Source organism: Gopherus evgoodei, chromosome 7, assembly GCF_007399415.2.
Source record: "Gopherus evgoodei ecotype Sinaloan lineage chromosome 7, rGopEvg1_v1.p, whole genome shotgun sequence".
Taxonomy (NCBI): Eukaryota; Metazoa; Chordata; order Testudines; family Testudinidae; genus Gopherus; species Gopherus evgoodei.
Window position 1 is genome coordinate 98659660 of NC_044328.1, and position 55597 is coordinate 98715256.

At 56.3% G+C, this 55597-nt stretch overlaps 2 protein-coding genes across 2 annotated transcripts; both read right to left on the reverse strand.

Moving 5' to 3' along the window:
- Positions 1-1392: 1392 nt before the first annotated feature.
- On the reverse strand, positions 1393-39096 carry ATG2A (autophagy related 2A). Its single transcript, XM_030568810.1, is given in 43 exon segments — positions 1393-2009; positions 2227-2379; positions 2877-3031; positions 3389-3510; positions 3816-3898; positions 4995-5067; positions 5565-5751; positions 6123-6207; positions 7898-7999; positions 8424-8618; positions 8884-9019; positions 9108-9337; positions 9624-9847; positions 10279-10399; positions 11554-11724; positions 12104-12180; positions 12708-12778; positions 13603-13695; positions 14317-14423; positions 15248-15328; positions 15831-16024; positions 16878-17028; positions 17605-17762; positions 18105-18195; positions 18197-18266; positions 18954-19096; positions 19554-19713; positions 20037-20139; positions 20827-21079; positions 21235-21408; positions 22471-22569; positions 24764-24923; positions 25518-25755; positions 26696-26780; positions 27016-27158; positions 27710-27874; positions 29089-29185; positions 29432-29578; positions 29928-30090; positions 30511-30613; positions 31551-31694; positions 32683-32845; positions 38810-39096. Coding segments are annotated over 43 exon segments (6078 nt in total). The 5' UTR covers positions 38981-39096; the 3' UTR covers positions 1393-1772.
- A 5836-nt stretch (positions 39097-44932) lies between these two features.
- On the reverse strand, positions 44933-52683 carry LOC115654628 (solute carrier family 22 member 6-B-like). The gene is made up of 10 exons (XM_030569156.1): positions 52315-52683; positions 49659-49762; positions 49238-49392; positions 48641-48809; positions 48193-48316; positions 47911-48029; positions 46829-47046; positions 46248-46356; positions 45410-45613; positions 44933-45005 (listed from the first exon to the last, which is right to left on the reverse strand). Exons 1-10 carry the CDS (start codon positions 52681-52683, stop codon positions 44933-44935), a joined length of 1644 nt encoding a protein of 547 aa, XP_030425016.1.
- Positions 52684-55597: the final 2914 nt, after the last annotated feature.

Genomic DNA, 55597 nt, shown 5'->3' on the forward strand with positions numbered 1-55597 from the left:
AAGGGCAGGTTACAGGCTGTGACACAGCTGCAGTTTCTTACCCCCACTGTAGAGAGCAGGAATGGGACCTGAAGCACCCACACAGGGCAGACCCGGATTTCTAAAGTAGGGGGTTGGTTTCTCCACTCCCATGTGCTGAACTGGGGCTTTGGCTTACAAGATTTTTGCTGCTGACAGCAGTCGAGCCAGAAAAGATGCTAGAGGGTGCATGGCCCCTTTACCTACTCCCACCATGTCCAACCCCCCCAGCACCAACCCAGGGCAGCAGCCACCTCCACTGTACCAGCCTGCCACCTGCTGAGAGAGGGGGCATCCAGCCCCAAAGCTACCACCAGCCAAGGCCCACAGCACAGAACACTGCTGCTCCTCCCCCTGGCGGCTGAAGCTCAGTATTACACAGACGGGGAAGAGGGTTCTACTGTTGGACTGTTCAGCTGGGAAAGGGAAGGTGCAGGGCCCCCCCATTATCCCTCAGTCACCTTCATGCACTGACAGAACTATGGGGCACCCCCCTTCCATTTGCCCCTGGCTTCCCCAGGAAGCTGACTCTGCCCCAAAGCATGGGCCCTGCCCCTCAATGCAGAGCTCCCCAATGCCAGAGGCAAAGACAAGATAGGACCCAGGAGGCAAAGCTGGAGCAGGTTAGCCTGGGCAAGGTGCAAATGTGACTGTTATCCCCTAACAGCCTATTACCACTACCAGCTGACAGAGAAGCTCCTTTAACTCAATTGGTACAAGCCTCTTCTAGGAGGCTTGGGGTGCCAGATTTGTTTCCTGCTTGCACCCCCTTAGGGATAAAATAAACCAGGCACTGGGTGCACCAGTTTCCACTGGCTGGCAGGTCTGTAGGGACCTTTGCAGTGCTCCAGGGAGGGATACAAATGGGAGGAGGGGGGCAAAGAAGGGGTGCCAGGACAGTTTGAGACCCAGAACACCTGCCTTGCAGTGACAGACTAAAGCAGCTCCGGCTATTCAGTATCAGCACAAGGCGGCGAAGGAGGTGACTCTATCAAAACAGCTCAGTGGCACCAGCTAGTACCACGTGCCAGCGGCTGCACAGCAAGCTCCATAACACAGCAAAGCAACAACTGGGATGGCATGGATAGGAACAAGTAGGGCATTACCAAAGTTAGGGGAAGGGGAGAACATAGCTCAGGTGGGTACTGCCAGCAACAGGACAGGCATCTGGGCCCCTCACCCCTGGACAGGGCCACCCTCCCCCACACGAGGCGGATGGTTTCAGCCAAAGATTTGTTACCCCACAATCCCCACCCCCATGCCAGTGGCTGGGGACAGAGGCAAGAGGGGGACCAAGGTCATTATTCCCTGTAATCTGATGCCTGGCCCTTGGGGAGGGACATGGGGCTGGAAAAGCCAGGCTAAGGGACCAAGTGAAAACCACTCACTTCCTTTAATACTCAGTCTCCTCATTTGGTTTTGGGAGAAGGGGGCTGCAGGGATCATGCAGGGGAGGACTCAAGGGGCTGATCAGTATAAAAGCAAGTTCCAAGCAACCACAGGGGGGGGGGGAGTTAAATTAGGGTTCCCCCCCCACCTGTCTCAAGTTGACAACATGCCCCCTTCGCACTACAGCTCCTTGGTTTGAATTGCAGTCCCTGCCGCACTGTGTCCTTGGCACGGCCTGGTTGGAGGGGCTGGCGGCTCCTAGAAGGGGAGGGGATTTGGCACCCCCCCCCAGAGGAGGAGGGGATGGCCAGCCATCGCAGCGTCTGGGGGGCTGGGCTGGGCTCTGTAGCACAGTCTGTACCCCGTCAGTCCTGGCTCTCCTCCAGCCGCCACTTGAGAGACTCCTCCTTGTGGGCATCTGGCTTGATCTGGTTGCGCATTCCCCCCAGCAGGTTCGAGGTGGCCTCCGAGGCCATGATAAGGGGCTTAACCACGGTGGGAGGGATCTGGCGCAGGACTCCGCCCACCGCCCCTGTGATGCCCTTCTGCTCATGGCCTCGGGCAGCCACGTCGCAGATGGTCTGGGCTGTGTCAATCACGCCCTGCAAGGGAGCAAAGGGGAGCGGTTAGTGGGGGGTCAGGGTGAGCCTGTGGAAGTACCTGACACTGGCTCTAACTGGAATCCCAATGGTAAGACTCCCAACCCTAATGCTTCAGGGCCCATCACCCAGCAGGGTTAGGAGGGACTCTCCAGCAGCAGGAGTAGCTTTGGCCCACTACATGGAAGGGGACAGGCCTTAGGGGAGGGAGGGACCATACCTCTCGGAAGGTATCATAGGCCTTGGCCACGCCCTCACGGAGGTCAGCTGGCTGCTGGCCCCGGCGCAGTTTCCGGGCGTGCTTCTTATGCAGCAGGGTCCGTGTCACAGGGGCAGTCGGAGACAGGATGTCATAGACTGTCTCAGCTGTGGCCTGGGGAGAGGGGTTACATTAAGAGATAAAAGAGACCCCAACACCACCCCCCATTGAGACCCTCCCCACATCCCAGATTCCTCCCCCACACTCTATACACACAGACCCCTTCTCCCCAGAGACACTCATAGTCCCCACTGATCTGGCCTATGAGCCAGAACTGACTCAGGGCAAGAAGAAAGCATCCTGGAAGGGGAGTAGGGGCTAGCTGGTTGGAGCAGAGTGGGGGACTGGGAACCAGGACTCCTGGGTTCTGTTCCCAGCTTTACCACTAACTTTGGGCAAGTGCTTTCCCGTCTCATTTTCCCTCATGACAAGGGGATGGGGGCTTAGTACCTGAAAAGCCCTTTCCGATGCTATTGCAGATCCCTACTCCTTTCCCCACCCCCCACCTTCCACACTCTCTGGATAGGGCCATGCTGCAGACCTGCCCCAAAGCCCTGGGGTGGGGAGTGGCCTGTCCCAGGCTGTGGATGGATGGGAGAGAGGGTTCTCACCTGTATGGCCTGCACTAGGCGGTTACTGAGTTCCAGGGCGGCCGAGGCTGTGGAGGTCCCGAAGGAGGCAGCCCCACGTTGCAGCCCCCGGATGATGCGCCCGTCCTTGCGGTACTGCTCAATGGGCAGCCAGAACAGGTCACGCAGACCATGGACTTGGGGGGGGGGGTAGGGAAAAAAAAACCAAAAGGAGGCTGCTTAGCCAGAAGTGGAGGAACCCCAGGGCAGAGATCACAGGTAAACAGCCCCCTCCAGGGCACAGCACCCTATCAACCCTCCTACTCCAGACACCATCGTGTCCCTCCCGCCTCCATCACCCCCACCACACTGGGACCCCATGCCCATCATCCACTGCACACTCACCCCAGCTCCCCCATCTCCCTTCCTCCTGCTCCATGCCTTCCACCCCTGATCTACAGCAAGGTGGTTCTCCCTGCACAGGGGCTTGGCACAAAGCTGGGGGGGGGTCCCTGTGCAAGGAGAGGGAAGGAGGGGTTCTGCCGAGAACTCACAGAGCTGGACAACGGAATGCATGGGCCCCACACCACCCAGGATGCCTGGCAGCTGGTTCTTGCGGATGTCCGTCAGCCACTCAGTGAGGGCGTAGCTGATCACCTTGTCCACACCCAGGAGCCTGGTGGGGAACAGGCAGAGGGTATTGTGGGAAAGAATGAGGCGTCCCACCATGGCTTCTTAGAGAGGACTAAGCCCTGGAGCCACCCTACAGACTACACCCCACCCCCTTCCCAGCATCTAGCAGGGCTCCAGCGATCAGTGGTGCCAGTCACGGTAAGAGAGCGGGGCAGAAACAGACAGCTCCATCCCATAGTCTGAGCCCTGCACGGGCACAGACCACACCCCCTGCCTGCATTGACTCCACCTCCCCCCCCCACCCCCAAGCCTGGCAGGATTGGGCACATCCCAGGCCCCACAGTTCACCCATGTCTGCAGCAGAGGCGCTTGAGCTTGAGCTCAGAGCAGTTGAGCTGGGCCAAGCCGATGAGGATCCCGGCAAAGGTGCCCTGAGGAGGGGGAGAGAAAAGGTAAAAGAGCTGCTGATGCACAGCCCACACCCCTCCCCACAGCCCACCCCTGCATCCCCACTCCACAACACTCCCTATCCCACACCCATTCCCCACACCTCCATCCAGCTCCCCCATATATGCACAGCCCCCCCCAATGCAACTCCCCTGATATCATGTGTACCCTGCATTCCCCTGCTCCCACCCCCTGGCACTGTCCTATCCCACAGTGCCATGCACACACCCCCACAACCTCCTCCCCTGAAGAGCAGTGCTGCCAGCCAGACACTCCTCTGTTCTAAACCTGGTTCCCACACTCAGCCTCCTTGCCTCAGTTTCCCCAGTTGTAGAATGGGGACTACACCTCCTATGAACCACCACCTCCCCCCCAAACGCAGGCATGTCTCCACCCTCACCCTCCTGATACCCCTAGGTTACAAGAGAGGTTAGCTCTGTCCCTACAGCCCAGGCAACCAGGTCAGTTTTGATGGGGTCTCCTTAGGCCAGTCTGATTTCAACTGACACCACTTTAACTTGTTCCACACCAGTTAACTCCACCCTGACCCCAGCAGGATTCAAACCAGTGACCTAAGGGTCAAAGGCATCATGGATGGTCCCACTGTCCCCGCTAGTGCCAGCTCCTGGGGCTACATTAAGGCCCACCTGACAATAAGCCAAAGGGGTGGATTTCTGCACCCCTGGAGAGGCTGCTCAGCACTGCACCCCTAGACCCAGCAGAGAAGGAGCAGCATCCCCACTGCACAACTCTAGAGCCTGCCCCACTCCAACCCCTACCAGTACCAGAGTCGTCCCCGCCCCCATGCACACACACCCCACCATGGGCCAGATCCACCCCTCCCCCAGTGCCAGATGCCACCCCACTACCAACCCCCACCCCCATGCCCACTCCTACCCAGGACCAGATCCTGCCCTCAAGCCACAGAACTCATCCAACACTATCCCCCTTCACCACCAGTCCTTCCAGCAGGAGGCAAGAGGCTTTGGCTAGTTGTGGAGGGCACAGGGGTCTGGAATTACCTGCCACCTCTGCCCCACCCAGAGGTTCACTGGCATCTCCCCACCCCGCCCCACTTACCACCTGGTCCATGGTCATGTGCTTCCCATGATAGTCCAGCCAGATGGGCACTTCTGACGTGAACCGGAACTCCCTGGGGATCAACCAATCGGGACAGAGAAGTAGAGAGACTGGCAGATGAGGGGACAGGACTTACAGCTGGGCCACCGCATGGGCACAGATCTTATACTAAGCAGGGCCCGAGCCTGGATGGAGACCACCAAAATCTTGGAGCTGCAGATAGTGGGGTGGGGACTCAGCAGGGGGCACTCTCCCCCTGCAGTGAGTGCTGACCCCAGCGCGGTGCTAGGGGGCGCTGTGCTGCAGGGAGCAGAGATCGGTATGAAGCACTCTGCCAGACAAAACGCGTAACTAAGGTCCTGCTGCTGCATGGTCATTGATGGTTCCCCCGGTACCTCCTCTATGGATCAGGCTGTGGGGAACCCTGTGATCCAGGCGGTTGTCCTAGCTTCCATCATTTCTGTTCTGCCTCTTTCACCCCTCATGTTCCCCTACCCACCGCTTCAATTCAAAATAAGATTCCCCTTCGCACTTCCTGCGCCCCACCCCAGAGGCAGCAGCACCTCATACCTGAAGTAGATGGGTTGGTCCGTGGAGGACGAGGCATTGGAGGAGGAGCTGTTTTCACTCAGCGTGGTCTCCACAGAAGCTGTCATTTCTACCCCCACCAACCCTGGCCCCCGGCTCCCCTCCTGCTCCTTCCCCAGTGATTCGGACTCGGTGGCTGGGCTGGCTCGGACCCCTGGATCTGGGCGGGCTATTGGCGGAGGGGAGAGAAAAAAGGTGGTCAAGGAGCAGGGGCTACACACATCCACACCCTACCCCCCCCCCCCCCCGGGCTGTACATGCTCTTGGCAGCTCAGGCCTTAGCAACACCCCCATCTTGTGGTGACAGGTGGCAGTGTAGCAGACAACCCATGAAAAGCAGTCAGGAGCCCAGGTTACAGTCACTGTAACACTTGGTGTGATCAGAGGCTCACGTGGCCTAAGAGAGTCTGTCCCCCTGCCTCAGTTTCCTCAGCATGAGGAAGGTTTATGCTGGGGCTAAAAAGATCCAGAAGATCCTCAGAGGAGGAAGTTTTATCCCTCCCCAGCCAGCCAGCACCTCTGGGTTACTCTGCAACTTACCTTCTGTCCCAGCCTCCAAGGGCAACACAGGGTTAATGCTGACAGCCAGGCTGGTGAAGAAGTCCTTCAGGAAAAACAAGGCATCCTGGTGGAGGGGGGAGAGGCAGCAACAGGCAGTGTTATACTGGAAGGTGGGAAGCCCTCAGTCACAGACCTGGCTGCGCTAATTACCCTTCTTTCAGGCTAAATGGAAGGAGAAGTTAAGCCCCTTTATGAGGGAAAGAGCTGGAAACAATAGAAGCCACTGCCCGAGGCCGCAAGCCTGAGCCATGTGGGCTGTGGGGTTTCCAGACCACCTGCAAATGCAGGGGCTGGGGGATTGCTTGGTAAGCTGGGTGGGGGTGCAAGGCAGAGGGCCAAGAGACAGCAAGATAAGTGGAGGTGAGTGTGCCCCTGGAAGTCAGCAGGGGGACAGAGCTCCTTAAACACCGGGCTAGCTGGAGAGACAGACTTGGAAACTGTGAGCAAGGAACCAGCTGTTCATTCCTGGTGTGATCAGGGACACAGGACTGTGGACAGGGGTGAAAGTGGGCATATACCAGTAAGAAGCCGGTACCATCCCGTATGCAGCCCATGTTAAAGTGCTGCTGCGACAGTGTTTTAACGTCACTGCCCCTTCCCTGTCAGCAGCCCTGCTGGCCGCTGATGGGGGAGGCAAAAGGGGCAGCTGCCCCGGGGCCAGCGATTTAAAAGGGCCCGGGACTCCCAGCCATAGGTGCCGACTCCATGGGTGCTCCAGCCCTGGAGCACCCACAGGGAAAAAATTGGTGGGTGCTCAGTACCCATCGGCAGCTCCCCGCCCAGCTCACCTCCTCCTCCGCTCCGCTTCCTCCCCCAAGTGCACCACCTGCCCGCTTTTCCGCCCCCTCCTTCCCAGTGCTTGCGAAAGAGCTGTTTTGTGCAGCTGGGAAGGAGGGGGAATACGGCGCTCGGGAAGAGATGGGGCCAGGGCAGGGATTTGGGGAAGGGGTCCAATAGGGCAGGGAGGGGCTGGAGTTAGGGCAGGGACTTTGAGGAAGGGGTTGTAATGGGGGCAAAGCAGGGGTGGAGAAAGGGTGGAGTGGGAGGCAAGCACCCACCGGCGCTGGGGAAAGCTGGCGCCTATGCTTCCAGCCACCACTGCAGCCGGAGCCCCAGACACTTTTAAATTGCTGCCGGAGCCCCTGATTCCCCAGTCGCCCCTTCTGCCCAAGGCCCTGCCCATTTCGAGGGCTGGAGCTGGCCCCCATACTGGTAAGAATTTAATATTACTTTCACCCCCGACTGTGGAGACGTTCTTTGTAAACAGACAGGATTGCACCAGAGAACTTGCCCCCCTCACATCAACTTCTCCTCCTCTTGGAAACAATAACTCTTGGCAAGACACTACATGCTGGAAAAATCGCTCAGGCCAAAAGGGGCACCAGGCAGAGTCAGAGCCCATCATTGGTAAAGGAGGGGTGGGAGGAGGGGGAATCATTGAATGAGGAAGTGGGGAGGGACAATGCTGAAGCCCAGGAAGTTGGATCTCTAGGAGAGAAAAAGTCGATTCCATTCATATATGTAGACACAGGCCTTTCTGCTCTAGGGAGCACCAGCTCTGATCCAGCCCCACAGCAGGGAACTGACATACATGGCCTTTCCCCTTGAGGGGGTGCTGGTCTGAATTCAGAGCCAGGTCATTAGGGACCTGGGGGGTGGAAAAAATATATCTGGATCAGGGCTTCCCACGGGTGTGGGGCCAGGGCAGGGAGTCTCTAGGCAGGGCCCATGGAGCTATCTGCAGCCCCCCATACCTGGTCGATGTTGAGGCGCAGCGGCAAGAGGGAGACACGCAGGCAGCACTCGGGGCCGCCCAGCCCAGCCTCAGGGCAGACATGCAGGGCCTTGATGGTGAGCTGTGAGGGGAAGTGGCTGTCACTCACGGGGAGGGGGGGTGTACAGTCCACTGCCCTCCCTCAGCAGGGATGGAGCAAGCATCCCAACCCTCCCCCAGTTCAGATCTCACACCCAGCCCCAGCACTCACCCCACACCAAAACACTCCCCCCAGAGCCCTCCCCCTGCCCAGATCCCATCCCTTCTCCCCAGAGTCCACTGCCCCCTCTCCCAACCCCAGTGCCCACCCCAAATACCTTCCCCATCCCCCAGCTGCAGTGGCTGCCCCACATCACCAGCCCTCAGAACTCACACCTAACCCAGGCCAGGATCCTACCCCACAGCCTCTCCTTAAGCCCCAGCACTCACCTCATATTAACTCTCTAGTATCTGCTCCATCCCACCCCAGCCCCTTACCCATCCCTCTGTCAGCCCCTTGGCAGTACCATGTTGGAGTGGGCCCGGCGTGGCATCTTCTCGCTGGTGTACAGGTAGAGGAACTTGTTGATCTGAGAGGAGGCTAGCCGGTCACGGATCTCCAGCTCCTGCACAATGAACACCTGCCGCGACACTGGCTGCTCCTCCAGCTCCGCGGACGGCTTCTCTGCCCCACTGAGGTAGGTCTCATGCTGGAAGCTCACCTGGAGGGAGGGGAAGAGGCTAAGGCTTGATAATAGTGTGTGTGTGGGGGTCCCTGACAAGCCAGACACCCCCCGCCACCTCCCCTGCAGAAGGGCTGGGAGCAGAACACGGCTCTACAGTGTCGGGGGAGTTGAACATCATGTCTATGACAAGGAGGTCAGACCAATGAGCCTACTCAGCCGCTATCCTGTGGCAGAGAGTTTCCCAGAAAAGCCTTTGTGGGACGGATGTAAGCCCTACCCACTCTCACACTCACACACACACCTTGGTGAGCTGTATCTCCATGAGCAGGTCATGTAGGCGCCCAGTCCCACCCTGCGTGCGCCAGGTGTTCTGGGGCCGGTTGGCCATGGAGGAGCGGGAAGGGGAGCTGCGGGCGCTCGACGGGCCGGGTCTCATCCTGCAGGGCAGGGAAGAGACAGGATCAGAGCTGCTCAGCCTAGCCCAGCCCCAGGGCAGGCCATGCCTGCCAGGCAGTGAGGTCTCACCTGGGTGAGTGGGCGCGTCCTGAGGGCATGCGCCCAACCCCAAAATCCCGCCCTCCATAAAGGTGCCAGACCACTGAGATCTCACGCAGCATGACTCGGCTCTCAGGCAATGGGAAGTGTGCCGGGGCCTTCAGCAGGTCTGTGCTGCCCAGCGGGCGTGAGAAGTAGCCGTCCTTGATGGGCACTGGCCCTTCCAGCAGCTTTGTCACCACTGGCTCTCCATCCTTGGGCTAGGAGGGTGAGACACACACAGAGGCAGGCCTCAGAGCAGATCAGTGGACTCAGGTTCCAAGCCCTGCCCCCAAATATCCCACTACCTCATCCTTCCTAAAACAATTCAGGCCGTTGGACCTGGCCCGGCCCTGCCCTGCCCCACCCTCAACCTGACCCTGTCCCTCCCAGCTCCCCCATGGACCCCAAAGCCCCACTCCATATCAGTTACAGCTCCCCAGGCCTTCCCCACGGTCCCCCATCCCCATGTGCCCCACAGCCCCCACAGGCTCTGCCTCCTCTTACTGGGATGCCCATGCCGGGTGCGTCCAGGATGCAGAAGTCGTCATTGTCAGTGGCCTCGCTCTCCTCCTCGCTGCCCTCTGAGGAGCAGAAATCTAGCCCCACTTCCATGGGGGCCGGGGGCAGGGCTGCAGAGGGTGGGAGGCAGGAGTTGCTCCCAGCACTGTTCTCCCCTGGGAAGAGATACACTGAAACGGGGGAGGTTTGGTGCAACTGCCCGGCATCTCCTGGGAGGGGAGAGGGACATAGGTGAGATCAGCCCCAATGAGATACTCCTGCCATCCCACCCGACATCCCCCCTCCCCTGGATTGGGCCAACGGGCCCCCCCCCCCCCCCGACATCCCCCCCCCCCCACTCTGCCCTTGGATCGAGTCAACGGCCCCTCCCGCCCCACATTCCTCTCCCAAGCCCTGGATCAGGCCAATGGGGCCCTCCAATCCCTGGAATAGCCCATTCAACCAGCTGACCATTTGGGAGCTAAGGGTGACACTAATTTCTCTAGCCCTGCAGCAGGAGTGATGCAGCCACATGCCACCCAGCCCCCAACCATTCCCCTCTGCCCCCCGCCATGCCCAGCAGCCCCCAAGGGGTTGCAGAGGCAAACGAGGGGACAGTGTGATCCCCTCAGCTCCCCAGGCTCTCACTGGCACCCCATACCAGACTCTAGGTCCCTCATGCTGCGGTCGGTGTCGATGAGGGCGTCAGTCAGGTCCCGCTGGTTAATGGTGGCTGTCTCGGCGGGCAGGCAGGAGGGCAGCGAGGCCGGGCTCTCTGACAGCTGGGGGCCAACGAGAACCAGGGAGTGTTATGTACTGAGTGATGGGTACCCATGGATCAGCACTGCCAGGGGAGAGCAGCCCCACCCTGCTCCTTGGGGCACAGCACACTCTAGCACTGTGTGGGGGCACTCAGGTCAGTGCCGACGGCCAGAGGAGACACCCTCTACTGAGCTAAGGTCCGTCCAAGCTGCGCAGCCTCCTATTAAGCCCCACAGGCCCCAGCACGGACCTGCCTCAGCTGGGGAGAGAGAAGCCCCTCCCTCAGCCCAGTCCAGCTGGAGCTGCCGTAGATGGGGAGAGAGTTGGTGGAATCCTGTCTCCTCACTGCAGCCCTGGGGCAGCCTGCACTCCAAACCCCTCATCCCTGGCCCCACCTCAGAGCCTGCACGCCCCTGCACTCCAATCCTCTGCCCCAGCCCTGAGCCCCCTCCCCCACGCCGAACTCCTCGGCCCCATCCCCATCACATGCGTTTTGTTATGTGCATCAATATGGAGGTGATGTGTCAAACGTCACCTCCATACTGGTGGACATAAAATTCACTCCCCACCTCGACGTAAAAAAATTAGCGCACACACTGCCTGGGTCCTCCTGTCCTGCAAAACAGTGCCCCCTAGCGCCGCATGATTGCTAGGGCAGAGCACCACCTACTGAACTCCCCCAGTCCCTCCAGCATATGCCTTTCCTTCACAGCTGTAAGGCCCAACCATCAGATCATTCTATTCAAGCTCCCACAAACCGCAAGCCAGAGAACTTCCCAATGAGATCCCCGCATCCAGCCCAGATCTGATGGTTGAGCTAGAGTGCAGATCAGAGACAAAACACAGTCTTGATTTAAAGGCCTGGAGCCCACTCTGCTTAAGTTGCTGCAATAGTGAATCTCTCCCTGCTAAAAAAGAGAGTCATTATTTCTCCTCTGATTGGTGCAGCTTCAGGTATTGGATCTCAGTCCTCCAGCCATGCCCCAAACTGGCTCAGCCCCCCTAACTCAACTACCAAAAATCCCTGAGCATGTCCCCCATTCAGGCACTGAATTGGCATAACCCTGCTTAGCTAGAGCTTTGGAAGATCCCCATGCAGGTCTCCCATCCAGGCACCAAGCCAGCCTGACCTTCTCAGCTAGAGATGACACCAGTCCAGTCTTCCTCTCCCTACCTGCACTTTCTGGCCAGCGATCTCTGTTGGGCTGTCCTGCCGGGGTGGCGGGTGGAGGTCCCCGTGGTTGACCACGTACTGGATAAGGTTGGCTAGCATGGCGCAGGAGTCAGCACAGGTATGGAGATGCACCACATTGTTGGAGCAGCGCAGCTCGAACAGCGGCTGGGTCTGGGGTGGAACCAAGCGAGTGAGAGACAGTGCATGTCATACTGGGGTGGGGAGCTCGAGCAATGGGATCCCAGGTCCTTGGGAGAGGTTAGTGCAGGGCTCCTGATGGGAGGTGCGGCAGCTTAGGTCCCACAGGCTCAAAATGCAGCAAGGCTGCTTCGAAAACACAGAAGCTGCACTGGAGAAGACTCTCACATCGCAATGCTACGGTGATGTACAAGGAGGGCTGGGAAGTCACCCGCCTCCTGCATCCAGCCACATGGAGTGTCCTCCCCACCTTGCGCAGTCACCTCTTAAGTGGGGGGTTCTCTCCTGGGATTTCCATTGCAGTTACCAGGCCTGCCCCCACTCCACCCTTTCTGGCTGGGCGGAGCCTCACCAGCTTCCCGTCGGCGCTCCCCTTCCACGTGGTGATGACCAGCTCGAGCAGATCCACGTCCAGGACGCACACATAATCTGAGGCCAAGGGAGAGCAGAGATTCAGCCTGACTGGATCTCTGGGTCTATCCTGGGCTCTGGGAAGGGAGTAGGGCCTGGTGGGTTTGAGCAGCGGGGGCTGGGAGTCAGGACTCCTGGGTTCTGTTCCACGTTCTCTCTCTAATTTGGGCATGTCCTCCCCCCTCTTCTTCGTGCATTAGTTTCCCTGCAGCAATTAAACACACCCAGGATGGGGGCAGTTAAATCCATTCAAATATTTGGGAAGCCCCTTGACATCCACAGATGGAAAATGGTTAAGCAATACAGGATGACTTCTACAGAGCTGCCTGCCACCATGCTGGGCTATGAGGGCCAGCTCCCCCATCCAAATACTGACCAGGCGCAAGCTTGCTTAGCTTGAAAGATCTGCCAAGAGCCCAGCCTGAGGGGCTATGGGGGCATGCTCAAGGGATACTTGCTGCTCCCTAGCAGCCTTTCAAATAGCTGCTGTTTTCAGTGCCCAGAGCACAGCAGAAGGATGGACACGCGGCCCGTCCAGCTCTTACCCTTCCGCAGATCGACCATCTCCACATCGCATTTGTCAGACAGATAGATGGCAGAGTCATCCAGAATAAACCTAGGGGAAGGGGCGAGCGATTTAAACCCTGCAGCCCCTCCAGTAGGCACATGCCAGCCGGATCGGGTACAATCAAGATCTTGTCCATCACTGTACAGTAATCATGAACCCAAGGGCCCCACACAGTGCAATAGGTATCAGCAGAGACTTCTGGCCCTGTGACACGGACCCTGACTCCCACCCTGGGCCAAGGGAGTAAGTGCTGGAGAGTGGTGGCTCAAGGAATAGGATATGGGTCCTTTCCCCTCTATAGGGCATTGGTGCCAATCCAGCCCCGGGTGGGAAGACAAGGAATAGCACATGGGCCTTTCCCTTCTAGGGGTGCTGGCTCTAATCTGGCCCCAGAACAGTGGGACTGGCTGGTTCGAGAGGATGGAGAACTGGATATAGGGCCTTCTAGGGGTGTTGGCTCTGTCCTGGCCCCAGGGGGGCAGGGAATGGAATACAGGGTGCTGGCTGGCGTGAAGAGACTGTGCATGCTGGGGTTAGACTCCTGCAATAAAGCGTGCCCAGCCCAGCAGTTCACGGCTACACCCCAGGTAACTGGAGTAGACACAGGCAGAGAAATCACTCAGGATTCCATTGTACTGGGCTCCTTCTACCACGCCCACCACCACGGCATCCAGGCATCCGCATGATGGCGGCTCCAGAGCTACTGACCCCAACTTCTTCCACACAAGCCACCACTTGGTTATTGTGTGCAGCCCAGTCTCGACCCAGAGGGAACAGGTCTCAAGCCCCCTTGTCTCACCAACCCTGGGAGAGACAGGGCCTCCCTTGAGAGGGCAGCTCCCTTGGGTTGTCCCCAGCTGGAGGATGCCTACCTGAGCAGGAAGATCGAAGTATCCACAATGATGTTACTGGACAAGGTGAAGGTCTCGGCCGTGATGAGCACGCGGACGGGGAGATACAGAGGCCTGAGGGGTGAGATGGTAGTGACAGAACCAGCGTGGAGGTGATGGGAGAGCTAAAGGAGCCAGGGAGAGTCCCCGCACGGCAGGGTTATGCCACATGCCCCCCCACCAAGATGGATCGCAGCCTTCACAGGGCACAGATGAACCATGGCTGCCCTCTGCTGGTCCTTACTCCTTGCTCTGAAGCATGCAGTACTGGCCACAGCCAGAGTCAGAACACTGAACCAGATGGACCTTGGTTCTGATCATGCCTGGCCAGGCCAGTGTTCCTGTCCCTGCTGAGACTATCTCAAGGTGACAGAAGCTCCCACCATCGTATCCAGGATGCCAAGATAATAAGGAGAGCCTGCAGCACAGATCAGGCCAGGTTCTGCTTTAACAAAGACCCCACTCCCCTCCCAGAACTGGGGATAGAACCCCGGAGTCCTGGCTCCCAGACCCCCCTGCTCTTACACACTAGACTCCACTTGCCTCTCTGAGCTAGGACAGAACCGAGGACCAGATCTGCCAATCTAACTTCTCTGTCTCACCTCTGTTTTTCCCGTACAAACAGCCAAGGGCCTCTCCTATTTTACAACCACCCTTCTCCCCGGGCGGCCCACTTGCCTCTGCTCCCCTCAGTACCTGTAGTCAACTGCACAGCAGAAGAGGTGGGTGTGCAGCACCGTAATGACAGCTGGGGGCACAAAGCCCAGAATCGGATCATCCAGTACGTCCAGGAAGTCAATCAGCTGAAAGAAAGAGCAAGAGTGTGAGCGTGTGCACCCCAGACAACAGGTCTTCATAGGGGCAGAAAAGCCAGAGCCAATCCCCCGAGCTGGAGGACACCCCCTCGATCCCCACATCCAGCCCATCCCCTGTGGTTGGACTAGGAGGATTCTCTTTAGACCAGGGGTGTCAGACATACAGATCCAGCCTAGCCAATGCATTTGTGTTGGCCGGAATATCAGATTTCATGAGAAAAGGAGTCAGTTTTTAGGCCTCACAGCCTTCTCCATGTGCCTAGAGTATAACCAATTTCATAGCAAAATTTCCAGCTCTGCCACTGGCCTGCTGTGACCCAGTGCACTGCTCTAGCCATTCGGACACCCAGCCTCACTCCAGCACCACTTTATAAGTAGGGAAAAAGAGGCCCAAAGACTTTCCCCAGGTCAGAGAGAAAGCCTGTGGCAGAGCCAGGAATCGAGCCCAGGTCTCAAGTACCTGGCGAACGCACTAACCCCTTGGCAATGTCCCCTCTGGTCCAGATCACCTATTCCACTGTTGATCACGTCAGCGGAAGGAACTGGGCGGGGGCTTACGCCTGCAAGGGGCAAGAACTGCCACAATTAAACAGAGATTCGGGCCCTGCCCAATGAATGAGTTTGACTCCCCTTAGCTGGACACCAGGGCACGAGTCCAAGCCATGGAGGATCCAACCTGTCCCCTGGGAAAGCTCCACACCTTATAGACATGCTGGTGTTGTCCCAGCTTCCACTCCTGGCCCCAAGGCTGCTACATTGCAGAGCTCCCTCTGCTATTCACCCAGGATGGGTGCTTCCGGCCCAGGACATACCTGTGTGTACCAGCTCTGATTGGTCAGCGCCATGTGATGTCGCATGGTGGCCCCTTCGAGCCGCAAGGTGACCAGGAATTCCTGGATTTGGGTTGCAAAAGGGGAGATTGGGGAAGCAAAGTTAAAAAGCAGGGAGTCCACCACCCCAGATGGGGAAAGGCTCTGCAAGGGGTGGGATGGGGGAATCCATTTATGAACCCCCTTAAGACACCTCCCCCCAAACCCACCAGGCCAGCAGGCTTCTAGCACCCCCACATGCCAGTCCACCCCAGCTGGGCCCCATCCAGACCCATGACTGTTCATGCCAAGTCACCCCCACAGGGGGCAGAGCACAGGGAGACAGGACCGTCCCAGTGGCTCCCTGAGGTGGGGAAGGAACAGAGGAGATCCTACAAGGAAATAGCCTCTAGGAACAGACAAGTCAGATGAAAGCTGGTGCGGAGATGTTTTAACTTAAAACAATAAATGTTGCATCCCAGGGAGGAGTTGCTTTGGCTCTTAGCCTGTTTGGAGACGGGGGAGCAGAGGGGGCCTGTCCAGCCGATTCCCCTCCTCCACAACCCCGAGAGTGGAGACAAGATACCTTGATGTTCTTCTTCAAGTCCAGGTTGATGCGGATGGCAGCCGAGAGCATCTTGAGGGGTCTGTCCTTCCTGCCGCCTGCCAGTCCGCTCAGCACCCCCTCCTCCGAGGAGTAGATCGTAGGGTGCAGCCTGTCAGGGGGAGTGAAGCTGGGGATTTCCAAACGACTGGCCAGGAAGTAGTCCTCTACCACAGCTGAGGGGACACAGAGAGTTTGGCTGGCTGGCCGGCCATCCTTCCCACCAACCCCCTCCCAGTGCCCTGTGGGACACAGCACTAACCTGGGACTCAGGAAAGCTAGGCTCTGTTCCCAGCTCTGCCACTGGCCTGCTGGGTGATGCCAGGTAGAGAGTCACTGCCCCTCTCTCCCTCAGTAAAATGGGGTAATGATCCTGACCTCCTTTGTAACCCACTCCGACAGCTACTGATATAACCTTGGTATTAACTCTTGCAGCTGCATCCCCACCCTCTCCAGCATTGCTCTGTCTCTTTAAGACCCACCTCCACCCTAGATGTCCCCCCTCCCCACTCTGAGCTGTCGCTGGATGCAAGAGCCTTCTCATTTGCAATCCCCACTGCAGGGAACTGCCTCCTGGCAGGCCTTAGCCCAGCTGCCTCTTTGGTCCATTGGCTGCTCCCACCGGAAGTCATCGCGACGTTGGGCACAGGGGGCAGTGCAGGCCTGACCTGCTGCCCTTTGGACTGCATGGGCCAAGTGAAACCCCAGCTCCACCGCACTTCACGAGATCCCTACAGCACCCCCCAGAGGGCTCTGAAGAAGGCAGATGGGTCCAGTGTGCAGGGAGCAGGGCTGTGACTCGGCAGCCCTCGGATCTATTCTGTAACCTTGGGCCCCTGCCAGTTGCCCCAGCCACTAAATGGGATAGGTATGAATCCATGGCTCAGTGGGAGAGTCCTGGTTCTCAGCCCCCACTGCATCAGCTCATCAGACACAGGACCAGAACCCCCACTCTAACGGACGAGATCCCCTCAGGACAGAACCCAGGAGTCCTGATTTCTAGCCCCCCCTCCACAATTTGAACCATACCTTTATGATAAAGAGTGACTCTCTCTGACTCTATACAGAGGTAGCCAAGCTCCTCCTGGCCCTTGTACTGGGACACACTGAAGATGGTGCAGTTGTCCACATCCAGCACGATCTCTCCATGGGAGTCATCCACCTTCTTCCCCGCCTCACCCTGGGGGCAGAGGGGAAGGATGACGAGGGTCAGACGCCCCAGTGCAGACCATTGTCCTTCCATCCCGAAGGGTCAGATGGCAACAATGATCCAGCACTGAGGAGCAGAAGCCTCTGGGGTTGGATGTGAGGCTATTTATATAGGGAACCCTCTCCTGGGGCTCAGATGCAGCCACCTCTTAGGAAGGGTGCAAGGCTTATTTAAACAGCACACAGCAACAGCACGCAGCAGCATGGTACAGTAGGGAAGGATCCAGTACCTAACTGGAATTGCAGAGGGAGTTGAAGGGTGGGCATTTGGAGAGGCAGAGGAGAATGACCAGGTTTGAATTTGTCCTGGACACTAGAAGGAGTAGCTCAGTTCTAGGGAAAGGCAGCAGCCCCCATCCTGGTCCCTGCAGCACAGCATCACCCAGTGCCACACTGGGATCCCCACTGGCTCAGAGGGAAGGGCTCCGCTCCCTTGCTCCTTGCAGCACCAGGAGATCTCCCATCCAAGCAGTGCTCAGGCCAGGCCCTGTCTAGCTGGAGCTCAGAGGAGATGGCCGTGCAGTGGGTCCCTGGGAGTTGCCCTCACCTTGGCCTCACACAGAGCTGTCACCCTGCCCTTCAGGATAGAGACCACGGCTGAGAAACGGCTCTGCTGGCATTGGCTCAGCTGCTCCCCCTTCCTCCGCTGAGCCACCGCCTCATCCACTGAATAGAAGTGAGAGTCCTCATCCTCGGAGTCTGAGTCTGACGGGGACAGAGGAGGATTAGTGGAAACTCTTGCTGCATGGGGAAACTGAGGCACAGAGGGGCAGGTCTTGCTAAAGGTCACATCAGGGCTGGGTATAGAACCCAGGAATCCTGACTCCTAGCCCCCCTGCTCTAACCACTAGACATTAGCTACCTTCACAGAGCTGGACACTGGACCCACAAGCCCCTTTCCTTATCCTGCATCCATCACAAAGCAAGCAACCGTGATGCTATTTCCCACCGAGAATCCTTCACTCCCCATTTCCATTAAGGCATCACAGGTCAGTGCGGGTGATAGGAACCTCTCTCTGGGTTTGGGGGAGGGGCGTAGCTCCTTACCCAGTTTAAAGGCAGACTTGCACATCTTGAAGTTGTCCTGCCAATACTTGGGAGGGGGCGGGTGGTTGGGAAAGAAGGCCCCAGGTGCAGCGCCCCCCCGCAGGCCCAGAGGAGCAAAGGAATGGGCTGGCTGGCTCCCACATCAGCAAGTCATTATTTATCCTGGGGAAGGAAAGGAAAGATGCTTCACGCCTACAAATGCCCTTGCCTCCCCTAGACCACGAGCCCCTCAAAAGCACCCTCAACCCTTCTCCAGGCCCAGCGGTGTTTGTTATAGACCTGGCCTGCGTTGTTCTGAGTGTGGCACTGACACGGAAGGAGACAGCCCCCGCCTTATAGAGCTTACCACTGAGTACTCTCATGGGGTGCCTCCAGGGTGCTGCAGGGAACAAGATGGGCCACTCAATAGGCGCCACCTCCCATTTTGCAGGTGGGGAGACAGGCACAGGAAGCAATTTGCACAAGACCACCCGGCAAGTTGGCAGCAGAGGTGGGGATGGAACCCAAGAGCCCTGACTGCCAGCCCCACCCTGCTCCAACCACTAGAAGCCACGCCCCTTGCAAAGCTGGGACCAGAACCCAGGAGTCTTGGGCCACCTGGGATCCATCTGCTCAGGCCTGGCCTGCCCCAGCCAACAGCTCTTCCAACTCCAGGCACAGGCAGGGCCAGGCCCACGTGAGTTGGGCACTGACGGTGCCCCGTTCAGCAGATGGAAGGTCAAGAGTCCAGGGGGCAGGCAGGGAGGATTCAGGGTCTGACCCTTAGAGGCTGCCTGGCCTTGCAGCTGCCCCTTGCCAGCCAGAATACACAGCTAGATGTCTCCTCCCCTTCCATCCCTCCCCCGATACCTGTTATAGATGCTCTCATAGAACTGCTTGCTGGGCAGGAAGATATGGACACAAGGCAGGGTCACTTCTAGGGTATATTGCGAGGCAGCCACTGTCTTGGCCTGGAAATCCGCCATCTCCTCAGGGTCTCCAGGGATCACCATCTTGGGGGGAGGCCAGCACAGGAGGGGTTAAAGACTTAAGGGATAGGCACCCGCTTTGGCCAACAAACTACTAAACCGGAGAGTTCTCAGCATGAAGGCTGTGACCCCCATGTAAGGGGTCATGACCTCCCCGTGTCTTTTCCTTACTGGTTAATGGGAGGGGAGCGCCCAACCTAGATGGAAAGGGGACCTGATATGGAAGGGGCTTGAGAACGCCAATTGGGCTGTTCTCACATCTCCGAGGCTCCTCCCTCAGGATCATTCAGCCCATACCCTAGGTCCTCCCTGCTGCATCCCTTGTATCCTGGTGGGCTAACCAAGCCATCTGCCCCAAAGAGACCACTCACACCTTTCCTGGCAGGATCAGACCCCCTGGCAGGCAGGGCGGCATTCCATGCTCCCACCCTCAGCACTATTGCCTCCCCACTGAGCGCCAGGGAGGGCCGCCCCCCCTTACCTCCTCAGTTTCATACATTGTCCTTTTGGAAGAGAAGGGGGAGGGCTCAGGCTGCCGCAATTTACAGGGACTCTCCACCATTGACAGATCCATCTCCTCCTTGTCCATCGCCAAGTCCCACTGGGACAAGCTGTGCTGGGGAGTCAGGGTCACCATGATCCTGCACAGGGCCAGGGGGAGGGAAAGCCAGAGGGCACAGGGTGAGCTATGTAGACCCCCACCCTATACGGGGCTACCTGCCCCCTTCTCAGATGCTGCAGTGAAATTTTGCCCCCAACACATCTGAGCTCCCCACCCCCCGCCAGCCCTGTGCACCACAACAGGGTGTGCTCCATGCAACCAGAGGCTGTATGATTGGATGACAATCAGCTGAGATGTAGATAAGGGAGGGAGCTGGTGGGATGGGAGGGGCTCTGGAGGAGGGAGCTGCTCCTACTGGGGTGCAAATAGGGCAGGGAGATCAGCCCCCTAAAGCAGACTCACTTTGGGAAGAGGTATTTCTTGCCCAGTCCTTTGGCTGCAGGGTCAAGGGCTTTGCTCACCCGGATGCAGGGTACAGAGAGCCTCTCGCCATCTTCGTACAGACCTGCAAGGAGAGTGGCTGGACTCAGTGCCCAGACACATCCCCACCCCCTTCCAAACACTGCCCTTCTACCGTACACCCAGGAGGGCTTTGTAAGGGGGCTAGGGGAGAAGTAAAGATGCACGACTCCTGGGTATCCCGTCCCTAGCTCTGGGAGCAGAGCAGGGAGGGGCACAGGCATCAGGATTCCTGGGTTCTGTTCTGGGGTCTAATGGTTAAAGCAGATGGAGGTGGGAGTGGGAAACCAGGACTCCTGGGTTCTATTCCTAGATCTGGCAGACTGGGAGGGCAGCCTACTGGTTAGAATGAAGAACGGTGTCAGGATGGCTCTGTAAGAGCATTGAAGTTTTTGTAGGGTCTACAGAACCAAAAGGGATCCATTTAGAAACACCCCCTTCCTATTTTACAGCAGGAGACATGGGGCCCCATGTTCCTCACAACTCAGCCTAAACAGAGAGGGTCCCTGTGGGCCTCATGTGTTGTCCCTGCAGCCCCTCAAGGGAACAAGACACCCCTGGTAGGGTCGCTGGCAGCGGGGACCATCCCTGGCCTATGGATTCTAGAGCCAGAGCAGCCACTGTCCAAGTCTACTAGCCCAGAGGCTACAGCAGCCTCCTAACCTCCATAGGGAACAGCGAGCAGCAACAGACTTCCCAGGAGGCCTTGCAGCTCAGCCCTTCCCATGCTTACCATGCAGGTCACTAAAGGTCACCTCCAACCGGGTGGGCTCCCCATAACCCCCCGGCCCTGCCCGCAGCTCCATCTGGAACACCACATCAGTCAGCTCTAGTCGCAGGCTCTCTTTGCGCACGGCTTTCTCCATCCAGGGCTGCCGCTCCGGCTCGGGCCGCAGGTCCGGCACTGGGAACTGCAAGCGCAGGGTGGCCTTGGGTGCCGCCAGCCGCACGGTTGTGTGCCTCTCGGGGGCATGGAGAGACTCTGCCTGGCGCCAGCCACAAGAGGGAGAGAGAGGAAAGGATTAACAGGGGCCTGGTCGCCCTCTGGGTCCCCTGCCCATTGCAGGCGCAAGCATCTCCCGCTCTGCAGCCCTCTGGGAACAATGCCCCTCCTGGCAGATGCTCCATCCCCCACACTCACCACATGCATGTCCGCATGGAGGTCGGGGGCTTGATCATGCATGGATGCCGATGCTGCCAGATGGAGGAGGGACCCAAGCCGGTCTAGGACACCCAGGTCTACATCAGAGTGGAACTCTGCCAGCTCCACCAACAGCTCCGAGCTTCGCTTAGCCCCAGCCTTCTTGAGATTGCTCTGCAGGGAGAGGTAGAGCCATCAGAGCCCTGGGAACGCCTCCCAGCCAGGGGAGATGCTGCTCGACGTGGGGGTGGGGGTTCGTTCTACAGAGCACTGGAGTGAGGGGGAAGCTCAGGTGCTGACCCCAGTCATCTGGGACTGTACAGAATGTTGTATTATTGTAGGGTCTCTTGTGATTGTCAGTGTGTTATTCTAGGATCACCCAGGGAGGCTGAGGCTTCCTTCTATCTCCACCTGCTTGGCTTCCTCTGCTGCTGATGCAGCCCAGCCCAATCTAGCTGTGTAAGATTACATGTCCCTGCAGGTCCCAGCATGTGGAACTGAGATCTACTGGCACTTAGCCACATGTCCGGTCAAGCCAACTGACCACAGGACAGCTCCTGTCACAGTCAGGCCAGGCAAATGGAGTACCAACCTCAGGAGAGCTCTTGCCACCCGCAGGCGAAGTCAACAGAGCACCAACCACAAGAGACCTCCACTCCTCCTACCCATTCAGGCACATTATTGAAGGGTGGGCATGTGGTTTAAGGGGCTGGATTGGACTCTGGACACTTTGGTACTATTCCATTGTGTGACTCTTGGACCAGTCACTTCTCCACTTGCTGCCTCAGTTTCCCCATCTGTAAAATGAGAATAACCCTTCCTTTGTCTAAACAGACTGAGCTCTTCAGGCAGGGACCATCTTACTGTGACTGTGCAGTGCCAGGCACAATCAGGCTTTCCCTCCTCCTCCACATCTCAGCTGGGGACTCCAAGTGCTACTGAAATATAATTTAATAGTAGCCAGCCAGAACCAACAAAGCCCTGACCTCAGGAGCACTTCTACTCCCCGGAAGAGGGGCAGGACCAATGCTCCCAGGAGTGCTCTCATCACAGCAAAACCGATAACCCAGGGCAGCCAGCATCCCACGACCTCCCTGCTGCAAGAACCCAGTGCAATGCCATCAAGCGGCAGCCTGCGATGGCTCTGCTCCCTGTGAGTGGGGCGGAAAGGGAGAAAAAAAAACACGCCAATTTCGCTGAATCTCAGACACCCTTCAGCCTCAGGCTGCTGCTCACCTTGGATGGCAGCTTCTCAGACTGCTTGTAGTGGATCTGGGCGCAGGGCCGGGCCGAGGAGTTATAGGTGAAGGCACTGGGGTTCTTAAAAGTCATTAGCTGTAGACAGAAGGGATGGGGTGAAGGCTTATGCAGCAGGTCCAAACATGAGAGGCTTGGTCAGTTTTCCCAAGAACAGATTCAAGCTGTCCCATACCCACCCACCCTTCTCTGGTGTTTCATCCCATTGGCTGCTGGCACAGTAGCTGTCAGGGACAGAAGGCTCAGATGGCCTGGTCCCCTCCTAGCAATGGAGAGAGTCATCAGGTCTCGTCTCCTTTAGCCCACACAGTCTGTTCTCCAAGCCAGTCCAGCATATCATGGGGAAGGGATAGCTCAGTGGTTTGAGCATTGGCCTGCTAAACCCAGGGTTGTGAGCTCAATCCTTGAGGGGGCCACTTCGGGATCTGGGGCAAAAATCAGTACTTGATCCTGCTAGTGAAGGCAGGGGGCTGGACTCGATGACCTTTCAAGGTCCCTTCCAGTTCTAGGAGATTGGTATCTCTCCTATTATTATTACACCTCAGGGAATAAGTCTACGTAGACTGATGAATTCCATTTGCTGTTTGGGACTGGAACAGTCTGTGTTGATTAGACCTTCTGGTCTGCGGCAGAAAACAGACCATGTCTGAGAAGCTGAAACAGGACCATCAACTTTCAATAGACCATTTCTGGTAAGGCCGTGCGCCCCCTGCTGGACACACCAGGCTATTGTGTTTGGACCCATGGGCTTTAAGCTCCCCTTTGTCTGCACAGGCTTCAGTCACCATCCCTGTCCTTGGTTTCTCTGGCACACTTCCTGGGCACAAACTGTCAGATACCTCTCCATGGAAGTGGGACCTTGCAGCCCAGCTGCCCTAGGCCCATAGTCTCCTTGTGCCCCCTCCTGTGCCTGCCCCCCCAAAGACACCCCAACAGCTTACACCAGCCCTTTCCCAGAACTCCACCTGTGGGCAGGGCACTCTGGTTTATAGTTTAAGCCTTTGGGACACATGATAGTGGAAGGCAGCAGACACGGACTTGCAGAACAATTTCTGCAACCATCACTGTTCAGACAGCACAAGGGTCTACCTGAATCCGTAGATCTCAACGCCTACACGTCGTTCCCTGCCTCCATTTCCTCACCACTGGGGCATTCTTTGTCATGGATGTTTAACAACCCCTGTGCACAGCAGCGCCAAAGCATGGAAAAGCCCAGCATGAGAAGAGAGGCAGGAAGAGGTGTCAGAAGTGGCTTTCCACAGAGAAATGCTCTGCAACGGCCTGGCCCCTTGGCTAGAACCAGGAGGCTGAGCAGAAGGGCCGTGGCTTCCCTGAATGACACTGACCAGAACCCAAAAGACTCTCAGGAGCGGGCAGGGCTCGGAGGGAAGGACTGCGTTCAGGTGCTGTGTGTTCGTCCACAGATCTGAACTCTTGTGTGCTTTCCAAGAGCAGAGTGTGCATTGTGGGTGGAGAGGTGGGTTTAAGGAGTCCCTTTGTGAAGTCTGGGTCCCTTGCTTTAACTGCAACATAGTCCCAAAGGGTTGAACTATTTATATGCTGGAAAGCTCATGAAGGCAGAACTCAAGGAGCAGCATGCATAAGCTACTGAGGAGATGTGGGACAAGCATCAGCACTGGTCTGGGGGCCCACGGCAGCTGGGCTGCAGCACCCCACCTCTCAAGAAGGAGGCCAGAAAGGGAGTCTGCACCTCCGGAAAGTGTCAGCAAGGCCAGGACCGAGGCAGCAACTGGACGCTGCTCAGGCCCAGTGAGCTTGAAAACATGTGGGATCCAAAGATTGGATCCATGCACCAGCCTGGTGATTGGGTGTTCACTAGGGGTGACTCTGCCAGCGCTCTAACACCCCACCCCTGCCCTTTACCTTCTGGATTAGAATACCACAGGCTTAGCCCTGCCTGGGCATCAGCTGGCCCAGCTTCCCCCTGCCCACAACAGTAATTTCCTTCCCTCCTTGGGCTTCACACCCTTCTGATCCTTGCCTTGCATGTGCTCTTCTCCTCTCAGGCAGAGCCCATGGAGCACAGCTAGCAGGAGCACTCCTCCGTTCCCAGGCAAAACAGATCCTCCCCATCATAGCCAGCCCTGACCCTGGGGCTCAGCACACCATGACTGCAGGCTGAGGTCTCATCCCCCTAGACATTCCTGAGCAACAGCCACGGTCAGGTCAGAAGAAGTGAGGAGGGCTGGAGAGCCATGACCCCAGTGCCCAGCCCTGGGTGTGACTCTGCCATCCGCTCACCACCCATTACCTCGGTGTACTCTGGTTTCTGCTGCCTGCACTCCTGGCTGGCGCTGGCCCACAGGCACTCCAGGATCTCCAGCATGCCGAAGCTCACCTCTGAACTAAGCATGTGCAAGGAGCCAGCTGCTCTCTGTTGGCAAGTAACCTGTACGGCTGCTCCAGTAAGCCTGGGGGCGGGAAGGCAGAGTCAGAGCCTGCTGGAGGGGTTATCAGCCCCGGTGCTGTGGCCCAGGCAGACCTCACAAGCTGAGCAGGCACAGGGACAGTCAGCACATGGATGGGAGACTTGAAGGAGTGAGGTGTGGGGGGATGCTGACCCCTCACAGTCTGGGCTTACCCCAGTGTCTCAGGAGAGATACTAGGGGGCACTGTGCTGCAAGGAGTGGAACGGGGGTGCTCTCCTTTTCCCCCAGCTCAGCACTAGAGGGCACTGTGCCACAAGGAGGGGGTGCTGTCCTTTTTCAGTCAGTGCCAACCTCAGCGCGGTGCTAGGGGGCACTGTGCTGCAGGAAGTGGGATGGAGGGGTGCTTTCCCCTCACAATCAGTGCTGGCCCCAATACCCCAGCAAGGCACTAGGGGTGCCGTGCCCTCTCCTCACAATCCATGCTGGCCCTCCCTCCCAATGCCCCAGTCCCCTGGAGATCATACATCTAAAACATCCCCTAGTACCTGCCTCCACACCACTTCCCAGACTGGGGTAGGAAGTAGCTAAGGTGTATCACGTGTCCCCCATGAGGGCAGGGAGTTGCACCCATCCTACCTGAGGTTACTGTAAGGACAGGCCTTCTCAAAGCAATGGCGCAGATGCCCAAAGTCCCGCCCACCGAAGGCAGAGTCTTTGAAGAAGGCCAACTTGGCAAAGAAACGCTGGGCCAGCTGGGGAGGGGCAGGTGGGCCAGGGCACTGATGCGGGACCGTCAGGGTGAGGCCGCCCACCGTAACTCTGAGCAGCGTCTCTGGCCGCAGGCTCTCCAGGGAGGGCAGCTGGGGGGCCTTGCCTGCAACAGATCAGGTACCTCGGATCAGACAGTCCCGGCAGCGAGAGCTCCCCACCCCCTAGGCTAGTCCCAACACTCCTGGGCTAGCCTGGCTAGGAAAGGGACTACAACTGGCTATTCTCCCCACCGCGGGACTCGCGTCAGGTCTCCCACACTAGGTGAAGCTGGTGCATTACAACCAACCCCCAGAGGATTCTGGGAAACCTGCTAGGGCACTCTTCCCTCCAAGCAGGGGCTGCAGGTTGGGATTACCAGGCAATGGCAGAGTTGTGGTTGGGAGCAGGGAGGGGCTGGTGGGAGCCCAGTGCTGGGAATAGAACTCAGGAGCCCTAGGCCCTACAACTTCGCAGGGAGAAAGAGGGGTTAGGCCAACAGAGGTGTGGTTTTCCAAAGGGGAAGAGTCAGGGTGGAGGGGGAAACCGAGGCCATTCTTGCTTGTTGATCCCCCGCAGGGGTGAGGCACTAACCTAGCTGCCCCAGTCAAGTTCCAGTGGGGGGTTACTGCCTTCTACCTCTCTCAAACTCACCTGGATGTGGCAGCCCCCATGCCCCAACCCAGAGGCAGGGACATCTCTGCGTCAAGCGAGAGATCCCTGTATAAACAGCGCCCACGCTCCACCCCAGAGATGTGTACACTTACCCCTAGATGGCTGAGTCAGATTTCAGCTATGAGTTAAGGAAGACTTCTACAGTCAGTGAGCTTCAGGGATGGACTCTAAGCCTGCAGCCCCCCAAACAGGGAATAGAACCCAGAAGCAGACACTCCCAGGCCTCCACCTGCTCTAACTCACTAGAGCCCTTTACCACCCCAGACCTGGGATAGAACCCAGGAGTCCAGGCTGCTCTACCCCACCAACCCCACTGCCTTCCCAGCACTGGGTGGAACCCCATGTTCCCCACTGAAGTGCAGCACGAACCCAGCAGGATGGGCCCCACTCACCTGGCAGTTTGCTCAAGCCCTGCAGGCCTGGGAGGGTAGCAGCAAAAGGGGAACAGCTGTAGCGCCTGGGGCTGCTCAGGATCAGCTGCAGAGAGAAGCGGAGGTTAGGGATGGGGAGCCAGACCAGGGTGGCACAGACGAGGTTTGGTGGCAGCAAGGTGCTCCCGGGATCATGTGGCTTTGGGAGCAGAGCAGGCACAGACAGCTCCAGAGGGCTCCGCCTGGTTCTAGACACGGGAAAGGGGGGGGAGCTGAGGGGGAACAGTGCCAGATGCTGCAGCTATGCCCTCCCACTCCGCCCCACACCAGCAAGTTCTCACCCCCGGTGCAAAGGAAGGCGGCTGCAGGGGGCAGGCGCTGTAGTCGCTGTGCACAGAAGAGTCGAGCTCAATGTCGGAGAGATCACTGACTGAGCGCACGGAGGTCACGCTGCTCGTCATGGCAGCCATGGAGAAGAACATCTCTGGAAAGCAAAGGGGGAGAAGCAAGGTCACGGGAGGGAGGCGAAGCCCCAGCAGAGGGACTGGCAGCCTGTTGTACTGGGAGACCATGCAACATGGGGGCAGGCACACCAGAAAGTGCTGCCCTCATATAAGGTTTCACACAGTAAGGGGGCTGAGGAGCACCAGCAGAGCTGGGGCAAAAGGGGAGTGGGGCTGGGATAACAAACAGGAGGTGGGTTGGGACTGAGGGACACCAGAAGAGCTCAGTGAGAGTCTGGCTGCACAACTCCATGCTCTGGTTTTGTAGTGCCCCAGTGTGTAATTTCCATCGCCCTGCAGCGGCAGGGCCACACAAAGGATAAGAGACCTGCTGTTGCTGCCAGCTGAGGGAAATCCTCCCTGAGCTCAAGTGGGAGTGGCCTATGCTGCTTCTGGAGCCAATGGGCCAAGGCTCCTCATCCTGGTTCCCCAGGCAGGGTTAGGGGCTTGTCTGCAGCACACAGGCCCTGATGTAGGGCAGAGTCTAGCACTGACACCCCTCCTCCCACAGTGCACCTCACCCAGACGTCACCTCTGTTCTCTAGGCCCATGAAGCTCTCCAACTCCTCCTCAAGCCGGCCTGGCCCCAAGCCCTGGCCCCCGTGCAGCTGTTGGCTCAGATCCTGTTCTATCAGCTTCAGGTCCTCAGATTCCAGTGGGCGGCTCTTGCTTAGCTTCTCCTGTAGGCCATTGGCTTCTTGGGTTGGGGAGAGGAGGAGCCGTGGAAGTTAGGGAGGTGCAGAGAGGAGATAGCCCCTGGGGACCAGCTGGGGTACTGGTGGGGAAAGAGGGGCTTGGGCTGGATCCCACTGGCACGTGGATTGCCAGGCAGAGACAGCTGAGCCCCGCTGAGCGAGCATCTCCCCACCCTAAGGGAAGTACTGATCTTGGGAAGCTGGCACAAGTCAGTCCCCCAACAGTCACGAGACGTTTGAAAAGATGACGGCTTTGGACTGTCTCTGGACTTGCCCTGCCCATTCCATGCATGAGGGGGCGCTGCCCATACCCCTTGCCTAGGTAAGGTGATGTAGGGCAGGGGGGTGAGAGCTCCTGCTGCAAAGCCGCTTCTGCTCCTCCCCTGCCCAGCACTTAATTCTGCCTCCCCAGTGTCCAAACCAAACCTGTTCCCCCAGCCCCATCTGCTGTGGCCTCACTTCAGCTCTTCCTGGGGTTCTCTCCCCACCCTCTTCTCCCAAGCTGGGCATTGCAAGGAGGGAGAGGGCAGGAGATGAGCTATCCTGAGGTGCTGGGCTCTCGCTCCTCCCTCCTCCTCTCAGCCCACCTAAGCCTTTCTCATGGGGGGGACACCTAGCGAACCCTCAGGACTGCTCTTCTCCCCTCCACCTCCCCTCCTGGGGGAATGGTTCAGGTGGCTGACCAAGGGAGAGAGAACTCTTCCTTCAGCAGCTCTGATTGGTTGCTCTGCCCCAGGAGGTGGGCAAGTGGGTCAGGCAGCCAATCAGAAGGAGCTTCCCCCAACCGCCTGCAGGGGTCAAACTCAGGCAAAGGGCTGAAGCTTCTGGCGCCCTCCCCAGACAGGGCTGCAACCCAGCCAGCACCTGTCACTGGCAGAGCATCCAGAGGGGTGGCAAGGGGCATGTGGTGCCCAGACAGACAGCTGAGCTGCAAAAGCAGGGTCACAGGGATACTAGGCATGGATAGCTGAGTCCAGATCACAGCAGCAGCTCCTCCAAGATTCTCACAACAGAAGGAGCATCAAGCCAGCAAACCAGGTGGTGATCCCCCGATTCTTCTCCCCAGGCGTCCTGACTCCCAGCCTCCTCCAGCTCCAACCCACTGGACCCCTTTCAGAGCTGGGGACAAAGCCCAGGAGCCTCTCTAGGTGTTACCAAGAGCTGTGTTTAGCCGGGGTGGAGGAAAGGGTGGAACGACCTCCCAGCGGTGGCTCACCTGAGACACTCAGTGCTGTCAGCAGGTCATGCAGGTAGAAAATCTGCTGGGGGGAGACCAAGAGGTGCAGGGATCCCAGCTTCCCATCCAGCTCCAGCTGGGGAGAGGAGACAAGCAGAATTCACTAGGCAGGTTCCTCTCCCCCCCCCCCCCCCCCACACCTCCACTGAGCAGACCAATGGGCCCATCCAGTCTGGCTCTTCTCCCAGCCACAGGATGTTCCTGAGGCAGCGAGTTCCACAGGTGAACAGCATTAGGTGGTGCACTGTGCCACATCTCCATAAGACCCCCTTTCAGCTGGGAAAATGGGGAGTTGGGATCCCCCTCACCCAATGTTTCTCACCTTGGGCCCGGGAAAGGCCTCGTTCTGCTTGAGTTTGATCCTCATCTCCATGTAGCCAGAACAGCTGCCAATTTGCAGGGGACGGTCAGGAGACTCAGGCGCCTCTCCACTGGCTGAGGACAACGACTCGCTCATCTGGGATTGGGGCTGGGAAGATGGAAAGGAGAAGAGTTTGGTTGCTACAAAGGGTGAGGCTGGTTTGGGACCAGCAGCCCCTCCCATCCCAAAAGGATTCAGTGGGCTCTCCCTGCATGGCAGCCAGGGCATACCGAGCTGCCAATGCACACAGCTGGGGAGAGAACCCAGAAGCTCTCTCTTACAATCCCATGCCTTGTGTTCAGATCAGGATTCCTAGGTTCCTTCCCAAGCCCTGAAAAGGGAATGAGGTCTAGTGGTTTGAGCAGGGGGCAGGGAGCCATGACTCCTATACATTAGACCCACTCCCCTCCCTCAAGCAGGCCCACCTCTCCCCTCCCACGGCTGTGCCTGGAGGTACCTGGGGGCCAGGCACAGGCGAGGCTGCGCTTTCAGGGAACTCCTCGTAGTATAGCTGCACGCCACTCAGCTGCAGGATCTTGTGCACGAAGGCCGGGGGTTGGTGGATGTCAACTGGGAGCACTTGGTTAGGGTCCTTCACTGCCTCGTCGCAGTAATCCAGCCTGGGGGAGTGAGTCACAGGGGACAGAGTTAGACACAGCCCCATGGGTACCAGAGCTGGGCCAAAGGTGGCCTCAGACAGCCGGGTACTTAGCACTTAGACTAGCACTTAGAGCACTGAGGGGCCTGGGAGACAGGACTCATAGTTCTATCCCCAGTTCTGGGGGAAGAGTGGGGCCTGATGGTTAGAGCAAGGGATGCTGAGAATCAGGAAGACACTGAAAGGGGGAAGAGCACCCCTCACTGAAGCCCCCACATGGCTCCTGTACCACTCCATTCCTTTTGGGATGTCTCCCATCCAGGTAGCAGCCTGACTTAGCCCAGCTTAGCTCAAATTCTGACAGGATCCCCAGGGGAACAGTCTCCTTCTCCACACTTCATCAGAAACCCCCTTCCACACTCAGGAGCAGAACCCCCATTACCTTTTAATATGCACCTCTAGGGCCACCCCAGTCTGAGAGCTGCTGGGTACATGCTCCACCCGAACAATGGTGTCCAGGAACGTCACCTTGATCCTCCGCAGCACTGGGCAGGGGATGCCAGAGAGAACCAAAGACGTTAAGGGACCATCTTGCAGTAATTACCTCTGTTTCCATCTGTAGCTCTCAATGTGCTTACAGAGGAGGGCAGTATTATTATCCCCATTTTACAGATGGGGAAATGGAGGCACAGATATTTGCCCAAAGTCACAGTGGTAGACCTGGGAATAAAATCTAGGTCTCCCAAGTTCCTACTCCAGTGCCCTATTCACTAGGTCATACTATCTCCCACCCCCAGGAGCTCTGCATTAAGCCTCTCCCCTCTGTCCCATATTGGTTCTTATGGAGGGCGGGTTATCTGGCATTCAGCCACACAACTGACATCTGCCACAATCTCTCTCCAACTATTCCCCTTTGGGAGGTTAGGGGTGCAGTGGAGTGGTATGTTTTGGGAGCATTTTATCTATCTTCTACCCCAGTGGTCTCCAAAGGTTTTTGAATGTGCACCCCTATCAGTAAAAATGTTTTGAGCATGCACCCCTGCCGCGCCGGCTCTACCATTTTTGCCGAAGCAAAAAAAAACAAAACCAAAAAAACATGCTCCTCCTGCCGTGCACCCCCTACTTTGGAGACCACTGTGCTACCCTTCTGTACATGTTACCCTGAGTTTATACCAGAGAAGAAAAGTTGCTTACCACTGAGATTAGTGGTTAGACTGGGAGCCAGGACTCCTGGGTTCTATTCCCTGCTCTGAGACAGGAGTAGGGTCTGTGTGGGTTAGAGCATGGGAGGCTTGGAAACAGAACCCAAGAGCCCAATCTCCAACTCTGGGACTGGATTTGGTTCTAACAGGTCACAGCAGGGTGGGACGACGAGTCAGGATTCCTGAGTTCCATTCCTGGGTCTCCACCTGCCCCTTGGTTCCCCATCTGCAATGAGATTCTCCTTGGCTCTTGCCCTAGAAGATCCTGGGAGAGACTCACCCGTCTCGATGGTCTGGGCGAACATCTCGAGGCCCTCAAGAGGCTGGGGGGGCTCCTCAGCCTGGTCCTTCAGGCACTCCTGGGCCAGCTGCATGCTCGTGGTCATGCATGATGACCAGCTCTGAGACTCTGTTCCCGGGGTGGCTGCGGGAACGGAGGAGCACTTCGTTACTGAGGGGCAGTGAACTCTGAAGGCACTGCCAGCCCCATCCACCAAAGGCAATGCCCAGCAGGCACACACTCACCATCCACCTCAGAGCGCAAAACAAAGGCACAGAACAGGAAAGGGACTCAGGCAGAAACAGGATCCAAGCCCCAGGCTACCCTAGCACTAGGCCTTGGTTTCCACACCTAACGTTGGGGATAGTTCTTCCTCTGTCTCGAGCAGGGACTGTCTCTCACTAGGTCTGTGCAGTACCCGCCCCCAGAGGGCCTGGTCTCAGGCCTGGAGGGGTCTGTGCAGCACCTAGCAGTGATGGGGCTGGGGCTCATACTCTCACCCTGGCAGGGGGTGGGGAGAGATGTCTGTAGGAGCAATTTTAAGAGCCCCTATTAATTATTTCTGCTAGCATCCAAGCAGCCCCTCAGCTCTGAAAGGGCTAACGACCCTCCAGAAGCAGCCACTCGCTCCCAGAACCCCAGCTGGTGAGGTCAGTCCCCACCCTGGAGCCCTCACGTCAGGTGCAGTCCATCTCCGTGCGGTGCGCTAGCAGAGACCCCAATCGAGGCGTGGCTGGGACAGGGGCAGGATCCCCAAGAGGTTTGTTAAAACCACCTCTCTTGCAGGTAGCAGGGCAAAACTCACATGGGGGGACCCCACTTCACACAGTTGGCCAGCTGTGACCTTTGATCATCACCAGGGCTTATGGGAAATGCCAAGCAGGGCAAGAGATGCTGAGCACCTCTGCATTGCAGGGAGAAAGAACAGCAAATTAAGACATCAGTGCCAGCTACCGGCCTGCCCCTGGGACCACACACTCTGAGAGCTCAGGCCTCCGCAGCTGGAGCTAAAGGAGCAACACCCCTAATAGGCACAGGGAGCAGGCACTAGCCAGAGCGCAGGCTGCTGTGGCCATGTCCCTACACCAGGAGGAGGCTGGGAGCAGCCCCACCCCACAGGCCCAGCTCTCACCACTGCGGTACTTGGGCCGGCACGTGATCTGCAGCCCTGTCACCTCCACGGTGCAGTTCTCCGTCACTAGCGCCGACCAGGGGATAGTGACCGCGATGCTGTTGATGAAGCCATCCACAATCTCCAGTGGGGTGCTCACTGACTCCAAGAGCTCATTCACCGACTGCATGGAGAACAGAGGAACATTCAGACAGAGATCACTCACCTGAGACAGAGATGCGTCCACCTCTGGGGTGGGGCAAGGAGGCTGTTTATACCAGGATCCCTTGCCTAGCGCTGATACAGGTACCTCTGGAGTGGAGTGCGGAATCCAGCAGATATTCCCTTCACTGTCGCACAGGGTATTTGACCAAAGACAGCAGAGAAAGTGGATGTCAATTTTCAAAGTTGCCCTCAGCTGAGAGCTTCATGGAGTTCACATTTATTTAACCTCCAGGCCCCAAAGTGATTGTGTAAGGATTCAAACTGGCGGCATCTCTGAGCCAAGGGATTTCCAACTTGTTGCTAAGACCACTAAGCTCCTGCGCTCCCATGGGCTCCTACCCCTTCAAACCTTCCCTAATGAAGGACAGAGGGGTTAAGCATCACACCAAGTATTAAAGGTAACGTTGATACCTACCATTCTCTGAATAGGTAAACTGAGGCAGGGAGGGTGGGGTCACACAGCAAGCCAGGGCAGAGCTAGGAATAAAATCCAAGAGTCCTGACTCCCAGCAGCCACCCCAGCTTGTGCCACTGCTTGGCTTGCAGTTTGCTACCTTTTTGGAAACAGGGAGCTGACTCAGCACTGCATTCCCCACTCCTCCAGGCAGAGGCAGCTCACAACTTCCTAGTGCCTGGAACAGCCAGATTCCACTTCAGGGCCCATCGTTAACCTCAATGGTGAGTGGTGAAGTGTGTGAATCCAACTGGCCTGTCCACATTCCAGCAGGGTACAAATACCCTGGGCACTTCAAGCTGCACTTCCTGTCCTAGGCTAACATGCCCTGTAGTGCCCCGCTCCAGAGCTGGCTGTATGTCACCAGCAGCCAGCTGATTCTTGCATGCTGCACTCTTATCTGGGAATCCTCCCTCTGATGCCAGATGACATGGATTGTTGTTCTAAAATCTACTCTGGTGAAAAGGGCTGGGGAGGTCGGGTGACTTGGTTGCAAAACTATTTCAGCAGAGGAAGTAGCAGGCTGTCTGTACAAGGTTTCCAGCTATTTAATTGAAGGCCTCATAGAAATGCTAAGTATTAAGGCTACTGGATTATTCTGACAATAACGCTTGGGATCCCAACTCAGTTCGGAGACCCTCCTCATCAGGCCAGAGGCTGCACAGCCCTGCCTTGCCCCCTCCCAAGATCAAGGGCCCTATGGCACCAAACATTGCACACAACAAGATCAGGGTCCCCCGTCATACCAGGCACCGCATAGACCAAGATCAGGGTCCCCTAGCACTGCACAGATCCCCCCCCTCAACCCAAATCAGAGGCCCCCATTGGGCTGGGAGTCACAGACCCCCACCCCCAGACCAGATCAGGATCCCCCAATCGCATCAGCCCCCACAAGGACAGTTCTGGCCAGTCCCTGACCTGATGAGCTTCTAATCGAAACAGACAAAGGATGGGAATGGAAACTGAGGCACAGAGAGACAGTGGCAGAGCTGGGACTAGAACCCAAATGTCCTGCCTCCCAGCCCAGTGCCCTGGCCACTAGACAATACTGCTCAACAGGAGCGGAACGAGGCAGCCAGTCCAGCGGCAGCCAGCTGAGGTTGTATTGTGCCTCCTGGAACAGCTTCCTGGAAAGCCAAGAATAGGGAGGGTGATTGAGACATGACAGGGAGGGGAGGGCAGGTAAGGAGGGACAGTGGGACACAGTAGTGGCGATGGGGACACACACAAGGCCAGTCCCAGCATGCCAGGGGAACATCATTCTAACAGGTGTACAGTGACCGCAGCTGCTAATTATAACCCACTCATGAAGGACAGCAGCCCTGTTCCCCAGCAGGTAGGACAACAGCCACCTCTGTGCAAGGGGTGGGACTCACTGGCACTAGGATTACGGGCTGGCTGGCCAGCCCAAAATGGCAACATCCCCCACTGCCACCCCCTGGCCTGGCAAGGAAACTAAGGCAGGGCTGGGCCAGTGCAGAGAACAAGAGGGCGCAGATTTCCTGAGGGGATCTAGTGGGTTAGAGGAGGGGGGCTGGGAGTCAGGTCTAGCAGTAAGCAGGGGGCTGGGAGAAAGGACTCCTGGGTTCTATCCCAGCTCTCCTGCTAATTCACTGTGTGCCATTGGGAGGTGCAGCCCCTGTGCCTCAGTTTCCCAATCAGAGACAACACCTCTCCTCTCCCCCTCCCCACAGGGAAGCTCTGTGCTTGTTTTGAAGCCAGTCAGGAAACCCTGAGTCACAGAGCAGATTAATGGGCAGCTCCAGGGCTGGCGTGAGCCCAGGGCATTCATCAGCCCTGGGGTCTGATCGCTCACTTACCCACACTCTCCCCTCCCCCTTTGGTATTTTCTGTATCTATGGCACACCATCAATACATGCATGCAGCGCAGCCTCACCCACGGTGCCAGGCTAACCCCACAACCAGCAGGGCACAACCAAGAGCAACTGGCATTACCAAGCCACTCGCAATATAGCACCACCACTTGAGGGCCTAGAGCTGGAGACAGAACCCAGGAGTTCTGGCTCTTTGCCCCACTCTGACTCTCTTGACCCCACTCCCCCATTTTGATACTGACATCAGAAATATCTCCCCCTCAATTGCTACACACAGCAGTGGAATTCCATTTCTCACTCTACCACTGAACCCCCATGCAAGCTTGGGCCAGTCACTGCCATTGCTCTGTGCCTCAGTTTACCCATGTGTAAAATGACCTTTCGGGGGAAGAGAAATGGAGAAATTTATTATTAACGTTAGTGAGGCTTCCACAGAGGATGCCACAGATGCAGCTTAGGAGAGCCCGGGGGGTCCATTCCCAAAACAGGGAGCCAAAGAGACTCTAGCAAATTCCAGAGTGGCCAGGCAACTGTGGACAGAACAGGATTAAATGAGGCTGCAGCACCTCAGATGCCATGAGGAGCCCATTCCCCCTTGGCTGTCAGGGCCCACCAGCCGGGGGAAGCAGTGCAGGCATTGGGGGCAGCATCAGGCAGGGATCCCTGGGCAAGAGACAGCCACAACTCATTAGCAGACTGTCCGCCAACAGCCTTGCTCCCCCCATGCCACCTCGCTCCAATCAGACCCCATTCCCCTTTCCTTTGTCCCAGGGCCCAAATATCCACCAGCCATGAGATGTCAGGATCTGAGATGGTACAGGTGGCAGAAACCTATGGGGACTCTCCCCACACCCCCAATCCTCCCAGCTGCCCCACCCCTAAGGTGGTTGCATTTCTGGGGCAGGGGAGTGGAGAACTGGGACAGGAGATGGGAAGGTGGATGGCCACATGCATCAGCTCATGGCTTTACAGCGCCCAAACCTGGAGGCCAGCCAATTCACCCAGCTTCTGTGGTGTCCGCCCTCTCTGTGACTGTGACCCTGTCCCACCTCCATCTCCATTAACAGCATGTGATGCAATAATGGGGGCTTGATGACCAATGACCCCACAGGCAGCAGCCATGAAAGCTTTGAGCAGGCCAGGGAAGACGCAGAGGTACATACATACACTGCACTGGGATCAGCTCCAGAGGAAACAGACACCCAAGAGCCATCTGCTGCCAGAGTCCAATTCCCAAAGGTTGGATCAGAACGCGACCACTGCCACCAGGGACATGTCACACAAAAGCACCACCCCATAATGCCAGGGACACTTTCAGCGACTGAGGGGCTCAGGAGGCAGCACTTTCCCCTCCCAGTCAGTGCTGAACCCAATGTCCCAGCCCCAGAGTGGTGCTGAAGGGGGCTTGTGCTTCAGAAAGTGGAGTGCGGACTTAGCAGGGGGTGCTCTCCCCTCTGCAAGAGTTCAAAGGTGAATCACAGCACATGCTTGCAAGCAGGGTTTCTCAAACTGGGGGTTGGAACCCCTCTAGGGGTCATGAGGTTATTACCTGCAGGGGTCACGAGCTGTCAGCCTTCACCCCAAACCCCGCTTTGCCTCCAGCATTTATAATGGTGTTAAATATATATTAAAAAAGTTTTAATTTATTGGGGGGGTGTCACACTCAGAGACTTGCTATGTGAAAGGGGTCACCAGGACAAAAGTTTGAGAATCACTGAGCATAACCCATCCCTCAGCCTCCTAGGCTCTTCTCTCCCCTGCATTCTGTTGATGTCCCTCAATTCCAAGCCACAGCCTCACTGATTGGCTCCACTCTGATTCTCCTTCCCAACCTCCCCCACCCCACGAGCAACGCACCCCAGGCCCCATGCTGCTTCCTTGTCCCCTCATTCCCTTCACACTGGGGCACTGGAAACTGGGCCCTGACACTCGCCACAACACAATGCTGGGCTATTATTTGGGACCTGATGACATGACCTACGACTCAGGGACATACCCCACTTCCCTAAGACACTACACCTGGGGTGACAGCAAGGTTATTAACCCAGCAGCTACAGCAGCCCCTCCCCCACCTCAAGGTGGGCAGAAGACAAGGAACAGTGGCCCAGCTCCAAGGAAGGTGGAGAAACTGAGGCACAGCACTGCTGCTAATATAAACCAGGGGAAGAAATGTAAGGGTGGGCTAAGTGGGTGAATGGCTCAAATACAAGCACACACCCCACATGGGGTAAGACTACAGAGTTGGGCTCCCCAGGAGTGGGGGTGAAACTTCTAGCATTAGCTTCATACCAGCCTAGATAGGGGTAGGAGACAGAGCACTGGACTAGAAAAGGGTGGGTGTCTGTCTGTCCAGCTCTTTCCTGGTTGTCTCACATCACAGAAGATTACGGTTGGAAGGGACCTCAGAAGGTCATCTAGTCCAACCCGCTGCTCAAATCAGGAACAATCCCCAGATGGATTTTTACCCCCGTTCCCTAAATGGCCCCCTCATAGATTGAACTCACAATCCTGGGTTTAACAGGCCAATGCTCAAACCACTGAGCTATCCCTCCCCTGCAGGAGTAAGGAGACTATTAGCCAGGAGACTGGCCAGATAGGCTCAATGGAACTTCACCTCCAGCAAATGAAATCCACAAGGAACAGGCCATGGAAATATACCAGCATCAGCACCCCACAGACCATCCTAGCACACAGGGTGGGAGTTGAATTAACCAATTCCTCCATGAGGCCACTTCCCAAGTGGTCCATTCCCCCCTCGTCCCAAAAACACACAGTGCAGTTAGTGCTCTATAAGCTGGGTATTTCAGAGACACAACCCTGAGCAAGGAGTACTGCCTGGACAGCTGGGAGACAGTGAAACACACAAAGGATGACAACCCATCCTGAAGCTAATTTCTTCCTGGTGGAATCAGTCACTGTCACTAATCGCACCCACCCTTTCTTCCCAGTCACCAGTCTGCTTTCTGGCCCTGCATACACCTAGTCCCTACCCCAACCCCCTCTCACCCACAGAGTCACACTGCCCTGTGTCCCTCACCTACGTATATAAGCAGATGCCTCTCAAGATCCTTGCTACTCCTCCCTGAGCCCCATCCCAGGCCCTCAACCCTATGGATCAGGGGATATGACTCCCATCTGGGCTCCCCACATCACCTGGTTCTCCCCTCTTCCCCTTCAGCTCCCAGCTACAGATCTAGGCCCATGCCACCTCCAATGCCTCAGCACAGATTCCAGCCCCACCCCAACCAACCTTGCCCTCCACCTCCACCTCAGCATCCTGTTTCCCGTTTGGCTTACACTGTCCTTCTCCAAGGCCCCGCAGTATCCTGGGCCCCAGATATGGACCCTGCCAGCAGTTCCCAGCCCCTCACCCATACATTGCGGTCGATGTCCCCCAGCCCGGGTACCAATCCCAGCCACACTCATCCAGTGCCCTGGCTTCCCCTAGTCCCAACCAGCCCCCTCACCCACGTCGAGGTGGATGTCGTGCAGCACACAACCTCTCCCCTCCAGCTCCCCACCCCCCATGTCGAGGTGGATGTCGTGCAGCACACAACCTCTCCCCTCCAGCTCCCCACCCCCCATGTCGAGGTGGATGTCCCGCAGCGCCCCCACTCTTGCCCCGGCCCCTCACCCAGATGTCGAGGTGAATGTCCCGCAGCGCCCCGGCGCCCTGGTACAGGTCCAGGCTCAGCTGCTCCAGGCTCAGCCGCTCCTCCAGGTAGTGGCCCAGGTAGTGCTGCAGCAGGTAGCGGCAAGCCCGCTTCTTGATGGAGCTGGACCAGGGGAAGAACCAACGGGACATGGCTGGGTGGAGGACAGGGGGCCTGGAGGCAACTCTACCCAACCCGGGGTGCGCCCTCCCCACCTCCACTTCCCTCTGCCCCGCTCGGCTCCGCGGCCGGCTTGTTTTCTCCCAGCACTGGCCCGCTGGCAGGGCAGGCCCCGCACTGATTGGTTGGGAGAATGTGGCCCGTCCCCTCGCGCTCTGTTCTGATTGGCTCCTCGGGAAAGCGCCACAAAGCGACCCAGGCAGGTATGAAATAGAGTCCAGAGACCGAGACTGCGTGTGCGCACGTTTTTGCCGCTGTGAAGGGGCTGGGACCGTGCATGCGTCCCACTGACCAGAGCAACAAATGGACTCTTCGGGCGCTAAATAGGTCCCGATACCTCCTTACTGCGCATGGGCGCAGTGGGCTGCGCTAGAAAGCGACACCCCTAGTGCCAGATACGTGCCACCCACCCGTCCGCACAGCGCATGCGGGAAGGGGCCAATACGAGGAAGTGGAGTGAAATAGTTCCTAAGACCCCATTTTACAGACAGGGAACTAAGGCAGAGGCTATGTGATTTGTCCAAGGTCACACGCAAATAAATAGCGGAGACTAGACTCGAGGCTTTTGAGTCTTAGCCACTGGACCGTCAGCCAAGAGCCCCAGATAATACCATGCCTGGAAGGGGACATGGTGAGGGATGGGAAAGCTTCAATTAAACATTGGCGGGAACTTAGCGGGATGCAATAACATTGTGATGTCTTCTCAGTGGAATGTGATGTCATCATTCTGTGTGGTGATGTCACTGTGCTCTTTTGTGGTGTCATTTCACCCTCCTGTAATGCCATAATAAAGTTGGGCCCAGACAGGGCCATGCCCATAGCACATACCAGTTCAGTCTCCTGAGGACTGAAATGCTTTAGCTGTGATGTTAACTAAAATATTTGAACTTAATATATGGGTAACTGGGTGAAATTCTTTAGCCTGTGATATAGAGGAGGTCAGACTGGAGATGATCTAATGGCCCCTTCTAGCCTTAAATTCTGTGAAACTGTTAAACCAACCAGAAACTCCAGCTGGGAGGAACAAAAGCAGCCAAAAGAAGGACCTTTGGACAGCCAAAGAACTGCTCTCAGTTTTGGTAGAACTTTCTCTGCCATATGCTGATTGGCTGGTTGCTCTAATCCTCTACCACCCTCACACTCTCTTCATTCTGCTTCACTCTACACCTGTCTCTCTTACCATCTCCTCCCTTGCCCTGTCCCCCTCATCATCCTTTTCTACACCTTTCTTCCCATTTAGCCCCTCCGCTCCAAAATAAAACCTCCCCATACCCCAAAAATCATTAAACTAACATACTGTTTGCTGCCATCACATAGATTGCTCTGCCTATGTAGGATACCCCTTCCCCCACGCTGTGTCTTTCTGATCTATTGAGATTGTAGGATCTTAGAGGCAGAATCTGCCTGCTACTCTATGTTTGTGCAGGGCTTAGCACCATGGGGTAGCATTCTTGTCTGGTCCTTAGGCAATACCATACTAAACTTGATGAACAACAACAATAATAGTACTGCATTGTAACATCAACTGTGTTACATTGTGATATCATAACACTGTAGTTTGATGTCATAGCGCAGCATTATGATGTCATTGCATTGCTTTGTGATGTCCTAGCACTATATTATGATGTCATTGTGAGACAGTGATACCATCGTGCTAGCTGTATTGTGGTCAGTGTGCTTCCTCATGATGTCACCGTGTCACATTCTGATATCACATTGTGATTAGCTGTGTGATGTCATAGTGCTGCACCGTGTTATTACAATGCCATTGTACCCCAGGAAAATGTCAACAACTGGCACGGATAAAAGCCAGTGAGGCATTGTCAAAACATCACCCAATTGCACTAGAATGCCTCCCGGTGGTAGTGCAGAAATGTCACCCTGGCAGCACATGCAAAGTGCCCTCGCTGTGGCACACCACCACAAGCTGGTGTCCATATGCTGCTGCAGCATCGAGCACTACAACATCATGACTACCCAGGCAGCAGCATGGCCCATGGAGGGGATGCTGTGGTATCTTATGGTTTCCCCAAATTCTCCTGGCAGCTGCCAAAACCCCACAAACTGAATCTTCCACAGGGAAAGTGGGAAGATTGTGGAGAATCCATGATGGGCAGCAGCTTCAGCTGTGGTTAGACAATTCCTTTCCTATACTTGTTCTGTGTTTGTACAGCTCCTAGCACAATTGGGACCTGGTCCGTGATTGCAACTCCTAGAGCTACTTCAGTACAGAGAACAAATAACAATAGTGTGACATTCTATACCTTGGGGGAGTGTGCTGTAACCCCATATTCCTCATTTTCATATAATCGTGATCTTACATATAAAGCATGCCTTGTAAGGTATCAGGGGAAAGGTTATGATCTGCTGAAAGTCATTTCTCTATCCATATATGCGCATCATTAATGCATATGAAGTTATGAGAATTGTGTTCTATGGTGGTCACTAAAACATGCTGTAAATTGGGGAATCAGCCAGATATTAGCTCCCCAGAGGCAACAGGCGGGGTGTCAAACAAGCCATCAAGAGCCATTGTCTAGCAAGGGAACTACAATGCAGTGACTCACCTTCATGAGGCCACACCAGGGAATTGCTCAACCTTGCCTGGGGAGACTCAGTAATGCCCCCCTGACATGCCTGGACATGTGCTCCCCAAACACATGGACTGAGTGTATAAAACAGACAGAGTGGACACATACTAGGCCCTTCTCCTGCCCACACCTTCTCTGGAAGCAAGTAAGACACTGAGAAGACGACAAGACTCCAACAGAGGAGATTGGCCCAAGTTTAAGGAACAAACTGTATATTAAGAACTGCAATATCCAATGGGGTGAGAAAAGGTGCTTAATCTAGATGTTGCTCAGTCTAATAGGGTTGAGAGTTTAGACTGTGTGCTTATATTTTATTTAATTTGGTAACCACTCTGACTTTTTGCCTTAATATCACTTAAAATCTATCTTTGTAGTTAATAAATTTGTTTGTTTATTCTACCTGAAGCAGTGTGTTTGGTTTGAAGTGTGTCAGAGACTCCCCTTGTGATAACAAGCCTGGTACATATCAATTTCTTTGTTAAATTGATGAACTCATATAAGATTGCAGCGTCCAGTGAGCACAACCGGACACTACAAGAAGGAGGTTCCTAGGGTTGTGTCTGGGACTGGAGATATTGGCTAGTGTCATTCGGTTGCACAATCAAAGGAGCAGATTACGTGCTAGAGGCTGTGGTGAACAGCCGAGGAGTGGTGGTTCCCACAGCAGAGCAGGGTAAGATTGGCTCCCAGCGTCAAGGATTGGAGTGACATAGCAGATCACCAGTCCGGATAACACCAGAGGGGAACGCCACAGTCATCTTATTTTCTAACAATAATAATCTTATTTTCCATCTGCCTCCAACAGGCAACTCCACAGGCTCCTCAGCAATCACAAAATCAGTGGCCAGCAGGAACAATCAATTCCAAGAGCCCAGTTTCCACTACAATAAGGCCAATTTGGTGCAGCAAGCAGAGGAAGCTCTGTGAAGCCACCTGCTGCTGCTTAGGAAAATTACAAGTGGTAACATGATGCTGTTCTTTCTCCTCAGGTGTACTGCCTGGCCTCCGCCAGCAACGAAATAATAACGTACAGCACCTAGCACAATGGAGCCCTGGCCTGTAAGTGGGGCTCCTAGGCACAGCTGAAATGCAAATCCCAAATACCAATGTAAACTTCTGAAAACCCACACCCGCTGTGAGGGTTTGTGAGCTGTGACGGAGTGATCAAAGGGCATCAGCACTGAATGGTTGTCTCCCGGGGAAACAACTGGGTAGCTACTGGCAATGCCAAAAGGAATCACCCGGCCCAGAAGCCTGAACACACAGCTGCACCTGATCCACAGGGGCAGAGACTGTGCTTCTCCCCAGCCAGAGGGTGGCATTTCCATGGCCACAGACACAACACAAGGCCCAGAAGGAACATTTGAATCATAGAATCATAGATTATTAGGGTTGGAAGGGACCTCAAGAGATCATCTAGTCCAACCCCCTGCTCAAAGCAGGACCAATCCCCAAATCCCTAAGCGGCCCCCTCAAGGATTGAACTCACAACCCTGGGTTTAGCAGGCTGATGCTCAAACCCAGGGCCTTGTAAACGGGGCTGAAGTGCAGGAATTTGCTGTTTTCCATAGATCTGTAACTCTCCAACACTTAAAGAGAGTGTGTCTACATGTGTGTTTGCGTGTGTTTGCGTGTGTGTGCACGTGCGTCCCTGCTGCCTACAGCCAGAGGGAATGAGCCCTGCCTTGTGTGCAAGCACACACGCATGCATAAGAAATTCCTTTGCTAAGTGTGTGCGTTTCCTCCTTTGCTGCTGAGTTATCCCTGAATAGTGTACCTAGGAAAACCAAGGTTCCCACAGCCAGGTAGACTCCAGGAGAGAAACAGATAAGCAACTTGGGGATTCAGAAGGACTGGGGCACTGTTTCCAGGGTCTAGGCAGCTCAAGAAGGGTGTCAGAAATGCGGTATAACCATGGGAGACTGAGCGCAGGGACAGGGAATCAGACTCAGACATAGGGGGCTGAGCAGGAGGGATCCAGGAGTTGGAGCCCATCACTACAAACCAGTGCCCATTTTGAAACCAGGATGGGACCAGTTTGTGACCCCAGAGTATTAGCAGGTGGCTGCCCCACCTGGCTACTTAACATAGCAAACACACATTGCATACGGTCCATACAGTCCCCAGGCTTGGACCATTGCAGTCAGTACTACTTCAGGAGGAAGAGCATCCCATTGATTCCTCAGCATGGCTTTTAGTCAGCTGATGATGCTATGGCAGGGGGAGTGTCACCAGACGGTGCTGTCACACATAGCCTTACAGGTTATTTTCCCCAGCCTTGAGTCTTTGAAGCCACATTGTATCACTGTTGGTTTTGTGATGTAAATATTTTCTTTCCAGATGTGCTGCTGTTGCAAGCAGCAAGAGAATCTGCTCTTTGCTTGAATCTTTTTAAACCGCATCAGTTCTGGGGGGCAGAGTAGCTCCCTGGGAACTGGGCATGGGTGTTTGGGTGGAGTTTACAAAAAAAGGGATTGTCTGTAGCTCTGTTTGTGTCCACCTCTGTTCCAGGACTGGTGCATATAGTACAGGGGATAAACAGGCTACACTAAGAAAATACCGACTGATTCTGTCTCACTCACTTCTCCTCTGACAGGAAACCAATGTACAAGGTTCTGACCCCAGCTATGGCTGATGGGCGGCAATATTAAATAGGTGCATTTCAACAGAGGTCACACAAAAGGCCTTCCATGTCAAAACCCTTTCTAGCAAATGGAATTTTCTATATAGCTAGTGGATATGGAGAAAGGTTAAGTATACAGAATAAAACACCGTCATGTTAATATGTGCTAAAAAAATGGATTCAAAGTCCAATCTACCAATTCTGCCCCAGCATTTGCCAGTCCCTGATGAGCCATGTGTAAATCAGTTGTGAAAAGCACTGCAAGCAGGTCAATTCCGTGTAGTATTGGATATGTGCCAGAAGGAGTTAACTAGCTCTCTAAGGGTTTACAGTCAGCCTAGTGGGAAGAAATGTCTCCCCTCTTCATCCTGTGGCAAATGAACTCCAAAAAACTGAAAATCCAAGCTGCAGAATCCCAGATAAAAAGGACCTTTTCAAGATTTTGCTTCTGTGATAAAAGGCTGGTTGTCTGGTTCTATCTCTATCTAGTTCTGTAGTGGGGCCTATCATGCTAGTATCTGAGCCTCCCATAGATTGATAGATTTAGCCCCATAGCCCCCACGGGGCAGGGAAGCATCATTAGCGCCACTTTACAGATGGGGAAATTGAGCACTGAGCGACGAAGTGACACGTCCCAGGTCACACAGGGAGTCAGGATTTGAAGTCAGGTCTCCAGAGTCCAGTCCAGTGCCTGACACAAGAGCCTGTGTTTAAAATTTGGTTTTCTTGGTTCCCCTGGCTTCTTTCCTCAGTTCTTCTTTCTTGCTCCTTTTCTTCCTTGCTCTGAAAACAAAGGGAGAAAAGAAGAACAAAAGCACCAAACAGCTGAATCATTAAAAAGAACTATTCATAATGAATTACTCTCTCTTTTCATCCAAGGCTTGTGTAAAGTGTTTAAGATCTGTCCTTCTATCCATCCCCATATATACCTCCTAGATAGCAAGCTATCCATCCACTCCTAGATAGCAAGCTATCCATCCATCACCATGCACACACATCCCCAGTTATCTCAAACACCCCAGCTATCTATCCAGCCATCCCCATACACACCACCCCCTATCCATCCACACACACTGTATCCATCTATCTATCACACATTCACACTCTCGTGTCCATGTACACACACACCCATGTTTGCGACACACACAGTCCTGCCTCTGCCCTCACATAGTGCCCATCATACCCACCTGTCCTCCACCTGCTTCATCGTGTCGGCTAGTGGGACCCCCAAGGTCTCTGGTAAGCAATTGACCAGGATGCCAGCTGTGATGGGCACTGCCCCGAACAGGAGCAGGGGCAGGAAAGAGACAAAAGCCTGGGTCATCTGCACCATGGGGGCTGCCACTGCTCCCAGACGGGCCATCATGAAGGTGACCCCCAGCCCTGTCTGCCTGGGGAGAAAGAGAAGCCACAGAGAACTGAGCAATCCCATTAAGGCTGGATACATTATAAAAATAAGCAGATGGTATAATTTGCATATTTTATGAATAGGTAACTCTTTATTTGCATAACCCCCTTGCAGTCAAATCCATTCATTCCCATTCATCAGTTCTCAGCTCCACCTCCCCATTGGACATATAAATACATCACTGGCCTGCTCCCTCCATCAAGATCTGCCCCAGGCACAGCTCCAGGGCTCTCCCACTGGGACACTGAAGCAGCTGCTTTAGACCCCAGGTGGGGGAAGCTGAAATCAGGAGTGTCCCAGCCAAATGGCGAGGCTCAGTAGGATTTCCCCCAGCAGGACCGGAGGGCGCAGATGTTTGGAGACATCCAAAGAGCTCAACCATGTCCCAGCTGAGGAGGGACTGGAATGGCTAGCTGAATGAGGGAGGAATCCCAGGGAGGGACACCTTGGACCTGAGCAATGGGACCCTTAGGCTGGGCCTCAGGGCATCATTCCTCACCGTGCGGGGGGTATTAGATTGAACATCTCAAGTCACTAGGTTCCCAGCCCTGCTCCCTGTGCTTCAGGCAATGCTGCCTCCATTGATGCTGTCCAGCAGAGGGCGCCACCCCACTCACCTGATGACAGTGGGGTAGAGCTCAGTGGTGTACAGGTAGGAGCAGCTGGCGGAGGAGGAGAAGAGCCCTTTTCCCAGGACAGTCAGGGTAATCAGCAGCACCTCCATGTCTAGGGGGAGAGAGGGGAGGAGGACCCAGAATGCATCAGGCTGAGAAGAGCCCCCACCCCAATGTGCTGTATCCCCTTTTGCTCTGGGGGTGCCTATCACTAACTCAGAGACCCAGCCCTGGGTGATGGGCAGCCCAGGACCAAACCTGCCACGCTGGTGTTTCATGGTGCCATAGCTGGGCAGGGGCACCGGTCACTTACAGTCCCCTGGGCCACCTGTAGGGCTACAATCTCGGCCACTGGCCAAACCTCCTTCCCACCACCAAAGCCACCCAGCTTCCACCGCATCATCAAAGGCTCAGTTTTCTGCACAGCAGGGAGGACGGGATACCAGGCTGGATGGGCCCATTGGTCTGATCTGAGATGGCAGAGAGTGGGGGCTACCGGGTCTGATCTGGGCTGCACTGCATGCTGGTGAAGTCCAGAGCAGCGGGGAATGCTATGCTGATTTGGCCGAATGCCCAGGACTCACCCTGCGGCACGGGGACGCTGGCCAGGATGAAGAGTCCCCCCAGGACCAGGCAGGCAGCCTGCGTGAGCCGGCGCCCCAGGCGGTTGGCGACGACAGCCACCACCATGCGGAAGGGCACGTCCACAGCGCCAAAGATCAGCTGCACCAGGAAGATGCTGATGCCCTCAAAGCGCTGCAGGTCGAGGGCCAGGTGGAAGAAAGAGAAGCTGTTGGAGAACCTGTCGGATGGGATGGGGAGAACTGAGGTGAGGGGGGGCTCAAATGGGGAGAGAGTCTAGCTGTCTCCCAGCCCCATTCCCCTCTGTTTGTCTCTCCCTCTCTTTTCCGTCTGTCTCCCCTTCATGTCTGTCTCTCCCCGTCCTCTGGTCTGTCTGGTTCTCCCTCCCCACTTCTGTCTGTCTTTGTCTCCAGCTGCTCGGGTGGGGGGAAGGGAGAGAGACTTGTCTGTTCACATGGGGGGATCCCCACAGGGTTTGGTGACATCCACATTTACTTACAGGGGGTTCCCCCACTGGAGAAACTCCCTGCCTAATTACAAACCCAGACACTTGGGGGCCAAAGCAAAACTGAGCCTCCCCCATGCCTTCTCTTAGCTTAAGTCAGTGCTGTGGGGATAAACACTCTGCTGACCATGGAATCCTCCGGGAGAGTAAGCAGCATGGGGACTAGAACTCAGATCCTCCTGCCATCTGAGCCCCGAAGGGAATCCCCCTCCTCAGCCAGCAGTACAGGGCTCTGACACACAGCTGACCCTAAGTCTCGTCCCCGGCTACCTAAGCCCTAGGAGAATCCCCCTCCTCTGCCCCTAAGCCTCACCTCCTGCCATCTTAGCCCCAGGGGAATCCCCTCCTCTGCTCCTTAGTCTCACTTCATGCTGTCTAAGCCCTGGGGAATCCCCCTGCTTGGCCAGCAGTATAGAGGCTCTGACACAAAGCTGCACCAAAGCCTTGCCCCCTGCCATCTAAGCCCAGGGAAATCACACTCAACAAGAGACAATGGTGCAATCACCCTCCCCAGTCAGTTCATCGCACTAGTATTGTTAGCCTGGGGAGGTACCTATGGAGGCAAGGGGAGCCCCTTACCAGGCCAGCATGAGGCAGCAGGTGACCCCACGCATGGGCGCTGTCCGGAACAGGTCCAGGGCAGAGCGCCGGGAGGGCCCTGAGCTCTCTTCCTCCTGCTTCATCTTCAGCCTCAATATCTGGGGAGGGAGACAAGGGTGGAGCTGAGAGCAGGGTAGAATAATCACACCTCTTCTCCAGAGAGGGAGATGGGCAGAGCCAGGGAGAGAGAACCCTGGGGCTTGACACCCAGTCCCCCCATCTCTAGCCACTAGACCCCACAGTGTATCCTGTGCCCCATACCTCCAGGGAGATGCCCTCCCCCTCTGGCTTCTCGCCGTTGATCTGGGCCACCCGTTGCAGGTTCCTCAGAGCCTTCTCAGGCCTGTGGTTGATGATGAGCCAGTGTGCAGACTCTGGGATCCACCTGGAGAGACGCGGGGGGTTGCACCGGGGCTCAGAGAGAGAGAGAGTGGACGGCATGGTGCCTGCTGAAGACTGGGCACCCATGTCCCCAGGGCTCTGGGCAACAGATCTGGGATTTTGTGCTTCCCTGACAATTGGTCTATCAGGGGAACAGGGTTACAGGGTCTCCATTTGGACCAGGCGACAGGCTATCGCTGCCATGGGGTCTGGGCCCCCTCTGGGCTCCCAGACAGAGGGTCCTGCAGCTCCTGAGCCCATAATGCCACCCCTGCCTGAAGCTGTGGCTCCCTGTGGATGTGTGCTCCTCAGCCCCAAGGGCACCTACCAGCTGTAGAGGAAGAAGAGGAAGAAGGGCACTGAGGATGCCAGCTGCAGCTGGCGCCAGTCACGGATGGCGTATGCCAGTCCAGCCAGGAGCAGCTGGCCCAGGGTCAGGCTGCAGGCGAGGATAGTGGACACCATGGCCCGGAACTGGGATGGGATCCACTCCAGGGCTGGGGGCAATGGGTAGGATGAGACGCGGCACCCTCCAACCTCACCCTGCTTGCCCAACCTTGGGGAGCAGGGCTCAAACCCGCACCCCTCTGCACTGGGTGGGCCCAGGGTGGGGCAGTGGGGGTAGAGCTGCCCCCCATGCACCCACACATAGAGCCTGCCCCCCAGAACCCTCATACACACTTCCCTCCCTCCCTCCCCTCCCCAAACCACCTCCCTATTTCCCCCTGCCACACAGCCCCTCACACAGTCCCTTCCACACAAAGCCTCCAATCACAGCTCCCCCACAGCCCACACCACCAGCCCCCCACATACATCCACTCTTACACACATGCCCCTCGCTGTCCCCCATTCTTCACACACCCCCAGTCCCTCAGGCCCCACCCCCAACCTCACACTCACCCCCCCATGCCAGCTCCCCACTCACTCAGGCTGGTGCCATTGAGGATGAAGCCCGCAGTACTCATGCCACTGAAAAAGCGGAAGGCGCAGTAGGCTGCCAGGTTGGGGGCGAAGGCGGCGCTGGTGCCCATCACACCCATCTGCAGCAGGGACCAGAGCAGCAGTGCCCGGCGCCCCAGTCTGCAGCAGGGGAGACAACACCATTGGAGAAAGGGGGGATACGGGCTAGATGGGCCCATGGGGCTGATCGGGGGGGCAGGTATGAGGGGGATACGGGCTGGATGGGCCCATGGGGCTGATGCAGGGTGGGATACTAGGCTGGGCTGATCTAGGGAGGATACTTAGGTGGATGGGCCCATAGGGCTGATGTGTGAGGGGATCCCAGCTGGATTGGCCCATGGGACTAATGTGGGAGGGGCAGGGAGGGGGGATACTCTTTTACTCACCTATCCGCCAGGCCCCCGAGGACCGGTGCTCCCAGCAGCACCCCCACCATGTACATGGACTGGGCAAAATCCTTGAGAGCACGCTGGCCACAGACCAGGTTCCACTGGAGAGGAGTGGGGAGAGGGGTGTGAATCCAGGGGTGCCCCATGGCACTCCGCACTGCTGGGCAAAGGGCTGACTGCATAGTCAGATGGGCTTCACGGACACAGCTGGCACAAAGGGCCAGGAACCACAGCTATGTCTCCTCCTCCCACCTGAGCTACCTGAGTCCTGGCTAGTATCTGTACCCTGGCAGCAAGTAGGGGCCAGGGCCCGACTGTGCCAGGCATATGTCCAGCTGAGCCTCCCACATCAGTCAGTGCCCAGCCGTGCCACCCACCACACTTGTGCTGCCCATGCCTGTCTATGACAGGAATCCCTAACTGCGCCATCCATGCCCACCTGAGCCCACCTCCGTCTCCTGAGCTCTCCCCATTCCACCTGAGCCACATCTGAGCCCAACTCTGGTCTCCAAATCCCAGTACCCTCCTGTGCCATCCAAAGCCATTGATGGGTTCTCAGTGCCTGTCTGTGCCCCTTCCCCATTTGCCACTGGGCCATCTGAGCTCACCTGCACCCACTTGGTCAGAGCACAGCTGGGACATCCGAGCTGTTCCTCCTGTCCATCCTCACCAGCGCCAGCCCAGCTGCCCCTGTTGCCCCTCCCCACCAGCACCAGCCCAGCTGCCCCTGCTGCCCATCCCACCAGTGCCAGCCCAGCTGCCCCAGCTCATCTGTGCCACCCAAAACCTCCCTTGCATGCCCACCTGCAGCTCCCATGCCCACCTGAGTCCTGTGACCCCCACACCTTGTACCCAAGCCTGCCAGCACCCATGCCTTCAAATGCCCTCTGCCCCTTTTATGCCCTGCTGATTCCACCACACTCTCGTGTACCACCCATTGCTGCTGACAAAGCCCTTAGCCCCACCTTGGCCCGGCACTGTCCGTGCAGCCTGGACTGGAGCTGAGATTCCACAGCCCCGCACAAGGGCTGGGGGGACAGGACAGCGTCCCTCCTCCCCTGCCAAATCTGGGGTCTTGAATGATGGGTGGGCCTGGACCAGGGGATCATGGGTTGTACCAAGTGGGTTACTATGTAACCCAGCTGGTCATGGGGCAGCTGGCAGCATGACATGTCACGGGTGTGCTAAGAACAGGAGAAGGGATTGGCACAGGATCCCCGCCAAGGAAAACACCAGGACTGTCATCCATTATCCCGGCTCTCAGATGGGTGACTCAGGCTGAATTTCTGCCACAGCAGGCTACTATGGGCTGGCAGGAGGGGCACAGAGTCACAGGCCCTTGGGCAGCGCCAGGAGGGGTGATGCCAAGGCAGAGGTGCCACCCTGTAGAGCAGGACTGAGCCCAGGCGCTGCTCCATGGCACACCAGCGCCTGTTGAAGCCCCCCACCATTCCCTGCAGCACTGCCCCCCCAGCACTGCGCTGGCGTACTGGAGTCAGCACTGCCTGCGAGGAGGCAGTGCCCCCTACTAGGTCCCCCCTCACCCGGCTCCCTAAAGCACAGAAACTCTCAGTGCCACGCGGGGGCCAGCACCAGTTCAGAGGGGAGTGCCCCCCGCTGAGTCACCCAGCTGGCTCCCTGTGGCACGGCATCCCCTACTGCTGGGGTCAGCACTAAGAGCACCCCCTAGGGAGCCACCTCCCTTCTCCCTGCAGTAGCACAATCAGTGCAGACTCCACGGGAAAAGCAGCCCCTAGTGAGCCCCACGCCTGGCTCCCCAGAGAAGCTGAGAACTCTGTCAGGGTCTCCATCCAACTACTGAACTAGCTGGGCCTTAGCTGAGGTGACGAAACCTCTGAGAGGGTATCTCAGGATCTCACTGAGTCATCATGGAGCATGGCCAACCGGGCAGCCTCCAGGCTAGCTCCTCCCACCTCCAGCTGGCTCAGAAGCCCCGCCCTGTGTCACCTCCCGGCTGACATTGACTGCGCAGGCAATGCAAGGGTTCCCTCTAGTGAGTCAGGGCAGCACGGGGGTCCCTGCACTGCAGGGCTGTGAGCACCCATCATTTGCTCCAGGCCCTGCCAGGGCACAGCCTTGGTCCTGGTCTACAAAGGCATTCATGGATCAGATCATAGCTACTGTGGAGACATCTCCTCCATGTCAGGCTGACCAAGGCAGGGAGCTCCTGCAGGGCCACGGTGACCACAAAGCCCAGGCTGGCTGCCACAGAGATAAGGTGTGGCCAGCCAAGTGGTTCAGGCCCAGGGAGAACTTCCAGAGAACGTGAAGCTAAGCCACAGCCCGACAGTCCTGCTGCTTGTTAGATAACACTTTGCCACCAAACTGATCCAACAGCCCCCTACATCAAGCACAGTCTGTATGCCCCCAAGAGGAAGGAGAGCCAGAGATGCCATGTAGTCCATTAGGCACCTTGCTATGCCAATCTAATGCATGAGACAGGCTCAGATACTATGGATGAGAGCACAAAACCGAGGGGGCGGGGTGGATGGATGGATAGGTGGTTGGGTGGGAACATAGATAGATGGGTCGGAGAATGGATAGGTGGCTGGATAGATAACCAGCCTGTAATGTTGTCACAGTTCCAGGTCCCCGCTCCCCTGGAATGATCCCCTCACGCTCCCCTCTGTACCTCCGTGATGATGGTGGAGTTGAAGACACTCCTGTCGTATGCCCATCCATCCAGGCAGGGCTCAGTGGCGTTGGTGCTGGTGCCATTAGGGGCCAGAAGCTGCCACTGTGGGGTGCTGAACCGCAGGCACCTGTCTGGCTCCTGGTTGCCATCCATAGGAACGTAGATCTTCAGCAGGTCTCCAGTCACCTCTGTGGTGGCATTGTCTCCGACCGGGATGTAGCACCAGTGCCTGGGGACAGCAGCTGTGAAGTTCTGCAGGAAGTTATGGGAGGCCACCATGAGGAGAGGGAGGAAGACCAGGGCGACAAGGATGGTTTGGAAGAAGCCCATACGTTGCTCCTTCTCTAGCTGGACATCAGGGGCCATGGAGGCTGTGGGGAAACCTCTTCCTGACTGACTGGTTGCTCTTCTTCTCCAGAGCCCCTGGCTCGTATAGCAATCAATCTATCTGCCCTAGCCCGGCCTTTGGCCCTGGTAAATCTTTGACCAGCATCAAGGGCAGAGTCAGGTGGGAGGCTGAAAATGTGGAGGAAGTGAGGAAGGGAACAAGGTCCAGCAGAGGACATACTTCTCAGAAGCATTACTCATCTACTAAGGTGCTGGGGGGATGGGGCAAGTAGCTGGGTCATGAAATTGGAAATGGGACACAGACTCTTTCCTCTCTAGGGGGTGCTCGCAGCAATCCAGTGCCAGGGTGGGGTGCTGGTTTGGTAGGGGCGGTGGGGAATGGGATATTGGGGCATTTCCCTCTAGGGCTTGGGTTCCGATTTGCCTGTGTGACTGATAGTCATTCCCACATGATGGCTCACATGGTTGGAAGCTGTGGAATCCACTGAGTCCCGCTCCAGTTCCCCCACGTCATGGATGCTTCTGAAAGCCTGCGGCATTAATGAGCCACGGAGACCTAGTGGGCAACGGACAGGAGTGTTGCGTTTGATGAGAGAGGATTTAACCAGAATGGTAGCAGACCCCCAGCGCAGCCTTGCCCCTGCCTGGCACTGAACTTTGGGGGTGGGTAGAGCCTAGAGAACTGGATTGAGAATGAGCGAGGTCCTGTATCAGGAGCGTCACAGACTCCAACCCAGATCAGGGCCCCATTGTGCCAGGTCCATCACAGGCCCCAACCAAGATCAAGGCCCCTATCATGTTGAATAGACACACAGTGAAAGATAGTCCCGGTCCAGAAGACCTGACTATCCAAACAGACAAAAAACAGATTATTCTCTCAGTGACAGGTTGGACCCCTCGTCCTGGATGCCACCTGATGTGCTGGGGTTCCACTGAGCCCGCCCGTTCCACCAGCCTGGGCTTCCTCACCCTGTCCTTGCTGTGCTAGGCCCTCAAGCCTTCTCCAGCACACACAGGTAAGGACACACCCAGCTGCAGACACAGACTGAAATCAGCTGCATGGGAAGATTCAGCTCAGGACTTTATCCAGCGCTCACGTGCACACCTTCTTTGGGGTGTAAACCCAAAATCACATTGTCTTTCATTGTATAGAGAGATCTGTACAGCCTAAAAATTGCCCCCTCCATATATGTGGAGGGAGATATGCACAGCTTCCCTCCCCTCAATATGAATTGCACAAACTGGGTTTTGAAATAAACAAGAAATAAGTTTATTGACTACAAAAGGTTAATTTTAAGTGATACTAAGGGATAGCAAACAGAACAAAGCAGATTATGTTAGTAAATAAACAAAAACCCAAACTGAGTTTAACACATTAGATGGGTAGGATATAAATTAGCACATTCTTACCCTGAGTGATAAACAGGCTGGCAAATTCTTCAAGCACAAGTTGCTTTGGCTTTCCCAGGCTTTCATTCACAGGTTAAAAATCCTTCTAGCCTGTGACCATCACTTCCCACAGTTCAGTCCTTGTTCCTCAGGTGTTTCCAGGTGTGTTGTTGCAGAGAGAGTGAGGCCCCCATAATGTCCTTTTCCCCCTTTTATGTCTTCCCGTGAGTCAAACAGTTCCTATTGTGTAGTGCGATCTCTGAGAGGTTTCTATTGTATGCAGTTCCTGGGGTAACCCTGGTGCTTGTGTGCATTTCCTCAATAAGACATTAACGTTGTTAGGCCTTTTTACTGTTGTACCTGAAAGGCTGCTTGTGGGTGTTTTCAATCTCACGATATGTTTCAGTAACACATACATAGCCAAGCTTCAGAACTTCACATACGACGACAGAACATACAATCCAATGAGATATTACTGTCTAGCGGATCAAGACTTTTAGAACGATATCTCACAAGGTATACTTTGTACAAGACATATCCTAATTACATGACAGTAGTGAATATTGGGTGCCAGGGTGTCACTCTGGGCACCCCACATCAGTGGCCCCTTTTGTTCAAGGTGTTGCCCTATCAGCCAGCCCACATGCTGATGAACAGCTGGGGCTCCGTTCCTGTGTGGCAGGCCATCGCCACTTCGCTTCTGTCAGGGCTCTGCTCTGCTTTGCATCCACAGCACTCAGCTGGCTGTGTCATTTCTTCAGATGGCAGCCCTGGGGGTGGGCAATGCGGTATCTCTGTGAGCAGGGGGCACTGCCTACACCCCCAGGAGGGATCGGGGCCAGGAATGCCCCTGCAGGCACCAGCCCAAGGAGATCTTCCAGTCCAGGGCCAGCCCAATAGCAAACCTCGGTATTGGGGGTGTGTGAAGAATGGGGGACAGCGAGGGGCATGTGTGTAAGAGTGGATGTATGTGGGGGGCTGGTGGTGTGGGCTGTGGGGGAGCTGTGATTGGAGGCTTTGTGTGGAAGGGACTGTGTGAGGGGCTGTGTGGCAGGGGGAAATATGAGGGAGGTGGTTTGGGGAGGGGAGGGAGGGAGGGAAGTGTGTATGTGGGTTCTGGGGCGCAGGCTCTATATGTGGGTGCATGGGGGGCAGCTCTCCCTGGATAAGACCCACATGCACTTCTCACATCCCCCTACAGCCTAAACTGTGGGTCTGTTGATCTATCACTGCACATCCCTCTTCTCTGCCCCACCCCTGCCACTGGGGCACTCATCTCTGTCCCTCCAATCACTCATCCCTGGGGTACACCCAATCTGCCCCTCCCTTGCCCCTCCCTAGTCCACCACCTCTTGGCAGTCCTGCCACCCTACATAGATTGGTGATTATTGTCTGGGATGACCAAAACAGGAGACTCACCTGGTATCCAGGGCTATATTGTCACTTCCAGTCTTCCCCCAGGGGATCTATTATCCTACCACAGCACAGGGGTAACAGAGGGGTGCTCATATCGCCAGACACTCATCCCCCTTCTGCTAGTAGC

Bases quoted from the DNA above. Each gene is read 5' to 3' on its own strand.
- LOC115654628 (XM_030569156.1), bottom strand. From the start codon at position 52,683: ATGGCCCCTGATGTCCAGCTAGAGAAGGAGCAACGTATGGGCTTCTTC. The intron at 49,763-52,314 runs GTACAGAGGGGA...ACTCCTCTCCAG, and splicing joins ACTCCACCATCATCACGGAG to TGGAACCTGGTCTGTGGCCA. The intron at 49,393-49,658 runs GTGAGTAAAAGA...CCCCTGCTGCAG, and splicing joins CTCGGGGGCCTGGCGGATAG to ACTGGGGCGCCGGGCACTGC.